This window comes from Rhincodon typus, chromosome 47 (assembly GCF_021869965.1).
Source record: "Rhincodon typus isolate 14 chromosome 47, sRhiTyp1.1, whole genome shotgun sequence".
In the NCBI taxonomy this organism is placed as follows: Eukaryota; Metazoa; Chordata; class Chondrichthyes; order Orectolobiformes; family Rhincodontidae; genus Rhincodon; species Rhincodon typus.
In genome coordinates this window covers 3,656,391-3,728,479 of record NC_063378.1, presented here as the reverse complement: position 1 = coordinate 3,728,479, position 72,089 = coordinate 3,656,391, and positions in this window count along the sequence as shown.

Below are 72,089 nucleotides of genomic sequence, written 5' to 3'. Positions count from 1 at the left end.
GGTCCTGACCCGAAAGGTCGACTGTCCTGCTCCTCTGAGGTGCCTGACCTGCTGTGTTCCTCTAGCTCCACGCTGTATTATCACTGACAGCGGCATTTGCAGTTCTTGCTATCTCCTTGATACAAATATTGCCCATGTGGCTTGTCAGAATGATATGAAGTTACATCTTTGACAATGAAAGTCCATAATTCCCTACAAAGATAAATTATTCCGAAGGGCACATGGCATCACTTCAGTATGAGTATTAAAGCAAAAAAAAAAAATCAATGAGATCTTCCTAGAGCACACATGCTCTTTATTGAGCTCTGTGGAATCATCAGATTTCATCTCTCTTATATTTACACCTTACTAATTTTGGACATTGTGTCATTTTACATGTTATGGTTTCAGAATTTAGAGAGGTTATGCAAAATATATAGTTCTTATAAATTAGCATGAAACATCACTTCTTGGTTGTTTGGTCCTTGGTTCCTGTCTCTCTCCCTCTATAGTTTATCGTTAGAAATGCTCCTGGCTTCGGAATCTTGGCCATGTATCTAAAACTTAGCGTAGGCCTGTTGTCATTATTGTTCAATCATAATCTGTAATCAACATTAGTTGAGAAAAACTTGTCAGTGTCGCACAACAGTACGTAGTCGAAATGTAATTCAATAAACTTCTGGAAATATATTTTAAAAAGCTAAGCGTAACTATAAAAGCATTGTCAATTTTCAGGAGAAATAAAAGACATCTGATTCAATCATGCCCTACGGTGAACAAAAATTGGTAACGCAACGTGGCTTTACCTGGCCTGATTGATATATGACTCCATCCCAAACGCAATGTGGGTGAATGTCAAGTACACACTTGACACGTAATGTGATAACAAACCATTCATTTGTGTAATTTGCCACAAAGTCTCAGAAAAGAAATAAAGCTGGACGGACAACCTGGAAGCGAATAAGGAACTGGAAAAAAAAATGTCAGAAACAGCCCTGTCAAATTTGTCAAGACCTCCATACTAAGATTTTAAGGGATATTGCTAAAATTAGGAGAACTGTATCAAAGACTATGTATGCAACACACTAACGTAGTTATGAGGACGGAATCATACCATACAGTTAATATTGTAGTCACCCCAATTTTCATTCCTGAATGCCTCCTGTGCCAATAGCAGGAGGGACCAAGCAAACCTTCCCAGCGTTATCTCAACATGAATCTATAAGCCATCAACAAGCATGAACAAGGTTATCTCCTGCTGACTTTCACTTACCATCTTGCCTCAGCTGATAAATCAGTACAATCACAGTTTGAACAGCACTTGGAGGATGCACAGAGTGTGTTAATGTCGCAAAATGTGCTCTGGGAGTGGGATTTTTAGCTGTACTAACAGGCGGGACTTTCCAGCTGCAATTCTGCTGGAGTTAGGCTGGTTCTAAAGAACACAGCTGCTGAAATGTATCTATGGCATGTGGGGATTGAACCAATACAAAGAAAAAAGAAAGGACATCGTCGTTGTCGTCCTCAACATTCTGCAGGTGCATCTGCGCATGATTGTAATGGTACGGATGATAATTGCACAGTTTTTGTGGGGACGAAGTCACACAATTACTGAGGTAACCCCCTCGATCGACTTATGTCACTAATTCATTCTGCTAAAAAGGAAAATCGTCGAACAGACCTAGGGAATTATGACAGGGAATTAATGACCACTGCCCGCCATTAACTTCAGGTGTACTCCATCACAATCAGCAACATCGTGGCTGACATGTCCCCACTTAACCAAGCCAGGTTGTCCAGCCTGGTTCAATAGACAGTGCAGGAAAGCATGCCAGGAATAGTACATTCATACCTCATAATGAAGTGTCAATTTTCTGAAACTCCCTAAAAGGACTACAATCCGGTCAAACAGCTTAAACAGAAAGTAACAATCAAAGTTAATCGTTCTGACAACGAACGAATCAAATTAAACACAGAAAGTCTGCCACCTCCAGTCGGGAATGGTATTGAGCAACAAAAAAAAAACTCTCTGAAGAATGAGGATTCGTAAATAACTACATCCTGAATGATGGAAGTGCCCAGCATATAATTGACATAGTTGAGGCCAAATTATTCACAATAAACTTCAGCCAGAAATGCCAAATGGTGAATCCAACTCTGAATCCTGTAGATACGCCAAACATCACAGATGTTATTCTTTAGGTAATTCGATTCTCTCTACTTTAAATCAAGAAATGATTGAATGTAAATTATACTGCAAAGTCCATGGGACTCACAAAATTCGGGAGAAAGGACTGAACATATTTGGTCGTCAACTTGTAGGAACTACAGCGAAGCTGCTACATAGCCTGCACATTACAGACAATTATCTGACAATGGAGAAAATTGTTCAGGCATGCATTATGCAAAAAAAAAAAATCAGGAAAATGCAAGCCAGCGAATTGCTGCCCCATCAGTCCATTCTCAATCATCAATAGTTTATGGATGGCGTCATGAACAGGGCGACCAAGATGCTCATGCTTCGCAAACAGCTGCTTACCGATACCCTTTTAGAGTTCTGCCTGTGCAACACACCTCTTGACGTTATTATAGAATTGACAGAACAGTGGAATTCAAGAGGTGAGGCGGCAGTTACTGCCACTTACACCAAATTGGGATTCTACGGCTTGTGGTATCAAGGAGTTTCACAACCAAAGGATCACAGGAGAGAATGAGCAAATTCTCTGCTGGCTGGATTCATATTTCACACATTGGACGATGTTTGAAGTTGTCGAAATTAACTCATCTCTGAAGATTTCCTCAGGGCTGGCCCGACCTTCTACAGGTGCTCTTTCTATGACTTTCCCTCCAACATAAGTCAGAAACAGGGATACTGCACAATGATTGCACGATGTTTAGCACCATTCGCGACTTCCTGTGTACTAAACCAATTCATATTGAATTGAAACAAGATCTGCACAATGTTAAGTCTTGGGCTGAGAAGTGGCAACGGCGATTCACACTACACTAATTCCAGTTAGTGACAAGTTCTAATGAGAAACACTGTAAACCACTGGCCATTAACATTCAACAGTGTTTCCATCGCAAACAACATACTTGTTGTTACAGTTGGTCAGAATTTCGGATGAACTTGCCAAGTAAGGAAAATGGCTACAAGCCCGGGTTGGACACCAGGAGTGAAGCGGCCAAGCACGCTTTCCTAATACATAAAGGTTACCTGCTATCTGAAAGGCTGGAGTAATTAGTGGGCTGGAATACTTCCCGCTTTAGTGGAAGAGAGCGGCTCCACAAAATAAAAGTGAAGCAACATGACAGCATCCAGCACAAGGTAGTATGCTTGATTGAAATCAACTGCAGTAATTCAGTTTCTCCACAACAGATGGTCAGTAGCAGCAGTATATCCCATCTACAAGAGGCAGCGCAGAAATTTAACCAAGATACTTAGACAACGTGTTCCAACCAGATCAGTGAGTCGATCTAAATGGACTAGGGTAGCAGATACAGGGGGACATCACCACCGTAAGTTTGACGCAAGCCACTTGTTGCCGTGGCTTGGAAATATATCAACATTCCTGTTGTGTTGCTGGGTCAAAATCCTGTAACCCACTCTCCAACCACGTTGTTAGTCTACCTACAGCACATGGACTGCAGCTCTTCAAGAAGGAAGTTCACAATCATTTCCTCAAGGGTAATTAGGCAAAAAGAACACCTTATTCAGGCAGTGATGTCCATGTCTAAGAAAATAATAATACTAATTGAAATGTTACCATCCTTACCGTCTTGTTGCTTCTCAAAATCTGCAAGGTGAAACAAAACATTATCACACTCTACCTTTCTAAGTATCAGCCAAGACATACAGCATCAATTTGAACATCCAACCACGTCATTAAGTTAACAATGATACTTGCATCTTTCCTTTATAAACGATTCAGAGAGAAAGAACAGTTTCTCTAGGATACTTTCTGCAGACACCGACTTTACTCTTTCTTGATCTATGCATGCTTATCACTAGTTGCCTTTAAGTCACTAATCATTTTCAATTGAAGGGGGAAAAAAAAGTGAACAAAAAAAAAACACAATTCAAAAGAGAAAGTATGCACGTCCGAAATATCTGGGTATCGGAATATTGGAAGCACGATTAAAGTTTCTGGTGTCATGATTCCTTTTTTTGAAAAATTGATTCAAGATGAATTGTTCGAAAGAATAAATTGGGAAACATAAATTTGTTCAATATTGACATCCTTGTAATTACTTGAAAATGAATACCAGCCAGAGTTGATTAAATATTGAATTTCCGTGACTAAAATTGATGTAACCCACACCTTCTTTGCATTTTTGATAGCCTGTAAGACAAAATACATAATTAAAAAAAAAAACATGAATTGACCTGAACGAAAGCCGTCACATCATCCTTGCTCACAGTCAAGTTCTCAGTTTTGCTCTCTCTCTATCGATCTCTCATTCTGACAAACTAACCTCATGCACACAAAGGGTTTCATTCTCTTTGGAGATGCATTGCTTATTTCGAATTCGTAAGTGACTTAATTCTACTTTCAATATATCTGAATACCTACTTCTGGAGAAGTGTAAATATATCTTGTTGCATGTGTATTCCATTGATCTAATTGTCAAAATCATATATCCCCCTTTATAAAATTTAATTCCTGTTCATTTTCCAGGGCAATCAACTCTGTTGTGTCCTTAAAGGCTGAAATACATTTCTTTGTTCTGAATACCCTCTGTTCGTATGGAAAAACAAAAATCATAGAGTAATTTGTCAGCAATTATTTTACTTCATAAAAACACGAAAATACTCGTCGGCTGACAGTATAGTTTCATTGTTCGTACCTGCCTCTTCATTCGCAAGTTCTGTAGTGCAAATAGACCAGAGTTAAATTGCTGCTACAATATCCAGAGGGCATAAAATCCAAGATGAGGTTTCAATATTATTGAAAATAAACGAAACAAAATCAGGTGCGTCATTTGAAGAATTGTGATTTATCATACATTCTTTTCATACGATCCAATTCTGAAGACAAAGAGCATCATGAATAGTCGTATCTGCTGCTTTTAAACCACGACCCTCCACCTAAATCCATTTCAAAATTGACAGGTCACATATGAAAGCATATATGAACGCTTATAAACTTCACTCAAACTTCTTTTAAAAATGACAAATTGCATTATACCATCACATTTCGCTTTTATTAATCTTTGTCATTATCATGTCGAAAATGGTTAAAAAATATTGATTCACGTTCTTGCTTTTATATGTCACGGCCTTTTTTTTAAATTTCACAGCTCTCACGTTCTTTGGCTTTCTTCAGGTCTGCAGAAAAGAATAGAAATATCTGTATATAATATACGAGTATTGTAGACATAGCACATTTATTATTGTCATGATCCAGGTCAGGAACATTCCACAAATTATTGGAAAGAGAGCTTTTCAAATCAACCATCCCTTCTAATTTGCATAAATAACAGATATTAAGTTGAAAACCACAGAATGCATAATGATAAAAGATCATTAGCTTCAAAGTCCTCTCACACACTTTCGTCTCTCTCTCCGTGTGGTACAAATCTCTCTTTACCTTACTATTCACATGTGTTCTTATTTACATTGATTTCTGCACTTACAAATTTCAAGGTTTACCTAGCAAAATTATTTTTTTTTTCTCTGTCACATTGTCTTGTCTCTCTCTTGAATTCTCAATTGTGATTTTCTTTTTAAGTTTGGAAATGCACCTAATTTCTGAATCGACCAGCTTTCACTGGGCAACATATATTATTTTAATGTCCAAAGTCATGACTTAATCTGATCAGAACACAAGTCAGCAGTTTGAAAATATAGTACATGGCCGTTTCATCAGCAACAATGCACTGATCATCGTAGTGTTGGGAATCTCTTGGAACATGCACATTTTGTTCATGACCTTACCAGTTTGTTCCTTTGCTAGATCTACACTGTGAAAGACAACTTTTTTTTTTTCATTATGCTTCAATTTAGAAAGATTAGACTTAGGTTTGTGTTTGCATACCAAGTTATCTATTCTCAATCGTATCGTTTCTGAATTTAAAAGATCAACTCTTCTGTGAGTTGATACTCTCAAGACTTATTATCTATATTCACATGTGACAAACGGGTGTCGCTGGCTGCCTCACATATATCGCCCGTTCCATTTTGCCATCCAGACGCGATGAATTGTCTTCCTGAATCACTGGACTGCGCTTGAATGTTACGGGAACTGCAATACCTTGGCTCAATGGGCAGTAATCCATACACTCCTGACTTGTGCCTTATCAATGATGGACAATCTTTGGGAAATCAGGAGTTGACTTATTCGCGGTAGGACTCTTTAACTCTGAAATCTTTGTCTGCCACGTTTCTATGTGTCGAGTTCAGTTTGTTCAATTGTATTCCCAAACAAGTTGATAGGGTGATATGCAGAGGTGGTAAATTCATTGAATGGCAAGCATGGTAGTTAGATTGTTTCTTATTGGAAATGGTCATTGCCTTACATTTGAGTGGCGAAAATTTTCCTTGCTATTTGCCAGCTCATGCCTGGGTATTGTGTAGATATTGTAATATTTGAACATACACTGCTACAGTATCTAAAGTGTCACGAATTACAATGAATGTTATGTTATCTTCTGCAAACATACCTAATTTTGACCTTCTGATAGAGGGAAGGTCGTTGATGATTTTGGACTTTGTCAGGGCGAACTCCATAAGTTATTCTCTTATGATGCCGTGCAGCTGAGATGACTGACTTTCAACAAACATTGTCGCCTTTCAATGTGTCAATATGACTTCAAACAGTTGAGGGTTTACCATCGCATGACCATTACAGTTTCTCTCAATCTCCTTGATGTCACACTCGGTTGAATACAGACTTGACCTCAAGAAATGCCACTCTCCCGATGTGTTTGGAATTCAGTTGTTTTTGTCCTTCACTAAACAAAGGCTGTAATGATGTTTGGAGGTGAGACGCCCTGCTGGAAATGAAACTGAGCATCATTGCGTACGTTATTGTTGAGTAGTTTCTGCGTGTAATCCAATGGTGACGCCTCCCATCACTTCAATGATGATCAAGAGCAGGCTGTGGAGCCAATAATTTGTGGTCTTTGATTTCTCATCCATTTTATGTTCAAGAAATTCCTGGGCTTTTTTTGTTAACATTGAGCAGAACACCTTAAGAAGAAACCTTAAGTCCTTTTGCTCCTATGTTGTCAAGCCTCGGAGACTTTGCAGTATCCATTGTCTCTATCCTAATTACAATTCCTGTGTTCTAGGGTATCTGCGATGCGGGGTACAATGTAGAATCCGACACGGATCATCCACTCAGCCATTCTAGCCAAAGGTCATTGCAAATTCTTCAGACCTATTTTGGCACTGAAGATTTTCGCTCTTGCATCACTGAGGTTGGGTATGTTTGTGAAGCCTCCTATTGCAGTCAGTTGTTTAATTGTCCACTAAAATTCCCGACGGTATGTGAAGGTACTGCACAGCTTAGATGTAAACCGTTTGTTATGAGAGCACGGCGCTCCATGTATCATTTGCTGCTGATACTCCTTCAGATGCAAGCAATGCTGGTTGGTAGCTTTGCCAGATTAAAATGATGCTGCTCCTGTGATGCACATTTACAGCCTCCAATGAAACAGGTTTTGATCACCTGGCTTAATGGGAACAGTTGTGTGGTGGGTATGCCAGGCCAATAGTTTACAGATTGTAATGGTGTACATTTCTATTATCGCTGATGGCCCACAGGGCCTCATGCATGCACAGTTTTGAGTTGTTCGATATATTCGAAGTCTGTCCCAATTAGCATGATGAGGATGCAGCACAGTACAATGGAGCATATTCCCAAGACTTGGTTGACACAAAGGCTGTGAAGTGATGACTCTTACAAAGCTAGTCAGCAACAGATGTATCTGCTGCTTGTGGATTGGTAAGGATGTGATCACGTATGTTTTTGTCCCCTCTTGTTCTTTCCCTCAACATGTTCCACAGAACCAGAGTAGAAACTATGTCCTTCGGCACCAGCCCGACTGGCTCTCTACTGCTACAGCCAAGTTACTTTTGATGGTGGAATTTGACACCCCAAACCGAGAGTAGAATTTTTTTCTTACCAATGACACCCTCATTGCTCCCTCCAAGCCTTCTTCAATACGAAGCAATATTAATTCATAAGCCGAGCATATGATTTCGAAATAAATAGGGCAGAATGCGTTCTGTTCAAATATCTCATCGCCATACCATTAACTGATCATCAATTCATTTCTGCCTCTCTTTGGCTTTTTGTCTGTTTGCGCTTCATTCTCTGTTGCATCTTATTATTCTGCGTCCTTCTCCCTCCCTCGTTCTTTATCTCACTCGATGTCTTTCTCTCGCTGTCCACTCCTGCAAATATCCTACCACGCAAGCACACAGATCTTTCCACACTTTGTATAGACATACTAGTAGATTATATTAGTAAACGAATTACACAAACTTCCAATATAGCTGCTTTTGAATTTACAGCTGTGTGTTAACGTTTCTTCCTGTATCTGTGTATCGTACAATTCGTTGTCAGTATCGTTTTGCAGCTCATAGTCACTTTATTGTCGTTATTTGACATATGGAATAAACTGATGTCTCCATCTGAGGTTTTCGGTGATGGAATGTTTATTTTTTGTTTGCTGAATACATGGTCCTCCTAAGAACAACTTTAGTTTCTCAGCAACGTTTCAACATCAAAATATGACTAACACAGTCGTTTGGAAACATTGAAATGATAATGATCATACCTGCCTGTTCCTTCACAAATGCTGCAGGGCAAAATAGATCCAGAACTAAAACTTCGCCCAGGTATTTAAATGCCAGAAAAGACAACACGAGCTAACGAAGTCACAGAGAGATAAATGAATAGATTATGATGTGCATCAGGAAAAGAGCTTATTCTTTCCCATTTTTTTTTCAGTCACACTAATCAAGATGCACAATACAATTGGTACACTGTTTTAGCTTTCTGGTGAACCCACATATGTGATGCAACTTACATGTGATATCCTTACCTTAAGCACGCATAAAGAAAGTCTAAACTGACAAGATTACGCAGTCTCCAGCTAATGATTAATAAAAAAAGAATCCGATATCATATAGCAATTGGTGACGAAATGTTAATCTTCTTTCTTTGTCTTCTAATGTCACTTTTCACAGTACTCACTTTCCTTCCACTTCTTCAGCTCTGCAAATCAAAATAACAAACAAAAGGCATGAACGTTATTAAAGGTAAGGCAACACAATTAAAGATAAGAATGCTTTGCGATGGTCGAAAGAAATTTCAGAAACGTGTGTAGTGGAAGCAGTCGTCTTTACTGTCTCATATCATTTGTATAACTGAAGTTTCACAGCACAAATTTGACAGTAGTAGTTCATTCGCGTTAAGCTTCCATTATCCATCCCTCTGGATTTCATCCTCTCGGATTCTACCTGTTGCTACCTCTCTCTCTCTGCACCTCTCTCTCTGTCTCCCACTTTTTCCCTTGCTTCCCAACCATGCCTTCATTCTCCCTCTCTCTGTCTTTCTGTAGAGAGATTAGTTTTAATTTCATAGATGCAATATGGACAATAAACAAAGACACTGCCAGTATTCTTTTGTTTTACTTTGATGTGCATGTTTAAATGTTCCTTTTTTTATTGATAGCTCAAAGCCATCACAGCAGAAAGGAATAGATTATATTTTGCATGAACAGAGTGAAAGGTTTCTATTGAATAGTTACATTTAGAAATAACTTGAAAGATTCCTCTTTTCCCTCTGTTCATGCCAGGTTGTTCTTTGCCACATCTGAAAAAAAACTGAGAACATAAGTTAATGTTATCTACACTACCCAAAGTGTATCAACAGCAATTGATCGTGTTTACTGGATATCTAGTAAATATAATGGACGGAGAACTAACTGCTACATCTGCCTTCGTATTTTCTCTCTTTGAGTCAAGAAGTGTTGACAATAGAGCGTGTAAACATGTATTAACTTGGATATGTTTCCTTATTAGCGTTATTATTTTCCTTTATCTCTGTACATGAATCTGTGTGTTTCCATATCCACTCATCTATGAATGACCCTTGAATAAATCCATATTTGTAATTTTTCTTTTTGAACTTAAAAAGTTGAATAGGAAAATGTTGCATTCAATGGTGCAGGAGTGTCGATGACTTTTCATTATAATGAACGAGTCAAACGAATAAAACAAGGAAATTGTTGGAGAAACAGAGCAAGCCTGGCAATTAATCTGGAGAGAGCATAGAGTTAGAATTACGACTTCAGTGACTCTTCTTCAGAATTTCAAATTAGCCAGTTTCCCCAGCACTTTTTTTTCTTTTTGAATTGGTTTAGATTTCCAGCATGCACATTTGCCGTTTTCTATAATATCCACCAAGTATTTTAGTGAAACTACTCACGGTGTTTACATTTCTTTTGATCAGAACAGCACAACAGCAATGTACAATGTTATTTGAAGTTATTTATCTTCACATCGTTGCGTGTATTGGCAATAAATCTTGTTTTCTAAATGCAATCAAGATTCCTGGGTTCATGTTTGATTTGTGCAAACGTACCCTTGTCGGTACAGCCTCGCAGACCATCATTATATCCTTTTTGAGCAAACTCGTGATATATCTGTAATGTACTCTGACATCTGTTTTCTTTTTGGCTTGTTTCATCATCTTCTTAGCATCTCCGTGTCATTTTGCCTGTGCATTGAATTAGTAGCTCCCTCTATGAACATTATCCTACCTACTTTCATCACCCTGGAACGACATCAATATTTGTTTATTTGATTAGTTTCGCTTAGCTTCTTTTTTCTACCTGTCACTCTTTCCCTCTTTGATTTCTTATTTGTAAAGGTACTTATCCATCATTTTACTCCTATTAAAATTCGTATCATGCTTGCACACAGTCAGCAGAATTCCTTCCCATCTGTCTCAATCTATTGACCGCTCTGTCTGTCTGTCTGTCTACCTATCTATCTATCTATTTTAGCAGCTCTCTCTCGTTCTCATGCTCTCTCTCGCTCTTGCAGAAACATTACATAACAGAGCTCCCACTGTCTTTGTGGACAAAGAGTCGTATATCTCTTTTTTTAGGGGAATTACTTCCAGTTTAGATGAAGCATACATTTCTCTTGCTGGCCATATATAATTATTTCTTCTTACATCAATCCTCCACTTACCTCTTTCTCAATATCCTATATTCTGAATGTGTACATCGTATCATTGTACTTTGTCGAAAGGAATGAACTGACATCTGTAAATTGTGGTATCAGGCCATGGAAACCCCTTATTTTCTTTCTGTGTGCATAGTTTCTAGTCAGAAAATGTTCATGGATAGTAGGAACTGCTGATGCTGGAGAATCTGAGATAACAAGTTGTAGAGCTGGATGAACACAGCAGGCCAAGCAGCATCAGAGAAGCGGGAAAGCTAACGTTTCGGGTCTGGACCCATCTTCAGAAAAACGTTTTCTTTTCTGAAGAAGGGTCCAGACAAGAAACGTCAGCTTTCCCGCTCCTCTGATGCTACTTGGCCTGCTGTGTTCATCCAGCTCTATGCCTTGTTATCTCAGAAAATGTTCATAGATCGATTTCTCAGCAGTGGGTTTATCAACATAAATGCACAAAAGTAGTCATTGGATGACATATAAATTTTATCATCCATAACTTCTTTTCCCTTCAAAAGTATTACGTGGCTTTATAGAGTAGAATCAAATGTCGCCGAGATTCCCAAAGGACTGAAAAGCCAACATGAATATTCAATTTTATTTAAAATAAGTGAAATTTATGAGAAGTGTAGACAAGCTGAACAAAAGGGTCTATTTCCTTGTCGAATGACTCTATGATCCTATCAGAACATATTATTTCTCATTGTCCTTTCTAAACAACTGAATTCTCGTGATAAACAGCATCTTGCTAAATCTGTCTCTGCTTCCTTGTAAGCTCCCGTTTATATGATGAATAATTCACCTATGAACGTGCAAACAACCCTTAAAACATTCTATCAAATATCCTTTAAACGACAAAATACATTACATTGTCGTACAGAAGCTGACATTCCTCAATTTTTGCAGAAATCATATCCATATCGATTACAAAAAATACTTATCCACGATTCCGTTACTTTTTTTGATATGTGTCATGGATTTTTTTAAATAATGGAACTCACTTTTTTCAGGTTTCTTATGATTAATATGAACAGAGCACATTTAAAAATATTAGTTAAGAACGCATTTTTATGGCAGACATATAGTTTGGAAAGGGTTTTCTTTGAAACAGCCATTGTTTCTGATTTACACAAATTGCACTTATTAAGTTTTTGCCACGGAATGCATAATTTCAGGAGATAGTCTCTCTCTGTCTCTCTCTATCTCTCCGTCTCTCTCGATCTCTGTCTCTCTCTCTGCCTGTCTCTCTCTATCCCTCTCTATTTCTCTGCCTCTGTCTCTCTCACTCTCCGTCTCCGTCTCTCTCTCTCTCTCTGTCTTTGTGGAGGGGCTGGGGGGAGGTTGGTGGGGGGCTGGGGGTTGTTCCAGGTGCTCCTGTTTCCTCCCACAGTCCAAAGATGTTCAGGCTCGATGCATTGACCATGCCAAATTGCCAATGGCGTTCAGGGATGTGTAGATGAAGTGGGTTATAGTGGGTGGGTCTGAGTGCGATGCTCAGAGGATTCGTGTGGGATTGTTGGGCTTTCTTTCAAGTCTCCATTCCGTCACATGCATTCTCCGTCTTGAACCAACTTTAATATTAATATTGCTCACATTGTATCCTGCCCATTGTTGCATGGAGAATTGTTTTCTTTCACACCATGGAACTATCTTTTATCCTTATCAGTTCAAGACATAATTGGACATCATGCGTTATAATCATGCCCAAAGTAAAGTCACTCTCTGATCTGATCACAAGTACACAGTTTATGCATTTTGTTACATGGATTTAGCAGCACCATTTCTCCGAATAATGCATGTGGATGTTTCGATGTTGGACTGTGGCGGACAAAGATAGATCCTAGTTCAGCAGGTTTATTTGCAATACCAAGCCATTTGAGCGCTCTTCATTCATTGGCCGATCATTGTAGTCTTAGCAATGGATTGAATAGAATAAGTGTACATTTTTGCTGAACTTACCAGCTTGTTGCTTTGCAAGATCTGCGAGATGCAAGATACTTTCTTTTGTGATCGGGATCGCAATTCCAAGTTTGAGCAAAAACGTGGAAAGATTTCAACATCGGAATCTGACAATTTCATCAAAATAAGAATGTTTTTTATGTCATTCCTTTAGAAATGGCTCAGTTAACAAAAAACAAAACATTGATATCGATTGTGTTTTGTTTGTTTCAAACAGATACTTTGTTGTTTATCTGTCAATGCATACATCCACTTTCGCTGCAGGCGCAGATTTGTGTACAATATAGAAGTTGGAAGGTAAATACATATAGTTGAACATAACCTGCATTAATACTGACTCGATAATGATTATTTGCAGAGAGTTCTTGTCATTGTGCATGAAATATATGCTTCTCCATTCATTTAAATTTGTGTTACTCTTACCTTCTCTGTACCTTTTATGCTCTATAGGACATAAATAATGCATTAAAATATATCGCTTGCATATTCAGTTGACTACTTGCAGTATAATGAATGCTGAATTCAACAAATTAAATTTTCTCCAGATTAACGCTGTCAAGATTTATTGTCTTAATTCAGTCGTGTGACGTGGGCATGGCTGGCTGGCCAGTATTTATTTCCAGTTCCTAATTCCTCTTGAGAAGTCGTTGTGTGATCCAATCTTGAACCGCTGCAGACGACGTGCTGTAGTATTAATCATGATGACTTCAGCAGGGATTTCCAAGATATTAACACAACAACACTGAAGCAATGGCGATAGGTTTTCATATCAAGATGTGAGTGGCTTGGAGGGGAATAACAAGTTGTGCTCTTCCCCGGTATTTGTTGCACTTGTTTACTAAATGTAAATAATCATATCTTTGCACTATGTTGTGGAAATAAATTCTGCTGAATTTTTGCAGTGTATCTTGTAGAGTGTACACTGCTGCTCCTGAGTTTCAGCGGTTAGTCTAAGGTTCAAATCGGACAACACCAGGATCCTAGGACATGCCAAACAGAGACATGCACGGGAATTCCTAGAGGTCTGGTTTTCCACAAAGAAGACCATCATCAAACACATTGAACTAGACCCTGTATTTAACCATTGCGGGGGAAAACTGAAAATGAGGTAATCAAACCCAACAGACAATAGAGTTTAAATACTAAACGGGAAAACAGAGCAGATCTTCCTCAGAGGATGCACTGATGATGGTATCCAGCAGGGTAATGAAACGTCTGCGAACTAACAGACCAGCTCGACGAGCGAACCAACCACAGGAATGGTTACTCGTGGAATTGGTGATGATCAAGTGGCTGCTTTGTCGTGGATTGTTTCAAACATATTGAATATTGTTGAAGTTTTATGCAGCCAAACCAAGTGATCAATGTTCCAACATGTCCCTGATTTGGGCCTTGTAAATTATAGACAAGCTCCAGCGAGTCAGATAGTATGTTACTTGCTGCTGTATTTCTAGCCTATAAATTACTCTTGTAGTAACCTGAGTTTATATGGCAACCTTCTGATCGATGCAATAAGAACGTTGATAGTGGGATATTCCATGGCGGATGAAATCTAACAGATAGCCATTTCGTGGAATTAGTGAGAAGTGAATGTTATTTGCCACTTGTAAGCCCAAACCTGGATATTGTCAAGTTTTTGTTATATCTGAATGCAGGCTGCTTCAGCATGGTTCCGAACATTGATAAATTATCAACGACCATCCCTTCTTCTGACATTAAGATGCGGGTAAATTCACTGCTAAAACAGATTAAGATTGCAAAGCCAAGGAAACACATTCGATCGAATGCGAAATTCATGTCAAGATTTCTCAGCATCATCGACCTCAAGGATTAAACTGTTTTGTCCATGTTTGAAAATTGAAAAAAAAAACATTATACTGATGTCATCACCTGAATTACCCTGGTGAAATAAAAACTTAACTTGAGCAGCTTATTACTGAGCATGCGCAACTTAATTGCATAGTCAATTATACATTCCAAAACTTATGATAATCGAGAGAAGACTGAATGGGCGTTGGGTGTTAATAGTTTGTTCTGTGTTATTATTTTTTGAACGTGACATATCTGGGCAATGTGATGAACAATGAAACGTATTGCTTTCTGTGCTAACAAGACAAAAAATCTCACTTACGTACATCAGCGTAATAGGGTATGATGCAGAATATAATGTTGCAGGTATAGAGCATGTGTAGAGAAGGATCAAATCTAATGTATGGGAGGTCCGTTCCTATGTATGATAACAGAGGGGAAGAGGTTGTTCTTAAAATTGTTTGTACGTGTTTTCAAACTTTTGTACCTTCCACCTGATAGAAGAGGGTGGGAGAGAGTATAACTAGGGTAAGAGGGGTCATGGATTATGTTGTCTGCCTTCTCAAATCATCGGCAAGTGTCGATGGATAAATAGGCGTCTGACGAAGGTTTGCTTGTTATCCAGATAATTCAGTTTTAAGGGTCTTGCCAGGGAGATGACGGCTGCCATGGACCTCTTGTGATGATTGGTGAATTGCAACGGATCAAGGTAATCTGGGAAGCTGGACTTAATGAATGCCATTGCTGACTTCTTGAAGCACAGCATAACGATAATGTCAGATCCACCGGGCTGCCATTATTAAAACACTCATTCGTTTAGGTAGTAATTAAAGAACAGCTTGGCTGTGTGAGCTGCAAGTTCCTTAAAAAAAAAAAATCAGTACTACTTCCAGGAAGTTGTCAGGGTCCAAAGACTTTTAAGTATACAATTTCTATCAATATTTTGCAGTATTAGGTAGAGCGAATCTAATTGAGTGAGGAGGAATATACGAAATGCTGTGCACCACTGGAGTAGATCAAGATGAATCACCCTGCATATACATTTTGCTGAAGTGTGCTGCAAATGTTTCAGACTTATCGTTTACATTATTGTGCTTGGCTGGTCCATCATTGCAGATGGCTTTGTAGTGGACGATTCTTCTCCAATTAGTCATTTAAGTATTCACAACTGAATTTGGAAGGATTGCACAGCTTGGAGCTCATTGTTTATTTGGTGGAACGCTGAACTGCGTCTTTTAGATGCTGCTAATAGCAATTGGCATAAAGTAGGCCTCTTTGGTAGGTTCACCAGGTTGGTTGGCAGCTCATTTTTACATATGTCTGATCCTGGCATGAATTCATGAACTGTCGAATGAAGCAAAATTGATCACTGACTTGATATTAATTGTTAAATGGGAGGCGGGGTGTGGGAGGTTGGGTGGGTGGCTGTACGCCAGATGCTAAGATTGAAAGTTGTACAAGGGTACACATCTGCTGCAGTTGTTGGTGCAAAGCTTCTCTTGGATTCCTGGTGTTGAGTTGCTAGATCTGCTGTAATGTGTCACAGTGACCACGGCGATAGTGGGACAGAACACAATGGATGGTATGCTCAATGTGAAGGTGAAAGGGGAGGCGATGGCCTAGTGGCATTATCGCTGGACTATTAATCCAGAAACCCAGGTAAGGTTCTGGGGGCCCGCATTCGAATCCCGCCACGGCAGATGAGGGAATTTGAATTCAACAAAAATATCTAGAATTAACAATCTAATGATAACTACGAATCCATTGTCAATTGTCGGGTGGGAAAAAAAAATACAAAAAAACACTAGATTCACCGATATCCTTTAGAGAAGGAAACTGCCATCCTTTCCTTGTCTGGCCTACATGTGACTCCAGACCCACAGCAATGTGGTTGACTCTGAACTGCCCTCTGGGAAATTCGGGATGGACAATAAATGCTGCTTACCAGCGATGCCCTCATCCTGTTAATGAATTTAAAAAAGGAAACTCTTCTTGATAAGTACATGAATAGAGGCATCTGCAGCAGGCAGACTGGTATCAGTTGCAGTCAAGTATGCCTTTCACACTTGATTCTATCACCACTTGCAGTGGATCCAGACTATTGGACTTATACTTCCACACACCACTAACTCGACCAGTTGTACTTCTGTCATCCACTGCTGGTTGTGGCCATTGAAATCCTCAACCAGAGTATATCTTCCTGCTGTCAGTGCTTCTTCCACGTGTTGCTGAGCACAATGGATTACTGATTCATCATCCGTTCAAATGATGCAGAAACAAGCGTTCCAGAATGTCCTGCGTCCAACTATACCTTCGCCAGTACATTGACTGATTACACTTTCATTTCTCTCTCTGTTTATCGTTCTGTCTTTCTTTTTTTCACTGCCTATTCCATTGACTCGTTCTGTCTCACTCACCCATTCCCTCTCTCGCTGTACACCGAACTATTCACCTCCCCACTGGCACAAAAATATATTTCCACACTTTTTGTACATACATATTTGGATATTGAATTCTTAAGTGGATTGCTTCTGCCTTAAAAAAAATTGCTTTTCCCTCCCTCGTGGAGCCAAAGTCTTTCTCCAGTATAATATATCTGAATTAACCAATCAGGCGATGAAATGTTCTTTTCTTTTCAAAGGAAAGCCTTGGTCTCGTGAAAGGAATTTCATAGAGCATTTTCTCAGTATCACCTTCAAAATCGTAATGGAACTAACCTGCTTGTCGGATAACATTAAAATACTAATAAGCATACCTGCCTGTTTCTTTGCAAATGCTGCAGCTTAAATTGGACCAGGATCAAAACGTCACTCAGGTGTCTGAATGGCAGCAAAATCAACATATATAATAATTTTATTTTATGGGGAGGGGTGGCGTAGAACGATGCATGCAATGTTCAGCGGATTCATTGAAGAGTTTTTATTTTGTGCCTTTTTTGTAGTGTACTTTCCTCATGATGTACAATAGAATTGGCACTCTGTGCCTTGTTCCTGTTAAATTCGGGTATATAATTCAGTTAATTCATTTACTGAAATAAGCTGCTGTCACACTTCCATTAAAAAAAAACACAAAATTGCCTTTCACATACAGTATTGAGCCGACCATGCGTACATCTTGAAAAAATTCACTTGATTATTCTTATTGAAATATGAATTGACTTATTTCTGCATCAATTTTTGCAGCACTTACTTTCTTTGCAGTTCTTCAGTTCTGCATGAAATAAGGAAGGGAAAAAATATGAAAGCGAAAAGTATAATATCTTAAGCTGAGAATACTCTGCGATATTTGACAGAAATTTCATGGATGAGTATACTTGAAGCATGCATCACTTCTGCTGTATATAAACTGCATACATGCCACTTCTTAGCACGATGCACACAATGGTAACAGACTAATGCTCAGGTGCTTCCTCCCACTCTGTCGATGTCACCCTGTGTACTTGCAGCTCTCTTTCTCGCACTTTCTCTCTCTGCCTTGTCATCTCACTGTTTCTCTCATTCTTTAGTTTGTCATGCACCCGGTGAAGCATTCGGGTTTATCATTACAGTTTTCTCTATCTCTCTCTTTCTCTATCTCTGATGAACTCTGGAAATGCTTTGAAATGCTCGTTTTTGTGTGCATGTCTCTCTGTGTGTACATTATATCAAAGCCTCACCCCCCAATAACTAAATAAATTAATGATATATGATTTGATTTGCCTTTGTTATGGAATAAGACGATATTCTTTTTAAAAAGAAAACGGAACGTGATTGCATGCTCCTTTACATTGTCAACATCGTCTTCTCTGTGTACCATCATGACTGGAAAAATTAAATTCTATCCACGTTAAACGAGTTAGATGTTTTTATCCGTAAAGACACATGGAACAAATGAAATTTTCGTTCTTTTCTCTGTTGTTGTCAGATTGTGTCTTTGCCAGATCTGCAGGAGAACATACAATATCAGTGTATGTTTTCTCCCCTTTCCAGAAAGAATAACTAACAATTGATTTTGCTGTGATGCAAATAGTTACCAATTTGCATATGCTTCTTTCTAGCCGCTAATAATTTACATAGCAGACATGAATGGAGACATTCTTTCTCATATCTATTCATCTACGAATACTAATCCTGCAATGAATAATGCTATGTCATATTAATATTAAGAATTTGTTGTGTCGTTAAGAAATATTAATGGTAAGATATTGTTACCCATTTGGAGGACTGTTGATCATCGTTCATCATATTGAACGTTTCAAATTAATAAAAACAGAACTTGCTGGAGAAACTCAAACAAACTGGCAGCATTTATGTATAGTTAACAACTTGAGTCCAGCGGAACTTATTTTAAACTTCACATTGCTGAGTTTCTCCAGAAGTTTTTTGTTTTTTTCTTCCACACATCCAGAATGCACAGGATTTCATTTTTTTTTTCGTGTCAAGTACGTAATTCAATAATACCACTCAACTTCTTTCAATTTAAGTTGATTGAGGGCATTAAAACAGAGTCAAATATTGTGCAATTGGGTTTGTTGTGTGAATTTTGCAATATTTAGTCTTTTTTAGTGATTGTCAATCAAAACTCCAAGGCTCCAATTTGTATTGTGCTCTCTGTATTTATCAGAACACCTGTCAACCTTGATGACCATCAACATTTGTTTTTCTTTATGTTATGAACTTCGGTTAGCTCTTTGTTTCACTTTCACAGCTGTTGTCTTTTTTTTACACTTATCATTCGTCGAATCACAGTGCCACCTTGCCTGAGAGTCCGTCCACGTATGAATAGATCTGTCGAGGACAATTGCTGTCACTTAGTCCTCTATTTCTTTCTGGATCTCAATGAAATGACGTGCACTTGTTTTCCTTATTTTTTTAATGCGTCACTCAAGCCCGCTTTGCAGTTATTCTTTCATTGTCTCTGTACTCACAGACAAACATCTCAAAAATGATACATGTCTCTCTCTCTCTCATTCTCTCTGTTTTATGCTGTTTTTGTCTTCCTGTTTTATTCTCCACATCTGTTCTTACTTAAAACTGTGTTGATTTATGTATAGTACTTCCACACTCCAATTTCTACTCCCATGCAACACAACTAATTTATATTTTATCCCTGCCACATTGTCCTCTGTCTTTCGTAATCTGATCAAGTTTAATCTTTGAAATTATTGAAGTGTGCTTGAACCATAATGGGAAAAAGATTTGAGACAGAAGGAGAGAGAGAGAGAGAGAGAGACGGGGGAGGGAACGAGATTGAGACAGAAAGAGAGAGAGACAGAGTTCAGGGGGATAATGGATAGCAGCTGATTTGCGGCATTATTGGCAGAAATGCAAGAGATGAGAATTATTTGTGCGTTGGTATGTGGGTAAGGTCAACGGAGAAGGTGCACTCGTCATACAATTGTTCCAATCGATAGTAGATCCAGAAGACCACATGGTTCCCAATGGAAAAGTAAGAGTTGTTGCTTCCATCCTGGAGCACTACCGCAAGCCCAATATAAAGATTTTGATGTGCGAGCATGGTGGTGAGTTTAAATGACAAGGGAGCAGAATCTCACGGTTATTTTTTTAGGGAAAGAGCATCGCTGTTCTCTTAATTGGTCAACGAGTCTGCACTTCGTAATTGCAATCTAGAGGAGCCCAAATGATGAACTGCAAGTGCATTCGACTAGATTGAAAGAAGTGCTAGTGAATCGGTCATTCAAATGGAAGTTTTGCCTGTGGCCTTGGATATTGAGGAGACAAGAATTAAAACAATAAATGTAATATCTGCGATTGCAAGATAAAGTGCCTGGGGCGGGGTGGGCGTGGGGGAGCGGCTGGGTAATGAGTGCAATATTGTGTTTTGGAAGAAATGGACTTTGTGGAAGGCTGACAACGGATTGGAAGCGTATGTGTGTCTCCAGATGCCTTCCCGCCGAACGTAGTGTGAATGTCAGCTGATGACATTTTGGATGTGGTTGCTGGTGACGTTGACATGTGTGGACAAAAAAGACCCTATCATTGTTGTGGAGGGAAAAAAAAAATGTTTCAAGGTTGAAATGTGGGACATGGCACGAACATGGCTGAGAGCCCTGTCGGGCTTGGTGGCGGGGAATCCTCTGTTGAGAGAAAAGTTGGACAGTTTTTGGCCACCTTGTTGAATTTACATGATTGGCACATATGCAACAGAGATTGAGGAATTTGGAAGATGGAATCGTCCTTCTAGGAAGCAGGATACACAATCAAGGTCAAGGTGACTGTGGGAGTCGGTTGTTTCACAATGGATAGTGGTGTCCAGCCTGTTGTTAATTATGGAAACAAAAGTTTTGAGAAAGAGAAGGAGTGAGTCAGAGAGGGGGCAAATGAAGCTGAAAGAGGTTCGCAATTTGAAATGAAACAGTTAAACCTTACTAATTCCAGATGAAAGAAGGAAGCAGCTCCGGTTATATCATTGACATATTGGATAAAATGTTGTGGGTGGGGGCTGGAGAAAAGACTGGAACAAGTGTTATGGCGAAGGGAAAGTCGAACCCCTGTGATATATACCGTGACACAACAACTCTCAATCTGTTATGGTGGGAATGCTGATTACTTCAAATAAATAAAAATGAAACACGGAGAAGCTCGCCTCATCTTTATAATCTGTTAAAAGAGTGGTTAAATGAAACAAAATCAATTATGCTCCATCTTTAAGCACTTCGTAGACATATATATATATTTTTAGTTTTTCTTTTATATATAGAATAAATTGACGACTCGAGAGGAGTATTAAGCAATCGAAAGTTTCCTTTTATTTTCTGTATGCACAGTCCTCGTAAGAAGAAACTTAGTTTCTCAGCCGCATCATTAACATCACAACAATACTCACATCGTCGTTTGAAGACACCGAAACGTAAATGACCATACCTGCCTGTTCATTCAGAAGTGCTGTAGGGCAAAATAGACTAGAATTAAACTGTCACTCAGGTATCCAAACGCGTTAGCAATGTTATTGAAAACATAAATGAATACAGCATTCAGTGCATCAAGAGATGAACGTATTTTTTCACATTTTTTTCAATGTACTCAATCATCAAGACGCACAAGAGAATTGATACAGTGTTTGTCATTTAAATTCAAACTCCATATTTTGTCTTGCAAACGTAGTCAAACTTGCAAAGACTTTTTCTTAGCAAACAGTTGCGATAACGAAGGAAATAATATTACTTTTCTCTCACCACCCTCCTTTTACTTCTTGCATAAACAGCAGAGAAATGGGCTTTTTCTTCTCCTTTATAACGATTTGTATTTACTTATATGTAAATAGGAAGCAACCATTTTACTTTAGGCATGCACTTACACAAGAAACATTGAAAACACAAAAATGGAACTAGAAGTTTGCTAAAATGATTCTACAGAATAACAACACAAACCTTAGAGAAACGTTACTGTCTCTTGCTGACAATTACAACAGCCAATCTGTTGCTATTCTAGTTGTTGTTACTTTCTCTACATTTTAAAACACAATGTAGGGAAAACATCAAGCCACTTGTTATATTAAGTAAACGATTACTACTTCTAAAATTAATTGGTGAGTGCACTTGATATATTTGTTCTTATTTATCAACACGTTTGATAACACAGCATAAAAGCTTTAAAACAATTAAAAACAGAATCGACACAATCTGCAATTAAAAACTTCTTGGAATATTGTCATAATAAATTGTTCCAAACATGAACAATTTTCATGCTGATTTTTGAAACCATTGATGGGGTGACATCGGATGCAACCAATATCATTTTTGATCTGTTGTGTCGTGAGTGTCTAGACCACATAAGCTGATATCGATTGTGGCAAGGCCTACACAACACAATTGCCTACAAAGCTAAGTCAAGTAGAATCAATGGCACAATGCATCCCTCCCGCTAAGCTCAATGCATCTTATGCTCGTTTTGAACAGACGTTCAGTGAAATAGTGCCAAATGCTGCATTAGCCTCTGGTGCACCTGTACTCATGGCACCACTGCAGACAGCAAATTGGCCTTCTTGCGAGTAAACACCAGGAAAAGATCTGGCCCAAATGGACTCCCAGGCTATCCATTCAGATCCTGCATGTATCAGTTGGTGGAAGGGCTTGCAGATATCTTTGATATTTCCTTACGATGATGTGAGATTGCCCCTCACTTCAAGAAGACAACTGTCATCAAGGTGACAAAGAAAAAGCAGGCAACGTACCTTATGACTGCCACCTGCTGGCTGTGACATCTGTCGTCATCAAGTGCGTCGAGAGATTAGTAATAACGTACATTAACTCCAGTCTCCCAGACTGCCTTGACTGAATACAATTAGATTGCATCACAACAGGTCAACAACAGGTATCATTTCCGTTTCTGTACACTCATCCCTTGAAAATCCAGATCTCAAGAACACTTCCTTCAGGCTCCTATTTATTGACTTTTCCTTCTACTTCAGCACTACAATTCCAACAAAATGCATATCCAACCTCCGCTCTCCTTACCACTACACACCCACCCCCGCCAAAAAACAACCTCCCAACACAACTGGACAGTCGCTGCCATGTTCTGCAGACAGCAATCCGTAAAGATAGGCGACAGAACCTCCTCCACAACAATGCACTACTAGAGTGCCCCACAGGACTGCGTGATCTGCCCTTACTAGGCTTCTCATATATTGATAACTGGTGGCCAAATTCAGCTCAAACTCAATTTATAAATTTGCTGATGACATATCTCAAACAACGACGAGTTGGAGGACAGGAAAGAGATAGACAACATACATTAGATAGATAAACACAACAATCTCTCCTTTAACGTCAGCAAAACGAAGGAGCTGATCATTGACTGGTCATGGAGTGGAGGACACATCCATATCCACATCAACGGTGTTTCAGTGTAGTTACTCGCGAGCTTCAAGTTCATCGAAGTAAATATGACCAACTATCAATTATGGTGCATTCACGTCGACTCTACAGCCATCAAAGCACATCACCGCCTCTATTACATCAGAAGGCAAAGAAAATTTGACATGCCTACAAATTAAGATGAAGTTTGGGAGGTCTTAATGATTATAATTGTGAATAAATCTCTGGGAATAGATATAATATATCTCAGAAAGTTGTGAGAAATAATGGAAGAAATTATAAGACCCCTTGCAGAAATATTTACCTCAACTATAAATACGGGTGAGTTTCCTGATGACTGGAGAGTTGCTCATGTTGCACCTTTGTTGAAGGAAGTTTGCGATGAGAAACCAGAACACAATGGACCTGTGATTCTGATTCAGTTGTAGGTAAATTGTTGTAGATCATTATAAATATAGGATACATGGACACTTAGAGAGGTAAAATTTGATTAGGGATAGCCAGCGTGGTTTCTTTCAAGGAAAACCATGCCTCACAATCTTGAATGAGTTTTTTTGACGACATTATTAAAATATTGATGATGGCAGAGGCAGAAGACGCTGTTTACTTGGATTTTATTGAAATTTTTGAGAAGGATCTGCATGCTAGACTTATTGGAAAATATAGCTCACATGGGATTCAGGGTGAGCTTTCCAATTGGATATATAATTGGCTTCACATGAGAAGACACAAAATAATTATGGAGTGTTTCTTTTTAGACTGAAGGCTTGTGACCAGCAGTGATCCACATGAAGCGGTTCTGTATTCGTTTTGGTTATCATTTATATAAATGGTTCGAATGAGAATATAAAAGGTGTGGTTAATAAGTTCAGGAACTATTCAAATCGGTGGCATATCAGAGGTTGAAGAAGGTTTTCAAATATACCAAGCGATCGTGATCAAATGGGTCAATGGGCTGAAAAATAACAGATGGAGTTCAGTTTGGATAAATGCCAGATGTTATATTTTGGTACAAAAAAAAAACAGGATTTGGCTTATGCAATTAATGGTAGGGCCATGCATCACGTTGGAGAGCACAGGGACCTGGGAGTGAAGGTAAAAAATTCTTTTGAGTTTGCATCACATATCGACTGGGTGGTGGAAAAGGCATTTTGCACGCTTGCCTTCATTGCTCAGTCTTTTGACTACAGGAGCTGAGAAGACATGCTGAGGTTGTATAGGACATGGTGAGGTCTCTTCTGTAATTCTGTCTCGAATTCTGGTCGACCAATTAAAGGGAGGATATTACGAAAGCCAGACAGAGTTTGGAAGAGACTTAATGAGATATTGCCAGATATGGAAGATTTGCATTAAAAAAATATTGGCTGGATAGTCTTGGACAATATTTTCCACTGGAGCGTAGGATTTTGAGAGGCAACCTCATATAAGTTATTAAAGTAATTAGGGGAATAAATAGGGCTAATGATAGGTCACTTTCCTATAGGATGGGATGTTTCAGAAAAGAGGGCACGTTCTCAAGCTGAGAGAGATTTTTTAAAATAAGACATTAGAGGCAAAATCTTTGCACAACTAGGGTTCGCATGTGGAATGAACATCCTGAGGAAGTGGCGGATGCAGGTACAATTGCAATGTTTGAAATACATATGGATAGACGCATGACCACGAAGTGCTTGAATGAATATGGGCCAGGAGCAGGCATGTGGCACTAGTTTAGTTCGTGATTAAGTTTGGCATGGGCTGGTTATACGGTATGGTCTGTTTTTGTGCTGTATGACTCTATGAATCTATGTCTCTTAACATTTGTGTATGGATGCACCATAGAAAGCATCCCAGCTGGATGTATCACAGCTTGGTATGTCAACTGCTCTGACCAAGCCCACAAGCAATTACAAAGAGTACTAAAAGCTACCAATTTCATTCCAAGTTAAGCGACCTTTCCATTGATTCTGTGTACATTTCTCGCTGCCCTTGGATATACAGTGAACATAATTTAAGACCCTTTCCAAACTGATTATATTTTCTTCCATCGGAGAGAAGGAGCAAATTATTACGACACCTACCTACTGATATAAGAACAGTTATCTTTTTTCTCGCTGTTATCAGGCTTATGAGTGGACTGTTCCTAAATTAGGCTGAAACTTTTTCAGTAGCTACAACACTATATTCTGAATTCTATTACCCTGGCATACTTACCTAAGTTATGGTTTGTTTGGCTATCATGCAAAACACTATTTTTCACTGTGTCTGAGTAGACATGACAATCGTATGTGAAATTATCAAGGCAAATCGAAATTGTGCTCGTAACTGTTGAGACGAAGACAGCTGGAGCCTTGTGAAATTCTTACACTTCAAACAAGAGGAAGGATATTTCATGAGGCAAGAAGTTACAGGATGGCATTCTGCTGTTACTTGCCAGACAACATAATGTAGATAATGAGATAAAGTGAAAACTGAAGTTTGCAACACTGAACTTTTCATCATTCATTCGTGAAAAAAATTATTTTTCAAATTTCTCAATTACTGTCATTAGACTCGAAACTATACCACTGCTTCTCCCTCCACAAATGTTGTCAGTTCATCTTAGATTGTTCTTTTCTCTGTCTCCAGACCTTAATGTTTTAATACAGCTGTAGATAACTCGTGAAAATAACGTTCAGACAAGGTGACAGCAACTATGCTACTTTGAAAGAGTATTCAGACTTTCACACTTTAAGTCAGCATAGAATCGACCTTACGAGTTTTAGAAGCTTAATTAATTTGATTAATCTACAAACGATTAAAATCCAGATGATCAACGAATGTACCGCCTGCTGATTGGTTGGAGATTCATCCATACGTACTCCAGAATCCAGCGAAAGACATTCTTCGGATGTTTCATTGAACGACCACATCTTGAAACATATTGATACAAATCATGGTCGTGTTGTTTGTCAGAAAAGCACGAACCTACGGCATTGAAATTTAACAACCTGAATTCTCGATGAAGACGAATCATTCCGAATGGGGCAATGCTTCATGGCATCACGTAAGCCTGTGTATTTAAAACAAAAGTCTATGAGATCTTCCTTGGGCACACAGGATCTTTATGACTCCTGAGGAAACATCAGAATTCATTTCTACTATATGTATAGCTTAATAATTTTGGAATTTCTGTGATTTTGCATGTATTAAATTCTGAATTTATAGACATTGAGCACAATTTATCGTTTTTACACGTTGTCATGAAACATCTCTGCTTGGTCATTTCGTACTTGGCTCCTGTCTCCCTCTCTCCATAGTTTATCGTTAGAAATGCTGGTGACATCAGAATTTTGGCAATGTACCTTTAACTTAGCGTAGGTCGAGTGGAATTCTTCCTCAAACGTTGAGATGTAAACTCAGCTAATGTTCAGGAGAGCTTGTCAGTATTGCACCACAGCAGATGGTGGAAATATAATTTAATAAATTTCTGGAATAGAAACAAATGTTAAGTATAACCATGAAACCATTATCAATAGTCAGGGGAACAAAAAAGACATCTGATTGACGAATGCCCTACAGTGAACAAAATTTCCCACGCCCAAGTGGCCGAACCTGGCTTCATCTACATGTAACCCCAGGCCCATAACAATGTGGGTGACTGCTCAGTGCACATTGCAATGGGATAACAAATCATTCATTTGTACAATTTGCCACAAATTCTCAGAAATGAAATAAAGCTGGTCAGACAAACTGGCATTGACTAGGTACTGGAAACAAATGCCAAAGACAGACCTGTCAAATCTGTCAACATCTCCACACTATATTCCAAGAGATAATGCTAAAATTGGGAGTTCTGAATCACAGGCTGTGCATGCCACAGTCACCACAGTTATAATTACTGAAACATAACTTGCAGGTAATATCCCAGATACCGCCGTTTTCAGTCCTGGATGCCTTATGGCCCACTGGCAGGACAAATCGAATAGACCTGCCCAGGGATATCGCAAAATTGTCCCGAGAGGCCATGAACATTCATGGACTCATGTCAAGCATGGACAAGGAAACCGTCTGCTGATTATTCCTTCCCACCTTCCTTGGTTGATTATTCAGTACTTGCATGAATGGAACAGCAGTTGGAGGGACCACAGAGTGTGGCCATGGTACAAAATGTATTCTGGGTTTTGGGACTTCCATTTGTACCACAACCGGGACTCTGCAGTAGCACCTTTGCTCGAGTTGGTATGTTTCTAAAGGATGTAGCTGCTAAAATGTGTTTGCGGCATTAGGTGATTGAAACAAAGAAAAAAAAATCACATGCTTAATTTCATCTTCAACAATCTGCCTTCAGCAGGTGCAACAGCCCATGCCTGTATTGGTAAGATGGATCATCACACAGTCCTTGAGGAAACGAAGTCACACATTCACGAAGGTAATACTCTCGATGAAATATGTAGCCCTATCATTTTCTGTATTAGGACAGTCTTCGAATAGGTCTGGTAGCTCATGACTTGGAATTAATGAGTCATTGTAGGCCGTCAACTTCAAGGGTGCTCCAAATCAATCTGCAACCTTATGGCCGACATGTCTCCACTTAACCAAGCGAACTTATCCAGACTGGTTCAATGGAGAGCACAGGAAAACATCCAGGAAAATCAAATTAAGGCCTAATAATGATGTTTTAACTTTGTGAAAATTGCAAATAGGACTATGTGTGCCCGTTAGAGCTTAAGCAGAAAGTGATAATCAGTGCTGAAAAGCGTTCTGACAACTGACGAAACAGATTTAACTTAGACATCGTGCCACATCCAGTTGTGAATGCTGCTGAACAACTAAGCAACTGACTGAATGATCAGGCTACACAAATACCTCCATCCTCAATGATGGAAGTGCCCAGAATATCAGTGCCATAGATAAGGACAGACTATTTAGTACAAACTTCAGCTAGAAATGCCTCGTGTTGGAGTCAGATCTGAATCCTGTGGAAACGCACAGCTTGACAGATGTTACTCTTTAGGCAATTCGATTCTCTCCACTTGAAATCAAGAAACGGTTGCATGTATTGTACACTGCAAAGTCTATGGGGATGACAAAATTCTGGTGATAGTACTCACCATATTTGCTTGAGAAATTGCACGATTTCTATCAACGCTGCTACGTAGCCTATGCAACATAGACAACTACTGGACAATGAAAAAAAAAATGTTCAGGCATCTCTTGTACAAAACACAAATGCAAGATAATGCAAACCAACTAAAAGCTGTCCCATCAGTGCATTGTCGATGATCAAAAAAAGTTATGGATGATGTCATCAACTGTGTTACCATTATGCACATGATTAGCAACAACCTGCTCGTCCATGCCCTTTTAGAGTTCTGCCAGTGCCGTTAATCTCCTAACTTTATTGGAGTCTTGCTTCAAGCATGGGCACAACAGCGTAGGTCAAGTGTTTTGGCGGCAGTTACAGCCCTTTTTCAATTCGATTGTGGCAACAAGTAGCCTCGCAGCATCAGGATTCAAAGGAAAGCAAAGAGCAAATTCGCTGCTTTTTGAATTCATATCTGACAGATAGCGAGATGTTCACTCATGCCTACTGAAGTTCGTCAGGCCCAACCTTATGCCCAACCTTCTTCAGCTGCTAAATCAATGACCTTCCATCCAACATACGTCAGAAGTAGGGACACTGCACAATGTTTGCACAATATTCAGCACATTTCACAAATCTCTGGATACTGAACCAGCACATATTGAATTGCAACAAGATCTGGACAATGTTCAGTCTTGGGCTGACAACTGGCAAGTGCCATTTACGCTCCTGAAATTCTTTTTCATGACAAGCTCCAATGAGAAGCTTTGTAAATTATCGCCCCTTGGCATTCAATAGTGTTTCCAGCAAAAACAACATACTTGTGGGTTACAGTTGATCAGAAGCTGACATAAACTCGCCACATAAGTAAAATGATTGCAAGACCAGCTTAAAAGCTATGAATGCAATAACCAGTGACACGCTTCCTGCCTGCAAAAAGCCTATTTGTTCTCTAAAATGCCCCAATAGTAAGTGTGATAGAATTGTTCCCAATTTACTGGAAGTGTGACACCTCCATTAAAGACCGTCAAGCAACTTGACAACATCCGCACAAAGCAACAGGCTTCATTGGTATCACCTGCACAGCAATCCACTCTCTCCAACACAGATGCTCATTAGTAGCAGTCTGTCCCATTTGCAGAAGTCAGTGAAGAAATTTAATCAAGCTTCTTAGACAACACCCTCCAAAAAGACGAACCTCTCTCTCCAGAAGCATTAGAGCAGCAGACACATTGGGACATCACCACTTGCGAGCTCGGCTGCAAACTACTCATAGTCTTTGAAATGTTCCTTCTCTGTTGCTGGGTTAAAATTCTGGAACTCACTCCATAACAGCATTGTGAGTCAGCCGACAGCATATAGACTGCAGCTTTTGAAGAAGGCAGTTCACAAACATTTTCTCAGGTGTAATTAGGCCCATGTTCCAACTAAATAACATTGCTAATTAAAATATTACCATCCTTACCGCCTTGTTGCTTTACAAGGTCTGCAAGGTGAAACAGACTATTATTGGATGAGAACCCTACCTATCCATGTATTAGCCAAGACCGGAAATGAACTCAAGTTGAGAATCCAACCACTTCATTATGTGAATAATGATTGGTGCGTCTTATCATTATTAACGATTCAGCGATAAAGTACATTCCAAATTGGAATTGGTTTCTCTAGGCTGCTTTCTGCAAACACCGGCATTACCGTTTATCTATGTATGATTGTTTAACAGCAGTTTCCTTGCAGGTACTAATTGATTTCAACTGATTGAAGGGGGAGAAGAGCAAAAAAGAAACGAAATTGAAAGGACAAAGTATGCAGGTCTATAGTAGCTGAGGCGAGAAAGCACAAGTCTTTTTTAAAGCTTTTGGTACTGTGGTTCCTCTTCAGAACATTTAAAAGAATTTGAATTGTTCAATGTATTAAGTTAGGAAACATAACTTCAATGAATATTGACACTACTGTGTTTATTTTATCTGGAATACTAGCCGTACTAATTAAATATTGAATTCTCATTACAGAAATTGACGCAACCCTCACCTTCTTTGCACTTTTGATAGCCTGTAAGACAAAATATATAAATTAAAAATAAAACAAGAGTTGACCTAGACATGTACTGCTACAGCATCCTTTCTCACAGTCAAGCAGTCTGTTTCGCTTTCTCTCTCTATCTGTCAATTTGACACACAAACCTGATTCCCAAAAAGGCTCCCCACCTTTTTTTACACGTAACGCTTCATATCTAATTCTGATGTGAATGACTCGTCATTCAAAATAACTGAATTTCTATTTCTAGATAAGTGTAAGGATTGCTTCCTGCAAGTGATTTCCATTTATGTAATTGTTGGAAACATATATACCCCTTAATAGAATGTATCGCTGTTCATTTTCGAAGAGAATCAACTCTATTTTGGCATCTGGGGATGAAATGCCTTTTTTTTAACTTTTTTAATATCCACTGCTCGTAAGGAAAAAAACATATAAGTCTATAGACCAGTTTGTCAGCAACAACTTTTTCATCATAAAGGCATGAAAATACTCGTCGTCTGACATTATATTTTCATTGTTCGTACCTGCCTCTTCGTTTGCAAGTTCTGCAGTACAAAGAAAACCGGAAATAAATTGTCGCACCAATATTCAGAAGGCAGCAAATCCAAGATGAATAGTCAGTTATTGGAAAATAAACGAAAACAAAAGGGTGTATCAATTGAAGGATGTATTGTTTCTCATGCATTCTTTTCATGCAATCCAATTCTTGAGACAAACTGCATGATGAATACATTGTATCTGCTATCTGATAAAGACACGTCCTCCCAAACCACGCGCCAACGTTTTCTAATTAACAGTTCACGTTGAAAGTGCATTCAAGTGCTTATAAATTTCGATGAAACATCTTTTTAAAAAGAAGGAATTGCATTATATCAGAACAAGAAGCGTTTATTAATCTTTGCCATTATCTTGTCGATAATTGACAAAATATTGATTCACGTTCTTGGTTTTATGTGTCATGGCCATATTATTTCACAGCTCTCACGTTCTTTGGTTTTCTTCAGGTCTGCAGAATAAAATAATAATATCAATATATATTATTCGAGTTGTGTTGACTTAGGAAACTTAATATTGTGGCGGTCTAAGTGAACAACTCTTAACATTTTTTTTGGAAATGATGTTTACAAATCAAACATTGCTTCTAATTTGCGGAAACTATAGATAATAATTTGCAAACCACAGCATGCATAATAACAGCAGAATTCGGTTTAATTTACTTTCCTATATTTTCTTCATTATCGCTTTCTGTTTGTCTCTTTCTCTCTCTCTTTTTCTTTCTTTCTCCCTCTCTCCGTGATAAAAACCTGTCTTTATCTTACTCTTGACCTGTGTCCTGATTTGTATTTATTTCTTCATTAACCAATTTCAACTTGCATTTTGCAATATGAACTATTTTCTCTCTTTCACATTGTCTCGTGTCGTTTCTGCTTTTTTTTTTGAAAGTATGGAAATGCCCCTAATTTCTGAATCGAGCAAGTTTTCACCGGACATCATTGATGATTTTGATGTCCAAGTTCATGACAGATTCTGATCAGAGCACATGTCAGCAGTTTATAAATGTAATGCAATGCTGTTTTCTCAGCAGCAATGCACAAATCATCGTAGTGTTTGGATCTATTGGAATAAGCACTGTTTCGTTGTTTTCGTGACCTTCCCAGCTTGTCCCTTTGTAAGTTCTGCAAGTACTGCATACATTTTTGAGTATGGTCTCATTTACAAAAGGCAGACTTAATTTTTTGTTTGCATAACCAGTTAACTACTTCAATCAGATTAGTGCCGAATTAAATAATACAAATTTTCCCTGCCTTATCACTCTCAAGATTTATTGAATTTATTCACACGTGTGAAATGGGCGACGCTGGCTGGCTGTCATATACTACCCGTACCTTTTTGCCATTCAGGAACAAGTGATGAATGGTCTTCTTGAAACATTGGAGTCCACTTCAGTTGTTACAAGTAATGCAATTTCTTGGCACAATGGACAGAATTCTACCACACTCCTGACTTGTGCCTTGTCAATGATCAACGGTCTTTTGGAAGTCAGCTGATGACTTATTCGAGGCAGAACTCTTCGACTCTGACCTCTTTTGGCTTTTATGAACCGTGTCCATTCCCTTTCGTTTGTATCCCCATGTTGACAGGGGGATAGGCAGACATCGCAACTTCACTGAATGGAAAAGGTGATGTTTAGATTATCTCTTGTTGAAGATGTTCATTGCCTTAGATTTGTGTGGCACAAGCGTTCCTTGCTGCTTATCAGCTCTTGCCTGGACATTGTTTGGATCTTGTAGTATTTGAACATGGACTGCTTCAGTCTATGATGTCAAGAATAACGCTGAATATTACGTAATTTCCTCAAACATTCCCAGTTTTGACCTTCATACAAGGAAGATCATTGGTGATTCGGGAGATTGCCGGGTCGATGTCTATACTCTGAGATATCTCATGATACCCTGTACCTGAGATGTCGGACTTTCATCAAATATTGCCTCCTTTTAAGGTACCAATATAACTTCAATCCGCCGAAAGGTTACCCTCCCATATCCATTCCTGGTTTTGCTCAGCTCCTTGAAACCATACTCCATTGAGTGCTAACTTGGTTTCAAGGGCTGTCACTCTCCCCATGTATCCAGAATTCAGTTTCTTTTTTGTCCATGTTTGAACAAAAAGTATAATTATGTCATGAGCGGAGAGGCCCTACTGTAATCGAAACTGGGTTTCATTGCACAATTTGTTGTTGAGCAGTTGCTGCTTGCAATCTCTCTGATGACACCTTCCTTCACTTTAACGATGATAAAACATAGGCAGGAATTAATGAGATTTGATTTCGCCTCCTTTTCATGTTCAAGAAATTCCTGGGCAACTTTTCACATTGAGCCGAAATATAAGAGCTGTGACTGTACTGTAGCATCTTGGCTGTGGGACAAGTAAGCCTGAAGAACATGCCTTGAGACCTATCACTGCTGTGTTGTCATGCCTCCCAGGTTTTCCAGTATCCAGTGCCTGTATCTTAAATGCAATTTCCTGTGGTCTAGGGTACCTGTGAAGTGGAGTACAATGGAGAAGCCAAGGTGGATCATTCACTCCGCCATGGTGGCTGAAGGCTATTGCGAAATATTCAGCCTTATTTTGGCACTGAAGATATTCTATGTTCCACTGTTGAGGTTGGGTAGGTTTGTGAAACCTCCTCCTCCAGTGAGTTGTTTAATTTTTGCACAACAAATTACGACGGTATGTGGAAGCACTGCAGAGCTTAGATGTCATCAGTTAGTCGTGTGTACACTTAATTCCATGGATTATTTGTTGTTTATGGCTCTGGCATGCAAGTAGTGTTGTTTTGTAGCTTTGCCAGATTAACAGATCATTTTTAGATATGTCTGATGTTGCTCCTGTCATTCACTTTTACACACTCCATTTAAATAGGTTTGAACACCTGGGTTAATAGGAACGGTTGTGGCGTGGATATTGTCAGGCCAAGAGCTTGCAGATTGTAATAGCGCACTCTTCTGTTGCTGCTGATGGTCTGGAGTGCCTCATGCATGCTCAGTTTTGAGTTGTTTGATCTGCTCGAAGTCTGTCATATTTAGCATAGGGAGAGTGCCAAACAGTACGATGGAAAGCATTCTCCACGTGAAGGCAGGGCTTGGTTGCGAGAAAGACCGTGAAGTGTTCACTGTTACAAGGCCTGTCAGCAACAGATATATCTGCTGCGATGATGTGGTAACAAAATGGCAGTTTTGTTTTTGTCCACAACTTGTTGCTTCCCTCAAGCCATTTCACAAAACCAGTCTAGCAAATATATCCTTTAGCATTCTACCAGCTACATCTCTATTACTGCAGCCAAGCAATTTTAATGTTGGAAGTTGACACCGTGAACCGAGAGTACGTTTTTTTTCGTCTGTTCCCTCCCTCATTGTTTCCTCCAAGTGTTGTTCAACATGAATAAATACTGATTCATATGTCGAACACATGATGCCAAAATAAATAGAGCAGAATGTGTTTTGTCCAAGTATCCCCTCGCCATAGCATGAGCCGATCATTAATTCATCTATGTCTCTGTTTGTTGTTCTGTCTGTTTGCCTTTCATTCTCTGTCGTAGTGTATCATTTTGCCTCCATTCTCCTTTGCTCTTTATCTCTCTTGCCGTCTTTCTCTCGCTCACTGTAAACGCCTGCACATGCCCTCCCACGCAAACAAACAAATGTTTGCACGATTTGTTGACAAAAAGTAGTACATTGAATTATTAAACGTATTACACATGATTTCATTATAACTGTGTTTTAATTTACAGCTGAATATCAACTTTTCTTCCTGTATCTACGCTCCGTAAAATTCATTGTCAGTATCTTTATCCACTTCGTAGACATTTTATTTTTGTTCTTTGACATGCAGAAAAGCTGATGTCTGTATCTGTGGTTTTTGGCTATGGAGTGCTTCCTTTTTTGTTGTTGCTGAATGGATGGTCTTCCGAAGAACAAACTCAGTTTCTCAGCAGCATTTCACCACCTTAATAGCACGAACACAGTCATCTGAAGACATTGAAATGTTAATGATCATACCTTCCTGTTCCTTCTCAAATGCTGCAGGGCAAAATAGACCAGAATTGAACTGTCGTACAAGTATCCAAATGCCAGAAAAGACAATATAAGTTGGTAATTTTCTAGAAAAGGAAAACGAATAGACTGTTAGGTGCATCCGCAGAAGAACGTATTCTTTCTCATTTTCTTCAAAGTACGCAATCATCAAGACACACACACAAAAAAAAAATGTGCAGTGTCTCTGCTTCCTGGTGAACCCACACATGGGATGCAACTTATGAATCAAACCCCTCCATTAACCTCGAATAAGGAAAGCCTAAACTGACATACATACACAGTCTCGGGCCAATCATTAATGAAACCTTTTCAGTATCATATTGCTATTGCGGACGAAATGTTAATCTTCTTGTTGGCATTTTATGTCATTTTCGCAGCACTTACTTTCTTTACACTTCTTCAGGTCTGCAATTGAAAGTACGAACAAAAGGTATGAACGTGATAGGAACTGTGAATCAAGATTAGAATGCTCTTTAATGGATGAGAGAAATTTCTGAACCGAGTGTATTGGAAAAAGTAATCTTTTCTGACTCGAATAATTTGCATGCCTGCAGTTTGATGACAAAAAATTCAAACAATTCGTAGTTGATTCGCATTAAGCTTCATGATTCATCTCTCTGGATGTCATCCTCGCTGATTCCACCTCTCCCCTTCATTCTCTCCCCCTCTCTCTCTGTCTCTCTCTGTGACTGTCTCTCTCTCCCATGTTCTTCCTCTCTTCCCACCTATAGCCTCGGCCTCTTTCTCTCTGTCTGTCTGAAGAGAGAAAAATGTTAATTTCTTAGATGTGATATGGGTGATCAGTCTGAAAAGCCTCTGCTTTTATTAAATTTTACTTTGATGTGGATGTTTACTTGTTTGTTCTGCATGATTGTTAGCGTAAATTTCGCTTAATGCCACCATAACAGGAAGGAATCCTTTGCATCTGCATGAACAGAGTGGTGTTTCTATCGAGCAGTTATACGTAGGAATAGCTTGAGATCTTCTTTTATTTTTCCCTGTTAATGCGAGAGAGCTCCTTTGCCACATCTACAGAACAACGTAGAGCGTAAGTTACGCTACACAAAATGTATTAACGGCATTCAAACACGTTTTGCTAAAACTCTAGTAGCTATAATGAACAGAGAACTAACTATTACATCTGTCTTTGTACTTTCTCTCTTTCAGACATAATTTGCTGAAATCAGAGCATGCAAACAAGTATTATTTTGCTGATACAGTTTCTGATATCTCTACAATTATTTTGCTGATGTTTCTCTATTAACATTATTATTTTCTTTTATCTGTATGCATGAATCCGTGCTTTTGTTTTTTTTTTCTCATTATCGCTCATCTACGAAGAAGCCTTGAACAAACCCGTATTTTTCGTTTTTCTTATCTTAAAAAAAAATGGAAAAATGTTGCATTCATTTGCATGGGCGTATCGATAACTCTTCATTATACTGGACGTGTCAAATGAATACAAGAAGGAAATTATTGGAGAAACAGAGCAACCCTGGCCGCTGTTCGGAGAAAACGTAGATTTGGCATCAGTAGCTCTTCTTCAGGCTTTCACATTGTTGATATTCTCCAACAATGTTGTGATTTTATTTCAGATTTCCAGCGTGCACAGTTTTTTGTTATGTTCAATATCAAACAAGTATTTAGGTACCGTACTCATAATGTTTGCATTTCTTTTGAGCAGGAGGGCACACCAATAGTGTGAACTATTAGTTGAAGATAGTTATCTGTACGTCATTCTGCGTATTGACTATAAAACTTGTTTGCTAAATGCAATCCAAAACTCCAGGGCTCTTTGTAGAATGAGCAGAACAGCTAAAAGTTAATAATGATATTCGAAAGCTACATGAGAATATAAGTTGTACACGATGGGAAAATAATTTGGAAAAGTTTTGAATAATACTTAACAAGCTGCATTACTTTGAATTAATCCTGCGAATAGTCCTTTAAGAACCCAAGGAGAACACCTGCACTTGTTTTCTCATCCTGTATTTTATGTACCAGCCAGCTGTTTTGTTTATTGTATCTGTTGTGGTCTGTATTGGTTCTCTATGATACTGAATGATAGAAAGTCTTTTGTTCCAAATTGCTGCTGACACTACCGCTGTTGCTGCTGGACTTCACTTCAACTCGGAATCAGTAACAATGCTAGGAAAGAACATTAGCCTCCAAATAAGCCATGAATCGAGGATTCGTCGAAGGGCAGAGGGACGTGAGACTTCTTGCTTCTTTTTTCCCCCTTTTTCTCTTCAATGTATTGTCACTGCCTTTATAATTATTTATTATTACTTAATAAACATTCAATTTTAAGCAACTCGCTGTTGTTGAACCTTATCCTAATTATGTTTACGAGAATCAGAAAGGATATGCTTGTATACAGACTGTGAGCCAAGACAATTTGGCGGCGAGGATGGGACTTGGTAAAATATTTAACAGAAGGGAAAGACAGCCTGATGCTTCGGAGACCATCTGTATTCCAGGACGAATTAAGGCAGACTCTGGATTCGGGTATGTAGCTAATTTGTTAGCAGAATTCGACACAGCAATACTGTGGGATGGTCATAATTGGAAAAAGAGTGAATAAAAGGGTTATTCATAGAGGCTGCCATAGACTAGTGCTTGTGGGAGGCAGCCTTCTCCAGAAACAAGGGCAGTGTACCCCAAATCGGATGGATATTGTTAAAAACTTTGCGTTCTATATGTAAGGATTTAAAAGAGTGCCAGGCTAGAAACAGGCAGTTTGAAGTCACGTTGACGACAGTAGAGCAGCATTATCCGAACAGAAGCAGTTAAGACTGTGCCAGAGAGAGATGAGCAGGCAGAGGTGAAATCGAATCAGACAGTATGCCTTATAGCGACAATACAACAGAAAAAAAAAAAGTGCAAACCAGCGCTATTTGAAAGTTGATCCAGTCAAAGAAGGCGTGCGATTAACTTTGCAACGGGACCCAGGCCATTGGGATGAGGACATTTGGTATTCATCTGATTCAGAATCTGAATGATCAGGCGGGGAAGGGATGCTACACCTCTGGAGACATCCTCAGAAAAAGGAAGAATAGCATGACCCCTAATAACAAATAAGCAACACAGGTACGAGAACAGGAAGCACAAAATTCGCAAATAGTGAGAGACTAATCTCTGTCCGAATTGCAGGATTTCAGGCCACGTTTAAATCAGAAGTCGGAGTAAATCGTGCGCACTTAGTTCATGCAGGTATTGTGCGAAGTGCCACAGAAGGAGGGAATCTGGGAGCAATAAATGTTGGTCCACATGTGAGTAGTGTCTTTAGAAACATAGGGCAAACTGGATCGTTGTGGAATGCACTGTCACTAGCAGTAGGAAGCAAATACTGTGAAGGTGATATTGAAAAATGGGAGAGATATTGAAAAATGAGAGACGTGATGTTGAAAAATGGGTATAGAATGTTTGAGGCATTTGGCGACCCAAGCAGGGATGTATTCTGTATAGTTTAAGGGTCCAGATCAGGAGGTTTAACAGCCAGAATGAGGACCCAGCTAACGTGAAGTGGACTAATGTGAAGCTAAATGAGAGGTGGCTTGTGAGACCTATTAGGGTCAGCCTAGAGGCAGGCAGTGCGACAACCATGTTTGCTGTTAGTACGGTTAGAAGATGTAGAAGCTGGTAAGTGAAGTGTTTGAAGTGATTCAAAGTTGAAACAAAAGATAACCAGAAGGGAAATGCTCTTGACGTTACTAAATGCAGCAATAGACAATTAGGTAGACAGACTACCTACGGGTGCAATGTAAAATATGTGGAGAGCGCACTGTTACCCGAAAAGTAAGGTGTAAGAGAGATCTAAGCAAACATGAAGGAAGGAAAGAAAAATAAACATAAGACAGGGTTTGCAACTCACTCCAACACAGAAAATGTTGAAAATATGATAATACTTAAGGAAGCTAAAGCTGTTCCAAATCAGAATTCATTCATTACAGACGTTATGCCTTTCCTGCTAACAGGCGAAGTCCCATGTAACTTGGTAGATTTCACAAAGTAAAATGCATCGCCTTTTGTGAAAGATGTCGTGATTTCCAGTGCTCCTTGTGCTCAGTCAGTTAATGTATCTGTAATATTTGCAATCAGTGCAAATTTAATTGTACCTTCAGATTCTTTTAAAAGTCATGTTACTGCTCTGAAGCAAAGTGGTTGCATCTAACGTAATTTATGTGCCTCAAACTTGCCTGCAACATTTTGTGTGTTCTCTCCTGATACGAAAACAGCATCCGTCACACATGTCAGATCCTTTAACTTCCTTTCTCATAGATTGCTTCAATATCAAGCCGAATTTCAACGGCCTGTCAAGAAATTGTAACCCATCATTCAGAGGCATGTGCAGAAAGATCAGTGCTTACACAGTTTTCGAATGGAAGCTATCTAATCAGAGCTAAGCAGAAAACGGCTCAGAAAGATTTCTGATATCGTGATAAATTGTAACCTTAAAAACAGATTCATTTATTGCACTGGAGAATGATCACTCTGCACTTTTGGCATCAAGTGGAGCACACAGTGGAATTACATCCTTGAAACAGACAACTTATGCAGTATCAAAAGAGCTCGAGGATATAAGGGAATATTCTCAATCAGGGCAACCAGCCATTTTATGCTGCTCCTTCTCCTCCTGCTCCTCCTCCAGATTTTCCAAAACTGAAAAGTTCACCACCAAACCAGTTGGGAATATAGAGGAGGCATGAAATTCATTGTCAGAAGCAATTCAGTCTAGCACCAGTACGGCTTGCTCTCAAGATCCTCGAAAGGATGGGAGACAGTTATAACAGGGAAAAAGAGAGAACTGTAAACTAGGTTTCTTCGCTGTGCAACTGCACAGAACTTTGTAGAAGTGTTATATTTTTGTGGTCTGTTTTGAATGCACCTTTGTTTGTTGATTGGTAAACACCATCATGAGCAATTTGTTTCTTTTAGTTCCGTGGGCTTCGAGATTCGGGTATACTTTGAAGTTTTGGTTATCATTTTGGGAATGTCTGGTAATTTGAAAGTGTATTGTCTGCCTGCATCTGTGTGGAGCTTGTATGTTTAATATAATAAGCTTTTTTGAAATCATCAGTAATTTTCTAAAGCCAAACTTTGTGATATGTTGATTCAAAGATTTGGTTTGTAAAGGTTGATAGACATTTACCTCTGGAACTGGCTCCGTGTTGTCTCTGAAATTTGGTAAATTTTAATTCCAGATATTACCACGTTTGGAATTTCATTATCTGGTCAGAATGAGATTCCAAATGTTATTTTGACACGGGAGTGAATCTTTAACTCGGGACGATAAAATTGACTCCCTGTTAATATCCTTTGAACTATTGTTACTGCGAATGTATACACTTTATCAATTTCCAGAATCAATTTAATTTTTCAGGTAACTATTCTATTTAATTGTTTCAGGATACCATGACATATGAGTCTCAATACATTTTTTTCATGATATCCTTAAGAGTAACGAGGATCAGTTATTTCAAAATTCCTGACAATGGTGGGACTTTCCCTCCTCAAGGAGGAGGAGAGATGGATGACAAAATCATGTAAAGCAGTTTACACCTCAGCCCCTTTTGAATCCGCAATAGCGTAATATTAATTATATCATTCTGCTTGAAAGCGGACCAGATGGATGTTCTTTCCATTTTTTTTTTCGGAATTGGAGACACTGAAGATTGTTTGCTGAATTTTAACGTTGCAATATAGCGATAGATGGAGTACCGTCGACCAATCAAACAATTCATTAATAACACAGTTCAGTTTTGGGGAAGTACTGTGGAGATATCAGTAATAGTGATTGTCAGGCATTTTTATACCATTGCACCTGGGTACACTTAAGGTTTCATGGCAAAACGAAAATATATATATATTAAGACTCACGTGCCCTGGTATCCTAAAACATTTAATTGCAATAGTTAGTTATAAATTGGAAGTGATTCTGGAAAATAATACAATACATACATTGAGAGTTTCGTTCGTTCAATGTATAAAAATAGTAACTTTAAAGGAGCAAACAAAATATTGAATTTGGACAAATTTACACAGAGATTTGTCAAGTAACTTAAGAAAAAGTTATGACTTCTTCGAGGAAAGAGCAGAGTATCTTGTGCTTGAATCAAAAGGAAATGTTTGACTTCTGTTTTAAAATATTATAAGATAATGTTCCATGGACTATCAAATCTCTATAGATCTCTAGAATCAGATATGATGGTAATAGTTAAATTGCAAATTTGGATGAATCAAAGTAATGCAGAGTGGAGACTGGTGGCAGATGACAAAAAAGTAAAACAATAGGTTCAAGCAACAAATGAGGTTAATATATTTCAGCAGCGAAAAGGAAGTTTAGATGACAGCACAAAATTGATGGCTTTCTCTTGGTGATGTATAATGAAAGAGTACGGATGCTGGGAGGAGTGTGGTGAACTGATTGAAAGGGCCTATCGAATGACATACAAATACCCCATTCGAACATTTCAATAACTAAACCAGTAATTGAAATTGTAATGTCGTAGAGTTTTAGTGTATGTGGAAAAAAATGTCTGAGATAAGACAAAGGTGCAGTACGAGTCTGTGGACAGGGAATTGAAAAAAAAAAACAAAGCACAAGTTAAGGAACCTGAATCTGGAACATAATCAATTTTAGAGCAAATTATTTAAATAGATCAAATAAAAAAAAATTGCAGACGATATTCCGGTCACCTCAATCAGGAGGCACGACTTGCTTGTTCCATTATAACATTGATCTCACTTCAGAGGTGGTGTATTTAAGGTTCGATACCCAAAGGCCACTGTGATTGTTAATTTGACGTTTCACACTATTGTTACTTTATTCGTATTGATGATAGTTACTTTCATTTCAGCTTTTTTTTTGGTGCAAATTAAATACTCTTATTCTACTTCTCGTGCAACTATTGCTGAATTGCGTGTGCATTTGCGATTGTAACAGGAGCTGTCAAATGTTATCGGGGTGGAATGAATAAGATGGGCCGAAATGCTGAAATCTGATAATGATATTCGACAGTCGCATGACAGGATAGATTGTACAGAATGGGAAAATAGGCTGCAAAAGTTAGAATAATATTTAAGAAGCTGCATGATCTTGGACGAGTCCTGTGAAAATTCCTTTGTGAGTCGAAAATGACAACCGCACTTGTTTTACCGTCGTGTGTTGTCTGTACCAGACAGCAGTTTTGTCTATTTCATCCGTTGTTTTCTGCAGTGGTTGTTTGTGATTCTGTCTGAGAGAGACAGAGAGCGCGAGAGAGAGAGGGAGAGAGCGAGAAAGAGAAAGAGAGAGAGACAGAGACAGAAACAGAGAGAGTTTTGTTTTGTTCCAACATACTGCTGCCGCTGCTGTTGTTGCTGCTGGACTTCATCTTGGCTCGGAATCATGAACAGTGCTAGCAACGAAATCGAGTCTCCAAACCAGACATTGATTGAAGGGTCCCTGGAGGGCAGAGGGATGTGCACTTTATTTTTCCTCTTCCATTTATTGTCATTTCCATTAAAATAATTTATTATTATTTAATAAACATTCATATTTAAGCAAGTCGCTGTTCTTGAGGCTTTTCTTAATTATAATTACTAGAATCTAAAAAGAGCCGTTTGGATACACGCTGTGATCCAGGACAGGCTCAGGTTTGTATACATAAGTATAGGCTCGCAGACTGTTCTTATATTTAAAAAAAAAATGTCCTGATATATCTGTAATTCTCTCTAATATTGGCCGTTTTTTGTCTTGTTTTATCTTCTTAGCATCTTATTGTCATTTTGCCCAGCAGACTGCCCTCTAACTATTAGCTCTCTTTACAGGCATGGTCCTCCCTTCATCACTCCAGACTGACACCAATAGATGTTGACTTGTTAGTTTCACTTAAAGTTTTTTTTAAAAGCTGTCAGTCTTTCCCTTTTTGATCTCTTTTATTTTTCCGTCAATGTACTCGCAATATAATTCGTATCATGCTTGCTCTCAGTCATGCGGACATCCTTCTCATCTGTCTCGATCGATGTATCTCTGTATGTACCTACGTGAGTATCTACCTATCTATCTATGCATCTCTCTCTCATTCTCATCTTCTCGCTCGATCTAGCAGAAATGTTTGTATACAGAGCTCCCATTCTCTTTAGATACAAAGAATTGCGCATCTAATTTTGAAGGGGATTACATCCAAATTTCATTGAACTGTATTTTTCTTTTTCGTGATGAGTAAATGTTTCTTCCTGCATCAATCTTACATTTAACTCATTGTCAATGTCCTACATGCTGAATGTATACATTTCATCACTGTATTTGTCGAAAGAGATGAATAAACATCTCTAATTTGTGGTATCAGATCATGAAACACACTTATTTTCTTTCTGAGTGCACCGTTTCTGGTCAGAAAATGCCCATAACGACATTTCTCAGCAGCAAATGTATCAACATAAATGCAAGAAAGTACTTATTGGAAAATATAAATACAAAATATTATACATAACCAACTGTCCAGTCGCAATAACTGCGGGCAAAATGCTCTATAATTCTAATGTCGCCTGGATATCCAAAAGACAGCAAAGCAAACATAAGCATTCAATTTCATTGAAAATAAGTGAACAGAATGTGTGCTTTAGACAAGTTGAACGAAATGGTCTATTCCCTTGCTGTATAACTGTAAGACGCTAAAAGAAAAGTATTTTTTTTTCTCATTTTCCTTTCAGAACAATCTAATTTTCGTGATAAACAGCATCGTGATAACGATATCTCTGCTTCCTAGTAAGCTCCCGTTTATGTGATGAACTGTTCACAATTGAAAGTGCGTAGGAGCTCTTATAAGATTTTATCGAATTTCCTTGAAAGTACAAATGGTGTTATATCATCGTACAGAAACAGTCATACATCAATCTTTGCTGAAATCGATGCCAAAAATCGATCACAAAAAATACACTTATCCATGATTCTGTCTCTTGTTTTTATATGTCATGGATTTATGCTTTCTTTACAACACTCGCTTCCTTCAGGATTCTTATGAACGATATGACAATGTCGATTTAGAAATATAAATTTAAAACGCCCTGTTATGGCAAACACTTTGTAAAGGGTTTTCTTCGAACAAAAAGTCATCCCTTCTGATTTATATAAATTGTACGTATTTAGTTTCTAACCACAGAATGCATACTGTTAGGAGTTAATCTCTCTCTCTCTCCACTCTCTCGCACTCTCACTCTCTATCTCTATCTCTCTCTCACTACTATATCTCTGTCCATTTAAGTCTCCACATCTGTCCTTATTTGTATTTCATCCATCATCTGCATATTATATCTTCCAACAATTTGAATGTTAGTATTCTCAAATAATTTATATTTCTCTCTGTAACTTTGTATCATGTCATTTGTTGCACGGTGAATTGTTTTATTTCATAGTGTTGAAATATCTTGATTTCTGACTGCTTCAAGACTTAAGCAGACATCATGGATTATAATCATATTCAAAGTAATGACACATTCTTTCTGATGGCAAGTAATTAGTTAGGTTACAAGTCGGATTTATTAACAGCATTGCTCCAAACGTTGAATGTGGAACTGTCGATGATGGACTGTGGTGGACAACTGATTCTAATTCATATTTGAAATTACCAGTTCTCTGAGCGCTGCTTCTTCATTCGCCGAACATTGCAGTCTTGGTGTTGTATTGAATAGAATAAGTGTAGAAAGTTGCTGAACTTACCAGCTTGTTGCTTCGAAAGATCTGTGAGTTTAAAGATACGTTCTATTTTTGAGTAGGCTTGCAATTCAAAGTTTGAGCAAAGACATGCAAAGATTTCAGTTTCGGAATTAAACAATGCCATCAAAATAAGAAAGAAACTTTCATCTTTCCTTGAGAAACGGCTCTGTTTAAAAAAAAAAATGGCATTGGTATCCGAGATAGTAGGAACTGCAGATGCTGGAGAATCTGAGATAACAAGGTGTAGAGCTGAATGAATACAGCAGGCCAAGCAGCATCTGAGGAGCAGGAAAGCTGATGCTTCGGGCCTAGACCCTTCTTCAGAAAATTGGTGTCCGATGTGTTTCTATTGTTTCAAACAGATGCTTTAAACATAGAACATAGAACAGTACAGCACAATACAGGCCCTTCGGCCCACGATGTTGTGCCGACCTATTATGCTACTAAGATCAATTTACCCTGCATACCCAACATTTTACTATCCTCCATATGCCTATCCAAGAGTAGCTTAAAATTATCTAAAGTATCTTACTCCACTATTGTCGGACGTCAGCGCATTCCACATGCCCACCAATCTCTGTGTGAAGAACCTACCTCTGATATCTCCCCTGCACCTTCCTCCAATCACCTTAAAATTGTACTCCCTCGTAATAGTTATTTCTGCCCTAGGTTAAAAAAAAAATTGTACACCTCTATCAAGTCACCTCTCATCTTTCTACGTTTCAATGAAAAATGCCCTATCTCCCTCAACCTTTCCTCATATTCCTGCCCTCCAGTCCAGGCAGCATCCTGGTAAATCTCCTCTGCACCCTCTCTAAAGCTTCCACATCTTTCCTGTCATTAGGTGACCAGAACTGAACACAATATTCCAAGTGTGGTCTAACCAGAGTTTTACAAAGCTGCAGCATAACCTCACGGCTCTTAGACTCAATTCGCTTGCCAATGAAAGCCAACAGACCATACGCCTTTTTTACAAACCGATCAACTTGTGTAGCAACTTTGAGGGATCCATGGACCTGGACCCCAAGATCCCTCTGTTCATCCACACTGCCGAGAATCCTGCCATTAACGCTGTATTCTGCATTCAAATTTAACATTCCAAAATGAATCACTTCACACCTTTCTGGGATGAATTCCAACTGCCTCTTCTTTGTCCAGCTCTGCTTTATTTCAATGCTCCATTGCAACCTACAACAGCGCCGCCATGCTGTCCACAACTCCACCAACCTTCGTGTTATTGGCAAACTTACTAACCTACCCTTCCACTTCCTCATCCAAGTCATTTATAAAGATCACTGAAAGATTAATTTGTTGCTCATCTGTCAATGCAGGCATGCTTATTATGCTACAGGCAAGAATTGTGTCACATTATAGACGTTGAAAGGTAAATAAATATAGTTGAACATAACCTGAATAAATATTGACCTGTTTGTGATTATTCGTGATGAGGATTTGTCATTGATCATAAAATATTCATTTCTCGAATTCATTTACGTTTCTTTTATTCGTACCTTCTTTGCACTTGTTATGCTCTGTAGGAAATAAATAGAGTGAATAGTTAAAAAAAAATTGTTTGCATCTTCAGTTGACTACTTTCACAAAAAAGAATACTGAGTTCAAGAAAATAATTTTCTCCAGTTTGAGGCTGTCAAGATTTGTTTTCTTAATTCAGTTGTGTGACTTGGGCTTTGCAGGCTGGCCATTACTTCTTTCCTGAGGGAGGGTCACCGGACCCGAAACGTTAACTCTGTTTTCTCCTCCACAGATGCTGCCAGACCTGCTGAGCTTTTCCAGCAACTTTGTTTTTGTTCCTGATTTACAGCATCCGCAGTTCTTTTGTTTTTAATCCTGGTGGAACCCAAACGTAGTGCCACTGAGCATACTATTACTAAGCAAGCACAGCTTGATTGTAGAGTTGATAACACATTGCAAAATTTATGATGATCGAGAGTAAACTGAGTCGGATTGGGTGCTAATTACCGCCTTGGTTTGTACTGTGCTTTCTGTTTTGTGAACAAGACATGCCTGGGCAATGTGAGATACAGTGAGGAGTGTTGTTTTCTGTGATCAGGAGACAAATATCTAACATAAGTACTTCGGGGTAGTAGAATAGAATTTAAAATACAATGATACAGCAACAAATAAGGTGCAAGGAAATGTCAAATCTAATATATGGGTTGGCCTTTAGTGTCCCTGAAAAATCTATTGGTTCTTGTTTTCAATCGTTTGACCTTCTGCCCAATGGAAGAGAGTGGAAGAGAGTTTTACCAGTGTGTGAGGAGTCTTTGATTATGTTGCCAGCTTTCTCAAAGCAGCGCCACGTGTAGATGCAGTCAATGGAAATAAGGTTCCTTTTCGTTACAATTCTCTGTAATGATTTTTGCATCTTGGGAAGAGCAATTGACATATAAAGGTTTCATCAAACTGGATAGGATGTTTTCTATGCATCATTTGTAACAGAAAAAAAATCAAATACTAAGACTCATTCAGGACATGCCGAGTTTATGTAGCTTAAGAGGAAGTCGAGGCATTTGTGTGCATTCTTCATTGTCGTGTCGATATGGATCTCATAGGAGAGATCATTGGTGACATTTATGCCTGCGAAACTGAAGCTCCCGATTATTCCCACCTCAGAACATTGGTACAGAGAGAGGCGTATTATCAAATCCTCCTGCTGGAGTCGATCATCAGATCCTTCGTTTTGCTGACATTGAGGGATTCATTGCTATCTTTACTCTTTGAAACTAAGCTATCTATCGTTTTTTTTCTGTATACTGTCTCATACTTGGTTGAGAAACAACCCAGTTATGGTAATGCCATCAGCAAATTTGGAAATGGAGTTTGTGCTGAATTTCGCCACATATTCGTTAATGTATAAAGTATATAGTGAGCATTTGAATATGGAGGCTGTTGAGGCAACAGTGTTTAATATTACTGAGGAGGAGGTGTTGTCACCTATGCTTACTGATTGCAGTCTAGCGGTATAGAAACGGAAGGTCCAGTTGCGGAGTCAGGGGGAGCAGAATAATAAATTTCATGGTTTGGAAGTAAGTTTTGTTGGAATTATAATGATGAAGTTGGAGCTGAAATCAATAAATAGGCGTCTGACGATGGTTTGTTTGATGTCTCGATAATCCAATGTTAGATATGGGGCCAGGGAGATGAAGGCTGCCATGGAAATCTCGTGACATTCGGCGAATTGCAGGTATTCTGAGGATCTGGAGTTGATGTATGTCATTACTAATGTCCTGTTGTCAGTTTCCATAATCTTTTCAGTACCCAATATCTACACCTATTTTATAATATCAGATCGAGTGAATTGAATTTCTGAAGACCAATATCCATAATTCTGGGCAACACTGTTAGAGAAAGAGATGAAGCAAACTTTCTACACTTTTTTTGCTGAAGTTTTCTGATAATGCTTCAGACTTATGTTTTGCACGAGTGTGCTTGGATAGCCCATCATTACAGATGGTTTTATTGCAGAATGATTATTCTCAAAAGAGTCATATTCTTGCTCACAACAGAATGTGGAAGAACTGCAGAATCTGGATGTCAGTCTTCATTTTTGTTGTCGCTGAACTGCAGCTAACACATGCCACTAGAATGACTTGGCATGAAAATATTCCTGGTTAGTACACTCACTGGATTGGTAGCTCATCTTTTTGCATGCCTTGTCCTGGCATGGATTCCTGAACTCTTAAATGAAACAGGATGGGTTACTGACTTGGGACTAATTGTTGAATGGGAGGTGGGAGTCTATGCCTGGCTATAAGATTTATAATTGTACATGAATACACTTCTGCTGCAGTTGTTGGCCGGAAAGCTTTCTCACGCATGCAAAGCATTGATTTGTTGGATCAGCTGGGATCTACCGCAATGAGCACAGTGATAGTACCACGAAACACAATGAATGATATTCTCAATGAGGAGCAGAAGCTTCGTCTCCAGAAGGACTGTTTCGTTTTCACTCTTATTCCTACGGGCATGGACAGATGCATCTGCAGCTGGCAGACTTGTAAAGTCACAGACAAGTATGTCCTTCCCATTTGATATCATCGCCGATTGCTGCAGACCCAATCTAAGGGATGTAAACAGTCACACGCAATCATTCCGACGAATTATACTGCTGTCAAGCCACTGTTGGCGATGGGCATTGAAAACCTCAACCAGAGTGTATTTTGCTAATGTCAGTGATTCGTCCATGTGTTGCTCAGCATAAAGAAGTATTAATTCATCATCTGACCAAACGGCGCTGACATATGCAGTTCTATATCTGTTGTGTCCAACAATGTCATCGCCAATACATTTACTGATTACACTTTCATTTCTGTATCGGTTTGTCGTTCTGTCTACCTGTCTTTGAGTTACTTTCTAGACAAACAGGAGGCTGAAAGAACACAGCAGCCGAGATACAATCTGGAGGAAAGGAGCAGTCAACGTTTCAGTTATTAACCTTCTTCAGGACTGAAGATTCCAACATCTGCAGTTTTTGTTTTTTTTTGTCTCTATTTGAGTTACTTTCGCTGACTTTTACACTGTCTCCTCCTGTCCCCTTTGCACTTTCTCTTTTTCGTTCTACACCTGATCATCCACTTCCCCGCTGGCACAAAAAGAGTAATTTCACACTGTTTGTACACATTTCGTTGGATACTGAATTATTAATTGATTTGTTTCTACCTTAAAAAGAACTGCTCTTCTCTCCCTCATGGAGCGAATTCTTTCCTACAGTATAATATATAGGGATTACCCAATGTCCCGTTATTGATGAAATGCTAATTGTTTTTAAAGAAAATCCTGTTCAGGTAAGAACTATTGAACAGACCAATTTCTCACTGTCACCTTCAACATCATAATGTAACAAACCTGCTTGGCGGAAAACATTAAAATATTGATCACAGTACCTCCCTGTTCCTTTGCAAAGCCTGCAGGGAAAATTAGAGCAGAATGAAAATGTCACTTGGGTGTCCGAATGGCAGCAAAGCCAACATGGGTAATATTTTTTTTTTGGGAAGTAAAAATAATACGTTTCTGAATTCAGTTGTTTAAGAGCATTTAGTTCAAACCTTTTTTTTTCTCGCAATATAATTTTTTTCATGACGTACGATAGAATTCTCACTCTGTGTCTGGTTCCTGCTAACCTCATGTATATGATTCACTTAATTCATTTACTATAATAAGCTGCTGTCAAAATGCCATAAAGAAAAATATAAATATCATTTGCATACAGAATTGAGCCGATAATGCACACATCTTGGTAATTTTCATGTGATTTTTTTTTCTGTTGAAATATGAATTAACTTCTGTTTACATCACTTTATACAGCTCTTACTTTCTTTGCAGTTGTTCAGTTCTGCATGATAAAACGGAAACAAAGCAAGGAATGAACGCAATACAAATATTATTTTAAACTGAGAATGCTCTTTGATAGCTACAGAAATCTCATAGATAAGTGTATTTGAAACTGACATCTCTTCTGGTTTGCATAAATTGCACACCTGAATTTTCAAAGCACGAGGCGCAGAATGGTAGCCGATTAGCGTTCAGATAGATTATCTTACTCTGTAAATATCATTCTAAGTCCAACCCTGTTTCCCTCACACACTCGCTGTTTCATTTGTTGTCTGTCTGTCTGTCTCCCATTTGCCCCGCTCACTGTATGTCACTTCCTCTTATTCTTTAGTTTGACATGCAACTTTTGAAATATTCGGGTTCACCATATGGTTTATCGCTCTCTCTCTCTCCCTCTCTCTGACGACCTCTAAAAATACTTTCAAGTGTCCAGTTTGTGTGTGAGTGTGTGCGAGAGTGTGTGTTTTGTGCGTGTGTGTGTGTGTGTGTGTGTGTGTGTGTGTGTGTGCGTTCATTACATCATTGCCTCACTCCAAAAGAGTAACTAACTTAATGCTCTATGATTTTATTTGTCTGTGTTATGGAATAGTACAATTAAAAAACGTGTTTACATGTTCTTTTTTCTTGTCAACACATACATCTCTTTCTGACATCGTCAGTGAACAATATTTCTAACCACGTGAACACAGTTAGACCTTTCTATCGGTAAAAAAAAAGAATTAAAAATGAAATTTTCTCTCTTTTCTCTGCTCTTATCGGAATCTGCCAAATCTGCAGAAGAACATATAACATCAACATAAGTTTTTTTTCCCGCTAACCAGAAAGAATAAGCGACGATTGATTTTGCTGTAATGTGAAAAGTTACCAATTCCTGTCTGCTTCTTTCGAAAAACAATTAATTTGCATAACATACATTAATGAATGCATTATTCCTCACATATGCTCATCTACGAATAATTATATGAATAATTTTAAATCATATTAATATTAAGTCTTTGCTGTGTCGCTAAGAAATATTAATGGTAAAAAATTAATACTCATGCTGAAGGATTGTTGATTGTTGTTCATTACATTAAATGCGTGAAATTAAGAAAAATAAAACAGAACTTGCTAGTGAAACTCAACGAATTTGGCAGCATTTATGAATAGTAAACGATTTGAAACCAGGGGCACTTATTTCAAACTTCACATTGATACTTTTCTCCAGAAATTTCTGCTATTCTTTCAAATTTCCAGAAGGCACAGATTTACTTTCATTTGTTTTACTGTCAAAGCCAAAATTTAATTATACCACTCACCTTCTTTCTATTTATATTGATTTGCAAGGCATTACAACAACATTAGACATGATGCTATTAAGATTATTTTGTATTTTTTTTATACGCATTTGGTATTTTTTTCTTGTTTAGTGACTGTAAATCAAAACTCTAAGGCTCCAATTTTGCTCTGTGCCCTAATCAGAACATATACATAACAGCGTTGATGATCAACAATATTTGTTTTTCTTTATTTTCCGAACTCAGGTTATCTTCGTAGTTTGCTTCATGTCTGTGGCTTTTTTAAAAAACAAAACAAAAAAACTTCTCATTATTAGAATCACAGTGCCACTTTGCCCGAGAGTCTGTTCACGCATGACTAATTGCCATCACTTGTTGCTCTATTTCTCTCTGGATATCTATGAACGGAAGTGCACTTGGTTACTTTATCTTATTTTTCAATTCGTCAGTGAAGTCCACCTTGCATTTATTGTTGTTCCATATGTCTTCACAGCCACACGTCAGCCTCCAGCATGGTCAATCGTTATTTCTCTCTCTCTCTCGCTTTGTTTCTCATTCTCTCTGTCACACTGTTTCTTTCTCTCTGTGTAATTCTCCACATCTGTTCTTACTTAAAAGCTCTAATGGCTTATCAACATTATTTCCTTACTCCAATGTCTACTCCCCAGCAATTCAAAGAATTTATATGTTTCCTGCCGCATTGTCCACTGTATTTTTGTGATTTGATCAATTGTAACCTTCGAAATTATGGAAGTACACCTGGATCCTAACTGCAATAGGCTTGCGCGCACACACACACACACACACACACACACGCATGTGCGCACACACAGCCACACACACACACACACACACACACACAAGCACACACGCATGCATGTGCGCACACACAGACACCCACACACACACACATACGCACACTAACACACGTGAACGCACACACACACAGACACACATCCAGACAAAGACAGAGAGGCAGAGAGAAAGGGAGAGAGAGACAAAGGGAGATGGTTAGGCAGGTAAATGAATGGGCAAATGTCAGCCTGTGATAATGGATAGCAGCTAATGTGGACCATTAAATGCTGACAATTGGGCGTTTATACCATAAAACCAAATGATGGGAAGTCTTTGTGCGTGGGCGCATGTTTAATCACATGGGAGAAGGTGCATCAGCCATAAAAGTGTTGAACTCGATTTTGAATCGAGAAGACTGCAGGGTTTCCAAGTAGAATGTTAATAGTTGTGTTTCCACTTTGGCACAATGTTGCAAGCCCAATACAAATATGTTGTCGTAGGAACACGATGGGTTGTTGAAATGGCAAGCATTCGGAAGTTCAGGGTTATTTTTGCAGGCAGAACATTGTTGTTCTCTGAAGTGGTGGCCGTGTCTGCACTTCGTCTCTGCAATGTAAAGGAGACTAAAGTATGAAATGCAAGTACATTTGACGAGGTTGAGAGAAGTCCTGGTAAATTGGTTCTTCACCTGGAATTTGTGACTGTTGCCTTGGATATTCAGGACAGTAGAAGTAAACGAGCAGATGTAACAGCTATGATTGGAAGGGAAGGTGCCGTGGGGGGATGAGAATGAGTGTAATATGGTGCCTTGGAGGAAACGGACCTTGTGGAAGGCTCACAATGGATTGAAGATGTGTATGTTTCTTGTGGTGGCTTCAATTGAATGTGGCGGAAATGCCAACTAATGACACTTTGGAAGTGATTGCTGGTGACATTGACATGTCTGGACGAAGGGGGCCCCAACGCTATTTTGGATGGAAGAGTTTGTTTGAAGGTCGAATTTCGTGAGATGGCTTGAGCATGGCTGAGGGCCCTGTCAAACATCGTGATGGGGAATCCTTCTCTGTGAGAAAAGGTGGACAGTTTTGTGTCTCCCTTTTTGAAGTTCACATTATTGGAGCATATCCGACAGAGACATAGGAATTCTGAAGAAGGAATAGAGTATTTCTAGGAAACAGGATTTATAATCAAGGTCAAGGTCATTGTGGAAGTCAGTGGTTTCTTATTGGATAGTGGCGTCCAGCCTATCAAGAGTACTGAAAAGAAGATCTTTGACGAAGGCAAGGCGTGTGTCAGAATCGGAAACACTGCAGATGCTGTAAATCAGGAGCAAAAACAGAATTTCCTCAAAAATCTCAGCAGGTCTGGCAGCATCTGTGAAGAAATATCAGTTAATGTTTGGGTTATAGTCACCCTTCCTCAGAAGTGAGAAGTGGACTGAGGAAGGCAAACTGGACTCAATTACATTAATTTTGATGTTTATCTTCATAGATGCTGCTCGACCCAGACGTGTTGAGATCTCCCAGAAAATTCTGACATTGTTGTTGTTTGTCAGGAGTGAGTCAGAAATAGAACAAATGAACCTGAAATAGGTTTGGAAATTGGAAATGAAACGGATATATATTTCTGATTCCAGATGGGAGAAGGAAGCCGATCTAAATATGTCGTCAATTTATCGAAGAAAGAGTTGAATTTGAGAGTCAGGGAAGGACTGGAACAAATGTTACAGGGGAGGTAATTGTCGAACCCCACTGATACATAAACTGAAAACAAGGGCCAATCTAATTATTTTTTGCGGGGAACAGAGATCACTGCTGATAATTAAACCAGAAACACCCAGAGAAGCTAGCCTCGTCTTTATAGTGTGTTAAAAGAGTGGTTAAATGGAAAAAAAAACACACTTATGCTCCATCTACTTTACTGTCAATATCTTTATTCACTTCGTCAATACGTTACCATCATTATTTGACATGCAGAATAAACATGCAGAACTGAGGTCTTCGGCGATGGACTGCTTCTTTATACTTTTTATGAAGACATGGTCCCCATAAAAACAAAGTGAGTTTTACAACAGCATCTTCAACATCATAGCAGCAGTAACACAGTTGTCTGACGACATTGAAACGGTAGTGACCATACCTGCCTGTTCCTTTGCAAATTCTGCAGGGCAAAATAAACCAGAATTAAAATGTTTGTCAAGTATCCAAATGCCAGAAAAGGTAAGACATTTTAGTAACGTCATTGAAAAGATAAACAAATGGATTATTCATTGCACCAAGAGAAGAATGTATTCTTTCTCATTTTTTTCCAAAGTACACGGTCACGAAGACGCACAGTAGAATGCTTTTTTTTAAAATTCAACATCCATGTTTAGCCTTGTAAACGTTGTCAAAATTTCAAAGATTTGCTTATTGAAAGAATGGCAGCAACTAAGGAAATACTCTTATTTTTCTCTCACCCGTGCTTTTTTTTTTTGTCTTGTCTAAACATCTGAGAAAAAAGACTTTTTCTCAGTTATAACGATTAATATTTACTCATTTGTAAATAGGAAGCTGCTATTTTACTTCTGCCTCGCATTTACACACACACACACACATACACAAAAGAAAACTCAAAGTTGGAACTGCAAGTACGTTAAAATAACTCTACACAACAACAAAAACTTATTGAAACATTGCTGTCTTTTGCTGACTGTTAGTATAGTCAGGGACAACTGCTATTGCAATTGTTGTCGTTTTGTCTACATTTTAAAACACAACCCAGATAAAACATCAATCCATTTGTTGAATTAAGGAAATTATTAATTACTGCTAACATTAATTAGCTTAGCACTCGGTAAATTTGCTCTTAAGCATCGATGAATTTGATAATACACACATTAGCTTTAAAACAATTCAGAAACGAATCGAAACAGTCTGCAATTAAAACCTTCTTGGATTGTTGTGGCAGTAAAGGTTGTTTCAACGCTGAGTATTCTCCAAGCAGTTTTTTTTTTCTTTTTTTCTTGAACAAAGGTTCAGTGAAATGATAGTCAGAACTGCCGATGCTGGAGGCACATTTAACCAAGTGTAGACCTGAAGGAGCACAGCAGGCCAGGCAGCATCAGAGGAGCGGGAAAGTTGACGTTTCGGTTCGGGACCCTTCTTCAGAAATGGGAGAGGGGAAGGGAGCCAAGAAAAAAGCAGAGAGGAGGGATGGGGCTGTGGAAGGTCGGTGGGAAGTTGATTGGTGAGTGCAGGTAGGCAGAGGTGGGTTTTGGTCAGTGAGGTGGGAGGAGTGGATAGGTGGGAAAAGATGGACAGTTTGTGTCAGAACAAGGAGGCGGGCACAAGAAGGAAGGTGAGTCAAGGGATAAGGCCGGGGCTGGGGAGATTTTGATCCTGGTAAAGTCTATATTAAGACATTGATACAGCCTGCCCATCTTCTCTGCCACCTACCCACTCCTCCCACCTCACTGACTAATCCCCACCACTAACTAGCTGCACTCACCTGTCACCATCCCACCTACCTTCCCCAGGTCCACGACTCCTCTCTGTATTTACTTCAGAGCTTCTTTCCCCTTTCCCCATTTCTGAAGGAGGGTCCCGACCTGAAACGTCAACTTTGCTGCTCTTCTGATGCTGCCTGGCGTGCTGTGCTCCTCCAGCTCCATACTGTGTTATCACGAATTCAGTGAAATGACGCCTTCTGCCACAGTAGCCTCAGATACACCTGTCCTCAAGGCACTACGACAGACAGCAAACTGGCCTTCTTGCGAGTAAACATGAGGGTGATGACTGACCCAGATCGAGTCCCAGGTTGTGCACTCAGATCCTGCTCGCACCAGTTGGTGGGAGTGCTTGCAAACATCTTCGACATTACCTTGCTATAATGTGAGTTTACCCCTAGCTTCAAAATTACCACTGTAATCAAGCTGGCATAGAAAAAGCAGGCAATGTACCTTATGACTAACGCCTGATGTCTGTGAAATCTATCATCATCTAGTGCTTCGAGTGATCAGTAATAAAATACATAAACTCCAGTCTCCCAGATTGCTTTTATTGACTACAATTCAATTTCATCAGAACAAGTTAACAATAGTCATAATTTCCGTTACCCGACACTCATCCCTGGAGTATATAGACCTCAAGGACAAATCTGTCAGATTTTTAATTATTGACCTTTTCTCCGAACTCGACACCACAACTCCAAAAAACACGTATACCACGTCCCACCACCCTGCAACTGGACCATTGATACCCTGTCCTGCAGACAGCAGTCAATAAAGATAGGTGAGAACAGCTCCTCCACAATAATGCTCAACACTGGTGCCCCACAAGTCTGCATGCTCTGCCGTTACTCTGATCCTTATATGTTCACGGCTGTGCAGCCAAATTCAGCTCCAACTCCTTATTTGCTGATGACACTATCATAGTGCATTGGATCTCAAGCAACAACAAGATCGAAGACAGGAAAGAGATAGACAACTTAGTGTCACGTTGTAAACGTAACAGCTTTTCCCTCAATGTCAGCAAAACGAAGGAGTTGATCATCGAATTTAGAAAGCGGGGTAGAGGACACACCCATATAGACATCAATGGTGCTTCACTGTAGTTAATCGAGAACTTCAAGTTTCTAGAAGTAAATATCTCTGACGATATATCCTGGTCCATCCACGGCGACTCACAGTCATGAAAGCACAACACCACTTTTACTTCTTCAGGAGGCGAAGGAAATTTGACACGCCCACAATGAAAGCTGTGGTTCGAAGGGTCTCAGGGAAAATACAGGTGGATAAAACTCCGAGACATAACCTAAGGTATCCCAGAAATTTGTGGGAATTAAGGGAGGAAATAATGAAATTCCTTACAGTATTATTTGTATTATCTACAGCTATGGGTGAGGTGTCTTATGAGTAGAGTGTTGTGAATGTTGTACCTTTGTTTAAGGAAGATTGTAAGGAGAAGCTGGGGAGCTACAAAACTGTGATTCTGAATCAGTTGTGGGTAAATTGTTGTAGGTCATTATATATATAGGATATATGTATATTCAGAGGGGCAAAATTAATTAAAGACAGTCAGCGTGGTTTCATGTGAGGGAAAAGTGGAATGATGTTTTCGAGAATGTTATGAAAAGGATTGATAGTGCCAGGACAGCAGACGTTGTTTACGTGGACTTAATTGAAATATTTTAGAGCAATCAGCATATGACACAAACATCGGATTCAGGGTGAGCTTTCCAATTGGACACTTTACATCAGAAGACAGAGAGTAATGGCGGAGTGTGACTTTTCAGACTGAATTAGTATGGCCAGCAAAGTTCCACAGGTAACGGTTATGAATCACCTTTTGTTTATTATTTATATATAATGTTTGAAAGAGAATATAGAAGGCGTGGTTAATAAGCTTAGGGACGACACCAAAATTGTGGGCATAGTAGTCTTGGAAGAAGGATTTCGAGGATTACATGGGATCTTGATCAAATGGGTCACAGGGCTGCAAAATGCCAGATGAAGTTTAATCTCGATAAATGCCAGAAATTGCATTTTTGTACACAAAACATGGGTTGGCTTATAGAATTAATGGGTAGAGCCATGTGCAGTTTGGAGAACAGAGGACCCTGGGGCTGGAGGTACGGAATTCTTTGAAGTTTGCATTGCCTACAGACAAGTTTTTGAAAAAAAAAACAGTTGACTCCCTTGTCTTTTTTGCCAAGTCCATTGAGTATAGGAGCTTTTGAAGTTTTATCGGGCATTGGAGAAATTTCTTCTGGTGTACTGTCTCCAGTCTAAGTCGCCCAGTAATAGGAAAAATATTCAAAAAAGATAGACAGTGTTCAGACTACTTTTAGTAATATGTTGCTATATATGGAAGTTTTGAGTTAAAAAGAATGGCTACATAGCCTGCTACTTTTTACATTGGCAGGTAGCAGAGTGACGTGCGACCTCGTAGAAGAATAAAAAAGGGGTATAGATTAGGTTAATTGTAGTTGACATGTCCTGAGGAAGAGATGTTTCATTACAAGTGGGGCATATTTTCAATCTGAAAGAGATTTCGAAAAGATTCAAGAGTCAAAATTTATACACAGAGCGGGTTCGGGCATGTAATGAACTTCCTGAGGAAGTGGTTATTACAGGTGCAGTTTCAACGTTTGGATGAATACTTGACCACTAAGTGTTTGAAGGGATACGAGCAAGGAGCAGGCAGGTGGGACTAATTCATGATTGGCATGGACTGGTTGGACGGAAGGGTGTGTTTCTTTACAGTATGTATCGATGACTCTTAAATTTTTTTGTGTGTATGCAGCATTGAAAGATTCACATGTGAATGCATCACAGCTTGGTATGTCAACTGCAAGCCCACTAGCAATTATGGAGAGTTATGAACGCTCCCCCTTCTGTTATGACGAGCAGCCTTCCTTCCATTCATTCCTTGTGCATTTCTTGGTGCCTCGGAAATACAATGAACATCATTAAAAACCCCTGTGACCGGACTGTTCCAAAACTGTTCTTTAACTTTCTCTGTAGCTGTAACGCTATATTCTGTATTCTATTGCCATGACATAATTAAGTTAGGATTTGTCTGGTGAGCATGCAAAACAATACTTTTTAACGACATCTGAGTAGACTTGGCAATAATAAGGAACATTATCAACTCAGAACAAAATCGAGCTCGCAGCTGCTGAGAAGATCATAGCTGCAGCCTTGTGAAATTCTTGCATTCCCACCCAAGTGGAAGTATACGTCATTCGGCAAGAAACTACAGGAGTACGTTTCTGCTGTTAGTAGCCTGTCAACTTTATAAAGTTAATGAGATACCATTGACACTGCAGTTGCAACACTGAACTTTTCATCATTCATGCAGTTGGAAGAAGTAAGAGGAAGACATGACATGTGACTTTGTAACAGTACATGAAGTTAGAATACAGGTACCCTTTGGGAGAGAGGCGGGATGGTTAACTGAAATCAAAAGTATGTACTTGTTATGCAACCTAAGAGAACAACAAAAAAATTTGCTGAATGTAATCAGCAGTTCCAGGAACTATGTTGGAGAGTGAAATCGCGATAATATTTCAATTTCAAATACCTTAATGAGAGTCACTGGACTCGGAGCTATAGAACTGCGATGGCACAGTGGTATTATCACTCGAATATTAATCCAGAGACCCAGGTAAGATTCTAACCATTGGCATTCAAATCCCACTTTAGCAGGTGGAATTTGATGATGGAATTTGAATCCAATAATAATCTGGAATTAATAGTCTAATCATGACCATGAAAACATTGCCGATTGTCAGGAAAGTCGAATCTAGTTCACTGAGATAACAAGGTGTAGAGCTGAATGAACACTGCAGGCCAAGCAGCATGAGAGGAGTAGGAAAGCTGACGTTTCGGGCCAAGAGCCTTCTTCAGAAATGATGGCGGGGAAGGGGGTTTTGAAATAGAGAGGGTGAGGCGGATAGAAGATGGAGATCCGCCTCCCCCTCTCTTCCTATTTATTTCAGAAGCCTCTTCCTCTTCCCCACTTCTGAAGAAGGGTCTAGGCCCGAAACGTCAACTTTCCTGCTCCTCTGATATTGCTTGGCCTGCTGTGTTCATCCAGCTCTACACCTTATTATCTCAGGTTCTCCAGCATCTGCAGTTCCTACATTCTCTAGTTCACTAACGTCCTTGAGGGAAGGGAAATCTACCATCCTTACCTGGTCTGGCTTCCGTGACTCCAGACTCACAACGCTGTGGTTGACTGTTAACAAATCTCTGGGCAATTAGGGATAGGCAATAAATGCTGGTCCAGCCAACGATGTCCAGAGCCCATGAATGAACAGAAAAATGATGTCAGTTGATCTGAGATTGTTGTTTTCTCTCTCTCCAGAACTTATTGATTTAAAATAGCTGCAGGGGAATTGGTGAAGATAATAGTCAGACAAGGCAAGGGCAACTATGGGTCTTTGAAAGAGTATTCAGACTTTTGCACTTTAAATTAGCAGATAATCGGGCTAACGAGTTTGAGAAGCTTAATTAATTTGATGAAGCTACAAAATATTGTAATCCGGATGATGAAGTGAAGTTTCGATTGCTGACTGGTTGCTTTTACACAAATACACACTCCAGAATCCAGCGAGTGACATCCGCAGGACGTTTCATTGAAATACCACACCTTGAAACATGTTGAGACAAGCCATGTCCTTGTTGTCTGTTGACAATAACTACGTCATTTGAAAATTAACATTCAGTATTCTCTATGATGATACATCATTCCAATGGGCGCAATACTGCATGATATCAATTAAGTCTGAATATTTAAAACAGAAGTCTGTAAGATTTACTTTGAGCACACTCACTCTTTCTTAATTTCTCATTAACGGTCAGATTTAATTTAAACTTTATTTATATCTTAACAATTTTCGAAATTTTGTGATGTTACATTTTATGGATTCAGTATTTAGAGAGGTTTAGCAAAACTTATCGTTTGTTTTGCAAGTTCTCATGTAACACCTCTGCTTGGTCATTTGGTCCTTGGCTCCTGTCTTCCTCCCTCTATAGTATATACTCCTGACATCGGAATGTTGGCAATGTATATATAACTTGGCGTAGGTCTAGGAGTGTTATAGCTCAACTAATAATCTGTAAGCTCAGCTAAAGTTCAGGAACTCTGGCCAGCATCACATATAATCAGTGGTGTAAATATAATTCAGTAAATTTCTAGAATAGAAAAACAATAAGTATAATTATGAAACCATTTTCAATTGTCATGGGGGTTGTGCGGGCCGGGGGGAGGAGGGTGCGTGGGGGAAGGAGATCTAACTCAATAATGCCCTGCAGTGAAGAAAAGTTTCCATGCCCGCTTGACTTGATCTGGCTTGATCTACATTTGACTCCAGAACAACAGCAAAGTGAATGAATATTGGGAGAACTCAGTACTGGGATAACTCACAATTCATTTGTATACTGTACCTCAAAGTCTGAGAAATGAAAACAAAAATTTGGACAGACCATTTGGCATCGACTAAGCAGAGTAAACAAATGCCAAATACAGCCCTGTCAAATCTGTCAAGACCTCCAGTCTAAGATCTAAGGAGATATTGCTAAAATTGGGAGAATCCCTGAATCACGGGTTATGCATCCAACAGTCCAACACAGTCATGAGCACGGAATCATACCTAACAGATCATTTCCCAGAGTGCACCAATTTCATCGCTGGATACCTGCTGTACCATTGGCAGGACAAATCGAACGGAACTGCCAGGGGATATCTTAAAATTGATTCTAGAGGCCATGAACACTCACGTCATTGTTTTAAGCGTGGACAAGGAAACTTTCCATTGATTATCAATTCCCATCGTACTTCAGCTGATATGTCAGTACTCCCACTGTGTGAACAGCATTTGGAGGGAGCAAAGAAGGTTGCAACGTCGCAAAATGTGCTCTGAGGTGGAATTTCCACCTATATCACCAACACGTATTTAGCAGGAGCACTAATGCTTGACTTGGTCGGTTTCTTGTTGATTGAAGCACTAAAACGGAAACAAGTCACATTCTTGATGTCATTCTCAACAATATGCCTGCTGCAATCATTGTGGGGACAGAGACACATACTCACTTAAGTAATAGCTTCGACTGAGGTATGTAGCTAAATCATGCTAATTAGGACAGACTTCGAACGGATGTAGGAAATCATGACTGGGAATCAATGATTGATTCCCATTGAAGGCCATCATCGTCAAGGGTACTCCAACACAATCTGCAGCCTGACGGTTGACATGTCCTCACCTAAATAAGTCATGTTATCCAGCCTGATTCAATGTAGATAGCAGGAAAGTTTGCCAGCAATAGCACATTAATACGTAAAAATGAAGTTTCAATTTGGTGAAACTTCAGAATCGGATAATATATGACCCTCATATCTTAAGTAGAAAGTGATAATCAGAGCTATGCATTCCGACAGCAGATGAATTAAATTAAGCGAAGAAACCTTGCCACATTCAGTCGTGAATGTTGGTGAACAATTAAACAACTAAACTGAAGGAGACAACTCCACAAATATCTCCATGATTATGATGGAATAGCCTATCATATCAGTGCCATAGTTCAGGCCAGAAATTCAACATAACCTTCAGCCAGAAATGCCGAATGGTGGAATCAATTCGGCATTCTCCCGAAACGGATCCCATCACAGATGTTACTCTTCAGGGAATTCCATTCTCTCCACTTGAAATCAAGAAACGTTTAGATGTATTTGATACTGCAAAATACATGAGGGTGACAAAATTCTGGAGACAGTGCACACCATGTTTGATCGAGAACTTTCCGGATCGCCAGCGAAGCTGCTACATAGCCTCTAAAATACAGACAACTACATGACAGTGAAGAAAATTGTTCAGGCATGTATTGTAAAGAATAAAAGAAAAATGCAGGATAAACAATTGCCGTTCAATCAGTGCATTCTCGATCATCAAAAACGTATCAGATGGTGTCAGCAATTGTGTTACCAGGATGCTTTTGATTAGCAACAACCTGCTCATACATGCCCTTTTGAGTTCTGCCAGTGCCATTCATGTCCTGACATTATGAGAGGATTGCTTCAAGCATGGACAGAACAGGGGAGTTCAAGAGGTGAAGCGGCAGTTACAGCCCTTTACCATGTCGAGTGTGGCGTCAAGAAGCCTCGCAAAAGTGAGATCAAAGTAAAGCAATTTGCAAATTCTCTGCTTTCTGAATTCATATCCGAATAATAGGAAAATGTTTGCACTTGTTGTCGTTAACTCATGTCTGCTGAAGTTCGTTCGGGCGGTACCTTCCTCCTGACCTTCTTCAGCTGCTTCTTCAATGACCTTCCCTCCAACATACGTCACTGCATAATGATTGGACAATGTTCAGCACCATCCACGATTCCCTGGATACTGAAGCAGTTCATGTTCAATTGCCACAAGATTTCGAAAATGTCCAATCTTTGGCGAAAATTTGACGAGTGCCAATCAAATTCCAGTTCATGACAAGCTCCAATGAAAAACAATGTAAACCAACGTTCCTTGATATTCAATAGTGTTGCCATCACTCAGAACGTACTGTTGTTACAATTTATCAGAAACTCACATGAACTCACCACATAAGTACAGTGATGACAAGAGATGCTTAGAGGCTCCGAATGCTGCAGCCCGTGACACGCTTTCTGAATTAATAAAAGTCTATACGCTATCCAAAATGTCAAAATCTTACATGCGGTGGAATGTTTCCCACTTAATTTGATGTATGCGGTTCCATTAAAAAAAAAGACCCTGAAGCAACTTGACAGAATCCAGCACAAAGCAGTATGCTTGATTGGTATCACCTGCATGGAAATTCTCTCTGTCCACCACAGATGCTCAATCGCAGCAATGTGTCCCATCTGCAAGAGGCAGTGCAGAAATTTAATCAAGATTTTTGGACAATTCCCTTCAAACAGGCGGGCTCGTCTGTCCAGAAGGACTCGGCAGCAGCCACATGAGAACATCATCACCTGTAAATTAGGCTGCAAACTTACCAGCATTCTGGTTTGGAAATGTTCGTCTGAAGTTGCTCGGTTAAAATCCTGTATCTCACTCCATATCAGCATTGTGAGTCTGCTTACTGCATATGGTTTGCAACTCTTCGAGAAGGCAGTTCAAAGACATTTTGTGAAGGGTAACTTGTCCCATGTGCCCAGTAAATAATTATACTTATTTAAATATTACAATATTTACCATTTTGTTGCTTCGTAAGGTCTGCAAGGAGAAAAAAAAAATTATCGTATGAGCACGCTTCCTTTTCAAGAGTCAGCAAAGATAGGTAACAGCCTCAAGTTGAGAATCCAAACACGACATTAAGGGACAAATGATATTTTCGTCTTTCCTTTATAAATAATTGAGTTATAAAGAACATTTTAAAATGGCATTTGTTTCTCCAGGCTGCTTTCTTCACAAACCATACCGTGTCTTTGTGTATGTATGTTTACCAGCAGTTGCTTTGCAGGCACTAATCTATTTCAAATGATCGAAGGGTGAAAGAAAACAAAAAATAGCAAAGTAGAAAGTGTACGGGTCTGGAATATTTAAATCGAGAAAGCACAATTACAGTCTCTGGTACTGTGACTCCATTCAGACCAATTGATTAAAGTTGGATTGGTCGAAGGAATTAGTTGGGAAATGTAACTTCAGTCGATATTGACCCTATCATGATTAGTTGATGAGGAATCCTGACTGAACTTTATAAAATATTTAAATTCTGTGACTGGAATTCATGTCACCCTCACCTTCTTTGCACTTTTTATAGCCTGTAAGACAAAATACATAACTTAAAAATAAAACAAGAATTGACCAGGAGACACACTGTCACATCATTCTTGCTCACAGTAAAACTGTCAGTTTTGCTCTCTCTCTTCCGATCTCTCACTCTGAAACACAAACCTAATGCCAACCGAGTTTTCCATTCTCTTTGTTCAAGGATTGCTTGACATTGAAATCAAAATAAATGAATGTGTATTTCGAACGAAGTGCAAAGGTAATCTCCTGTTTGTGATTTGCATTGAACTAATTGTCGGAAAGATATAAAACCCTTTATAGAAAATGTCCTGGTTCATTTTCGAGGGGAATAAACTCTACTGTGGCATCAGTGGATCAAATGCTCTTCTTTGTTCTCAATGACGACTGCTCGTGCAGAAAAAAAAAATCATGCAGCAATTTGTCAACAATTAATTTATCACCACAAATGCACAAAAATACTCATTGGCCGACATTATATTTTCATTGTTCGTACCTGCCTCTTCATTTGCAAGTTCTGCAGTGCAAAGTAAACCAGAAAAAAAAAATTGCTTCAATATCTAGAAGGCAGCAAATCAAAAGTCAATATTCAAAGCATTTGGTGCATCCATTGAAGAATGTATTGTTTCCCATACATTCTTTTCATGCAATCCAATATTGGAGACAAACAGCATCATGACTACTCTGCATCTGTACCTGTTTACGCCCACCCACCCACCCCCAAAGTTTCATAATTAACAGTTCAATTATGAAAGTTTATACAACTGCTTCTCAACTTCGATGTAACTTCCTTTAAAACAGGAGGAATTGCCAGTTGTAAGAGCATGAAGCGTTTATTAATCTTTATCATAATCGTGTCGAAAGTGTTCAAAAATATTGATTTAGGTTTTTGATTTTATATGACATGGCCTTTTTATTTCACAGATCTTACGTTCTTTGGCTTTCTTCAGGTCTGCAGCAGAAAATAAAAATATCCATATATAATATTCGAGCAAAGTACGCAGAGTACATTTAGTATTTTAGTGATCTAAATGAATAACTCTCAACACATTTTTGGAAGTAGAAATTTCAAATCAAACATCAAAACTAATTTGCATAAACTGTAGGCATTAATGTGCAAACGGCAGAATGCATAATGATAGCAGAATTCGCTTTCAGGTCTTGTCTCACATTGTATTCTCATTACCCCCCACCACCTATCCCGCCCCCCTCACCACCACCACCACCTCTTTCTCATTCTCTCTCTTTTCTCTGTCCGTGACACAAATCTGTCTTTATCTCACTCTTCACCTGTGTTCTTATTTGTGGTTATTTATTCATTAATCTATTCCAACTTACATCATGCAAAATTAATTATCCTTTTCTCTGTCACATTTTCTCGTACTTTTGTTGAAGTCTCAATTGCTTGTTTTTTTGGAAATATGGAGAAGTCTCTAATTTCTGAATCGAACAAGATATCACTGGATATTATTGATTATTTTTATTGTCCAAAGTAATGACACATTCTGATCAGAGCACAGGTCAGCAGTTCATCACTCTAATGCATGGCTGTTCTATCAGCAGCAATTCACAGATCATCGTAGTGCTTTCGAACCTAATGGAATTCTCAAATCTTGTTCATGCCCTTACCAGCTTGACGCTTTGTAAGTTCTGCAAGATGAAAGAGAACTTTTTTGAGTGTGCTCCCATTTACAAATGCACACCCAGTTAACTCCTCTTAATCAAATCAGGGCTTTTTTAATTAATTTAGCTTTTCTGGAGCTTGTCACTCTCGAGACTTAATTTCTTCATTCACTCCTGTGAAGTGGTGTGGCAGGCTGCCTCGTGTATCCTGCCTGTTCCTTTTTGCATTCCAGAAAGAAGTTATGTGTTTTCATCTTGAATCACTGGTATCGGCTTGACTGTTGCAGGAACTGCAATATCTTGGCATAATGGGCAGTATTCCATTACAGTCCTGACTCGTGCCGTATCAATTATGGTCAGGCTTTGGCAAGTCAGGGGGTGTCTTTTTTACGCCAGCACACTTTGACTCTGATCTCTTCTATTCGCCATTGTTTGTATGCAGCTAGTCCGGTTCCTATCGATTACATCCCTGAGATCTGGGGATGTGCAGCGAAGGTAACTTCATTGAATGGCAAGAGCGGTGGTTAGATTGTCCCTTGTTGAAGATTACTGTCTTACATTTGTGTGCCAAGAATCTTACTTGCTGCTTGCCAGCTCATGCCTGGATATTTACAATATTTGAACGTAGATTTCTTCAGTATCTATGAATTCACGAGTTGCTCTGAATGTTATGTAATCTTCCGCAAAAATGCCCAGTTTTGACCTTCTGATAGAGGCGTTGTCTTATTATGCCTTGCAATTGAGATGACTGACTTTCAACAAACATTGCGATCTTTTGATATGCCAATATCGCTTAAACGAGCTGAAGGTTTTCCAACCCATATCCATTCTCGTTTTGCTCAGGCTCCTTGATGCCACTCTCGATTGAATGTAGTCTTGATTTCAAGGGCTGTCACTCTCCCCACATCTCTGGAATTCAGTTTGGTTCTCTATATTCGAACAAAAGCTGTAATGATGTCAGGAGCGGAAGAAGCTGCTGGAACCGAAACTGGTCTTTATTGCGTAGTTTGTTGTTGAGCAGTTTCTGCTTGTAAACTCTCTGATGACACCTGCCATCACTTTAACGATGATCAAGAGTAGACTTCGGAGGCAGGAATTAGTGGTATTTGATTACTCTTCCTTTTCATGATCAAGAAATCCCTGACCAATTTTTCACATTGAGCAGAAAGTACCAGGATTGTGACTTTACTGGAACGTCTCAGCTCAGGAAGTGGTAAACTCTGCAGAACAAAACTTACGTCCTATCACTGCTGTTTTGTCATGTCTCGTAACCTTTGCAGAATCCAGTGCCAATCCTTAATATAATTTCTAGTGGTGTCGGATATCTGTGATGCGGGGTAAAATGGAAAAGCCAAGTTGGATCATCCACTTTGCCATTGTTGCTAAAGATTGTTGTGAATTCTTTAGCCTAATGCTGGCAATGGAATGCTTTTTTTTTTGCTGAATGCATGGTTTTCCTAAGAGTAAACACAGTTGTTCAGCAGCATCTTCAACTTCATAATGGCACACGCACAGTCGTCTGAGTACACTGAAACGACAATGACCCTACCTGCCTGTTCCTTTGCAAATGCTGCAGATCAGAAATGATCACAATTAAAATTTCGCTCAGATATCCAAATGGCAGAAAAGAAGACACGAATTAGAAATGCTATAGAAAAGATAAACGAACAGGGTTGTAGTTGCATCAAGGAACAAAGTGTTGATTTTACATTTTTTTTGGAGGACGCGATCATCAAGATGCACACTACAATGGGTACACTGGTTCTGCATTCTGGTGACCTTACTTCCGGGATGCAACTTATGTATCTAACCCTTCCATTAAACTCGCATAAAAAAGTCTATACTGACATGAATAAACAGTCTCCACCCAATCCTTAATGAAAAATTTCCAGTATTATATGGCTATTCGGGAAGAAATGTTAATCTCCTTTCTCCTTTTGATGTCGCATTTCACAGCACTCACTTTCTTTACACTTCTTCAGTTCTGTAATTGAAAATAACAAACAAAAGTTATGAACGTGATAGGTACCGTAGTTAAAGTTAAGAATTATATATGAACTTTGAGAGAAATTTCAGAACCGAGTACATTGGAAACAGTCATCTTTTCTGAATTGCTTAATTTGCACACCTGAAGTTTCATAAAACAAAATTCTAAGTATTTATAGTGGATTCAAGTTAAGCTTTCCCAGCCATATTTCTTTATTTCATTCTCTCTGAATTCAAATGTCCCCTTCTTTCTCTGCGCCCCCACCCTCAACTCTCTCTCTCTCTCCCCGACTTTCTCCCGCGCTTCCCACCCATATCCCAAGTCTCTTTCTTTCTGTCTATCAAAGGAGAGATAAATGCTAATTTCTGAGCTGTGATATGGGCGATCATCCAAAAAAGCTTTTGCTGTTTTTCTTTTGTTTTACTTCGTTGTGAATGCTTGCATGTTTCTTTTGATTGTTAGCACAGATTTCGCTCAATGCCAACGTAACAGGAAGGAATCCTTTGCATCTGCATGAATCGAGTGAAGAGTTTCTATCGAATAGGTACATATAGAAACAACCTGTTTTTTTTCATTTTCATGCGAGATTGTTCCTTTACCACATTTGCAGCATAGCTTAAAGCATAAGTTAATATTCTCTACCCTTCACATAGAGTGCAAAAGACAATTGACCAGGTTTTATTGGAAAACGAGTAGATATAGTGTAGGGGGGTCTATTGAATCTAGTTTCTTATGACCTCTATTTGAGTCAAAATTTGTTAACAACATAGCATGCAAGCAAATATTAAGTTGCATATATTTCTGTATTAACGTTATTAATTTAGTTTATCTTTATTCATGAACCCGTAATGGCTCGTTTATGAATAGCCTTTGAACAAATCCATATTTGTCGTTTCTTTTTTTGCCTTTTTTGAATTAAATAAATGAATGACAAAAGATTGCATTCACAAGAACATAAGAACATAAGAACTAGGAGCAGGAGCAGGCCGTCTGGCCCTTCGAGCCTGCTCCGCCATTCAATAAGATCATGGCTGATCCTTTCGTGGACTCAGATCCACTTACCCGCGTTCTCACCTTATCCCTTAATTCCATTATTGTTCAAAAAAAATATCTACCCTGTTTTTAAAAACATTTACTGAAGTAGCGTCAACTACTTCACTGGGCGAGGAATTCCACAGATTAACAACCCTCTGGGTGAAGAAATTCCTTCTCAGTTCAGTCCGAGATCTGCTCCCTCTAATCTTGAGGCTATGCCCTCTTGTCCCAGCTTCACCTGCCAGTGGAAACATCCTCTCTACTTCTATCTTATCTATTGCCTTCATAATTTTATATGTTTCTATAAGATCCCCCCTCAATCTTCTGAATTCCAATGAATATAATCCCAATCTACTCAGTCTCTCCTCATAAGCCAACCCCCTAAACTACGGAATCAAGCTAGTGAACCTCCTTTGCACCCCATCCAGTGCCAGTACATCCTTTCTCAAGTAAGGAGACCAGAACTGCACACAGTACTCCAGGTGTGGCCTCACCAGCACCTTGTACAGCGGCAACATAACCTCTCTGCTTTTTATTTCAATCCCTTTAGCAATGAAGGACAAAATTCCATTTGCCTTCCTAATTACTTGTTGTACCTGCAGACCTACCTTCATTGCGCAGGAATATCGATTGCTCTTTATTATATTGACCGTGTCAAATGAATAAATTGATAAAATTGTTGGAGAAACAAAGCAAGCCTGGCAAAATTTTTGCAGATAACCTGGACTCAGCATTGCCCGACTTCAGTGACTCTTGTTCAGAATTTCAAATTACTGAGTTTCCGCAACAATGTTGTGATTTAATTGCAGATTTCCAGCATGCAGTTTGTAGCTTTGTTCAATATCAGACAAGTATTTAATTAACCCAACTCACAGTGTTTGGATTTCTTTTAATCAGGAGAGGACACCAACAGTGTGAGATACTATATAAAGATATTTATCTCTTCATCGTTTTGCATAGTGACTATAAATCATTTTGCCTAAATGCAATACAAGCTCCAGTGATCTGCGTAGGATGGACAAAAGGCCTAAGAGTTAATGATGATATTCGAAAACTGCATGAGAATACAAATTGTACAGTATGGGAAAATAAGGCTGGAAAACTTTCGAATAATAGTTAACAAGCGGCATGATCTTGAATGAGTCTCGTGAGCAGTCCCTTATGAGCCGAATATGATATCTGCACTTGTTTTCCCATCCTGTGTTGTCTGTACCAGCCAGCTTTTTTTGTCTACTGATACTTGTTTTGATACTATATAAGAGAGACAGCCTGCCATTCCAACCTGTTGCTGCCGCTGCCTCTGCTGCTGTTGATCGACTTCACTTCAGCTCAGCCATCAGTAACAATGCCAGGAAGAAAATGTAGCCTCCATATTTGTCATCGAACAAGGTTGCCCGAATGACAGAGGGACATGAGACTTGTTGCTTTTCCCCCCTCTTTTTCTCTTCCATTTATTATTATTACCATTACAATCATTTCTTATTAATTAATAAGCATTCACATTTTAGCAAGTTGTTTTTGTTGCATCTTCTCTTAATTATATTTATGTGAATCGGAAAAGAACTGCTTGTGTACAGGGTGTGAACCAGGACATTTCTGGTGAAGGGGGTGGGATTTGGCAAAATATTCAAGACAAGGGAAAGGCAATCTGATGCTCTGGAGTCCTTCCATATTGCAGAATGGAATGCAGCAGACTCTGGATTCGGGTCTGTACCTAATTTGCCAGCACAATTCGGCCCATGCAACATGGGGGGATGGTATTAAAACAGAGAATTGAGGGTTATTCATCCAGGCTGCTGTACACAAGTGCTTTCAGGAGGCAGGCTTCTTCAAAAACAAGGAAAGCGTACCTTAAATGTGATGGATATTATTAAAAGCATTGTGATCTACAGGTAGGGAAACAGAAGAACGCCATTCCAGAAACAAGCAGTATGATGCCTCATTGGCGGCAGTAGAACAGCGTTATCCAAACAGAAGCAGTTAAGACAGTGCGAGCGAAAGCTGAGAAGGGAGAGGACAAAATGAATCAGATAGTATGCCATCGAGCAACAGCACAACAGAAAAAGGGAGCAAGATGGCGCTATTGGAAAGTTGACCCAGCCAAAGAGTGCATACGATTAACCTCGCAATGGCACCCCGACCATTGGGATGGGGACATTTGGTATTCATCTGATTCAGAATCTCAATGTCCAGACAGGGAAGGGGATGCTCCACCTCCGTAGCCATCCTCACGGAAAGGAATAATATCACGATCCCTGATAGCAATTAAGTCAAAACAGGTAGGAGAACAGAACACAGGACATTCGACCAGACTGAGAGATTATTCCATGTCCAAATTGCAGGATTTGGGGTCATGTTTTAAGCAGAAGTTAGAGGAATACTTAGCCACTTGAGGGAAGCTGGCATGGGACCAAGGTGTCGCCCATGTAGGGTGAGTCCCAGAGAACAAGATAACCTTCAAGCACGAAGTGTTGTTCCACATGTGAATAATGCCTTTGGAAACATAGGACAAACTGGATCGTTGTGGAATGCACTGACACTTGCAGTAGGAAACGAATGCCATTCCCCAATAGACTGGGAAGGGAATGCTAAAAAAGGGGATACCTTACCAGAAGCTGTAAAAAGTC